Below are 60,948 nucleotides of genomic sequence, written 5' to 3'. Positions count from 1 at the left end.
GGTCAGGATGACGTCTATGAGGGTGCCCTTGTTTACAGAGTTAGGGTTGTACCTGTTGGGTTCCTTGATGATTTGTGTGAGACTGAGGGCATCTAGCTTAGATTGTAGGACTGCCGGGGTGTTAAGCATATCCCAGTTTAGTTCACCTAACAGAACAAACTCTGAAGCTAGATGGGGGGCGATCAATTCACAAATGGTGTCCAGGGCACAGCTGGGAGCTGAGGGGGGTCGGTAGCAGGTGGCAACAGTGAGAGACTTATTTCTGGAGAGAGTAATTTTCAAAATTAGTAGTCGAACTGTTTGGGTATGGACCTGGAAAGTATGACATTACTTTGCAGGCTATCTCTGCAGTAGACTGCAACTCCTCCCCCTTTGGCAGCTCTATCTTGACGGAAGATGTTATAGTTGGGTATGGAAATCTCTGAATTTTTGGTGGCCTTCCTGAGCCAGGATTCAGACACGGCAAGGACATTAGGGTTAGCAGAGTGTGCTGAAGCAGTGAGTAAAACAAACTTAGGGAGGAGCCTTCTGATGTTGACATGCATGAAACCAAGGCTTTTTCGATCACAGAAGTCAACAAATGAGGGTGCCTGGGGACATGCAGGGCCTGGGTTTACCTCCACATCACCCGCGGAATAGAGAAGGAGTAGTATGAGGGTGCGGCTAAAGGCTATCAAAACTGGTCGCCTAGAGCATTGGGGACAGAGAATAAGAGGAGCAGGTTTCTGGGCATGGTAGAATATATTCAGGGCATAATGCGCAGACAGGGGTATGGTGGGGTGCGGGTACAGCGGAGGTAAGCCCATGTGTGGGAGGTGGGACTAAGGAGGTATCAGGGGTATGAAGAGTGGAACTAGGGGCTCCATTGTGAACTAAAACAATGATAACTAACCTGAACAACAGTATACAAGGCATATTGACATTTGAGAGAGACATACAGCGAGGCATACAGTAATCACAGGTGTTGAATTGGGAAAGCTAGCTAAAACAGTAGGTGAGACAACAACAGCTAATCAGCCAGCACAACAACAGCAGGTAAAATGGCGTTGACTAGGCAACGGGGCCGACAGATAAAACATAAACAAGCAGAATGAGGTACCGTGATTAATGGACAATCCAGCGTGCATCAGCTATGTAGCCAAGTGATCAGTGATCAGTGTCCTTCTTGTTCCTGCAATCGAGAATGATGAAAACACTAAGTTCAGGAATTTTACTAACATCTCACTCAATCACTCACATATATAGTTACAGCAGGCCAAGGTAGGAAAACAAGACACACACACATGCAACAACATCACTCACACATACTTCCGGTATTGGAGTTGTTGGTTCTGTGGGTCGGGCGGATGGGGCACCATCATCCTCCCCCTGAATCCTCCTCACGATGGCTGCAGAAGCTGGGGTCCTTGTGATATGTTGTCTCCTCTGGATTTGAGGTCTTACCAATGCCTTGCCCAGCTTCTCGAGAAAGATCTGTCTCCTCTGGAGCTTCCCTCTGTTCCAATCTGGGTTCAACGACATCCAGACGACAAACGCGTTGTACACCGAGATGTCCAAGATGTTGAAGAATATCACAAGTGGCCAGAGTAGGGTTCTTTATTTACAGCTGTAGCCAGTCACCAGCTTGTCTAAATTCTCCACCCCTCCTTTTGTGGCATTGTAATCCATTATGTTCCTGGCCACAGATTATCCCATCCCTATGCAGTGTACTCATGAGTATCATATTTTTGTCTTTCTTTGGCACATAGGACACTAGGGACGTGTCGGCCGTCAACACAAACTTAGAGGAATTGATAGGCCTGTTCCCTATATTCACCAGCTGAGGTGAGAGCTCTGACTTGTTTCTTGTACTGTTCCTACCATCATCAGCTTCCTCCTGAGGAGCTCCTGTCCCAGTTTGTGCAAAGTAACAATCATCACATGTGATGTTGTGGCCACAGAGTCCCTGTGTCACGTCCAGGATCACCTGTATTCCTTAGTTCTTCTCAGGGGCTCCTCCATCTGGATCCCCTGTACACACTTGCAAGATCCACGCAAATGATGATGTAGCATCACAGGCAGTCTAGATCTTGATTCCATATTTTAGGGGTTTTGACAGTATGCACTGCCTGAAGGGGAAGTGGACCCTAAATGGCATAAGCTGCTCATCAACAGTAGTGTTGGGCCCAGGGTTGTAGAACAGAGGAAGGCGGTCCACCCAATTGTCCCACACTGACCTGATTGCAGCTAGCTTGTCTCTCTGCCGCCGAGCTGGTCTGGTGTCTCAAAGTGGATAATCCAGAAAATAATGTGGACGTTTTCCAGGGACATTGTTATTCTGTGGATTCCCCATTGGATCTGAAAACACCAGCAAGGATAAGAACCCCAAAGTATGCATGTCTCCAAAAACACACCTTCCCTCCAAATTAGTACAGTCCAGAGTGATTTTCTGGATGGTGTCTGGGATGAACAGTTCAATAGAAGACTTTATGTCCTGAACATGAGTAACCTCCATCCGGTCCTGGTTGCATCTTTATCACATTGGCAGCCATGCTGGGTGGCTCATTCCTTAGGCAAGAAGACCATTACATTTCACAATTTGTTGACATCCATATTTCTCCTCCTGCAGGCTGCTGATGAGCTGGTTTCTGACAGGCTGGTCCTCAGGCTGGCTGCTGATGTGCTGGTCCTGGGGCTGGCTGAGGGTCAGTTTCATCCTCTTCTTCCAACTCACCGTCAGACCCAAGTTAAACAATTTAAAGGCAAATACTACCAAATACTAATTGAGTGCATGTAAACTTCTGACCCACTGTGAATGTGATGAAAGAAAGAAAGTATATGTACAGTACATTCTCTCACTCTCATGGGGCTGCAGGTAACCTAGTGGTTAGAGAGTTGGACTAGTAACCGAACGGTTGCCAAATCGAATCCCCGAGCTGACAAGGTAAAAATCTGTCGTTCTGCCCCTGAACAAGGCAGTTAACACACTGTTCTTAGGCCGTCATTGAAAATAAGAATTTGTTGTTTGTTCTTATATTTAATGACATTTTTATCTAGTTTGAAAAGGCTTATCCCACATTTCCAAACTTTTTAGGCGATCATGTCAACAACTTCCTTGTTCTGTTTTTATACTTTGAGATTACTCAGTCAATAAAAAATTGAAAATAGGAATTTTACTCTTTAAGATGTCCCCTTTTACTGTCCCCTAAACAGATCAATTTTACCCCCATAAAAGAGCATCAATTGGATGTCTCAGTCAACCAAGAAAAGACCCAGACAGAAGCCCTGAAGACATCTAAAGAGACTCCTTGAATCCTTTCTTCCTCATGGAGCAAGGTGAGTTGAATTTCCAATATGAATAAGGCTTTTATATCGATGTCACATTTTTAAGCATCTTTATTTTCGTGCTTATAACTTGCTTATACATGTCATTTTATACTGTCAAAAAGCATTTTTATGACCAAATTCACATTCTTTAGTGTCGACAATATTTGTTTTATGAGTGTTTGAGATTTGGCCCCTGATTGGTCAAAAACTCTTCAAATATAATAATGTTTGAAGCACAAAATATTTTGCAGGTAGGTCATCTCTCTCTTTCTCTCTCATCATGTCACAAGCTGACAGGCTCCCAGAGGCAGGGCCCCAAGCTCACTCAACTGCCCCTCTCCTCTCCAACAGCCATCAGCCCAGAATGTCCTGAAGTCAGAACATCTAAAAGATAATCTGGGAATCCTTTCTTCCTCGTGGAGCTTTCTAAAGATGAGTTGGATATTCAATGTGATGTTTGGATATAGATATATATTATTTAAGAAATTTGTGTTCATTGTTTTCGTTAACATGTATGTTTTTATTTTTATATGAAGGCTATTTATCTATTCAGCAGGAGCCGTTGTTTTGTATTCATACTGTTTGTAGACAATAGCTTCTGCCCTCTTGGGTTCTATTTGACTCTCTTATCGTGTCAAAACTACTCTGACTAGAAACTATGATTGGAAACTATGATTAGAAACTATGACAAACTATGATCAAACGATGATAAGAAACTATGACCAACGTTGAAGCCATGTCTGTGGGTGTGATGATCTATTATGTCATTGTGTAATACTACTGTCTCGCTCTCTCTTTCTACTACCTCCTTAGACAATGACATCAAATTAATATAATGTGCTATATAGTGTGCATCTGCGATAACTTTATGTAATAGATTCTCTCTCTCTCTCTTTCTCTCTCTCTCAATTCAATTCAATTCAATGGGCTTTATTGGCATGGTAAACATATGTTAACATTGCCTTAGCAAGTGAAGTAGATGATAAACAAAAGTGAAAAAAACTTCTCTCTCTCTCTCTCGCTGATAAAATACAAATTACAAGACATTAACTCCTGAGTGTTGAATTTATGCCCACTCTATAGCCACCCTGGTTAATATCTGACCTTGCGGATCATCTATCAGTGTTGGATCATCTTGAATAACAGTAAGGGGCACATGTTCTCTTAAATGTGCACCCAGCACAGCTCTCGGAGCGCTGTTCCTCTCTATGTTTAATCCTAGTTTATGACTTATAGGGAGTGTTTACTAGATGCTGTGCTTCAGCATATTCATTGATTAGTCTTAGGTTTTTAGGCTGGATATGTGTAAAACACTTTGTGACAAATGCCGATGCAAAAAAAAGGGTTTTAAGAAACACATTTGGGTGATTGACAGATATATTATTATACAAATATGACATTATTATTTTTATTATCATGATTATTATTATTTGTTACAGGTGAGACATACCCAGAAATGTCAAGGTTTCACAAACATAAAACAACTATCTAGTTCATGTTTCTCAGACTTACACACTGTTGAGTTTCCTATTTACTAAAGAACAATCATTAAGATAAAACACAAAAAGTTGTAATATAATCGGTTTACATGTCATTTTATACTGAAAACAGGTACATTCTGAAAGATTTTTATTCACATCTCAATTTGGGACAATAGTGTTAATTTTTATTTTACTTAAATTGTATTATTTATGTTGTCTAATACCATGCTAATACACTCCCAAGCAATGCAAGCAGATGTGGAATTAAACCCCATTCACAGTCTTTTTGGATTTTTTTTAACCTTTATTTAACTAGGCAAGTCAGTTAAGAACAAATTCTTATTTTCAATGACAGCCTAGGAACAGTGGGTTAACTGCCTGTTCAGGGGCAGAACGACAGATTTGTACGACAGATTTAAACATACATTTACAATTATTCAAAGTTTACTATGCAATAAAAAATCTATTAAACTAAAGCGTTTTTTTTTCTAAACCTTTATAGCAGGTGTATCTCACTGATCATCCCTAAAGCCAACACCTCATTTGGCCGCCTTTCATTCCAGTTCTCTGCTGCCTGTGACTGGAACAAATTGCAAAAATCGCTGAAGTTGGAGACTTTTATCTCCTTCACCAACTTCAAACATCTGCTATCTGAGCAGCTAACCGATCGCTGCAGAGGTACATAGTCTATCGGTAAATAGCCCACCCAATTTACCTACCTCATCCCCATACTGTTTATATTTATTTACTTTTCTGCTCTTTTGCACACCAGTATCTCTACCTGTACATGACCATCTGATCATTTATCACTCCAGTGTTAATCTGCAAAATTGTAATTATTCGCCTACCTCCTCATGCCTTTTGCACACAATGTATATAGACTCCCCTTTTTTTCTTTTTCTTTTCTACTGTGTTATTGACTTGTTAATTGTTTACTCCATGTGTAACTCTGTGTTGTCTGTTCACACTGCTATGCTTTATCTTGGCCAGGTCGCAGTTGTAAATGAGAACTTGTTCTCAACTAGCCTACCTGGTTAAATAAAGGTGAAATAAATAAAATAAATAAATATAAATCCTACATATTATTATTACACAATACAACACTGTAATGCCCAATGAATGTTTATATGTGTAATTATTGTTTTTGTCGAGACAGAAGGACAGAGAGAGAGAGAGATTTAATTCATTGAAGGTAAATACAATTTTCTTTCAAACCTTTTATTTTCTTCAAAAACTTTACTGCATTAATTTAAGCATAGTATACAAAATATTAACATTATACTATACAATATAAAATATGAAACTATAATACTAATGTTTATTGCTAAACCTTAATATGGATCAGAACTGTTATTATTACACGTCACTACACAATACATGTTTTCTTTTGTTGTAAACACATGAGAAAATCTCCCATTTTGGGGCTGGAATAGGATGTTGAGGCAGCTGTGTGTGAAAATCTTCACCGTTGAATTGTCCAGTTGGAAAATGTAACCCATATGGCCCTCACTCATATCAATCCCACCATTAAAACAAACATGAAGGACACAATTCACCTAGAATAGGTCTAGCAGACATTTTTATTTGGTTTTCTGTGGTTTATCTCTCATGAGGTTTCTTCTCGCTCGTAGTGTTCACAGGACAAGTCTAAGACATACTAATACTCAGGCAGACCTACCCGGAAATTACTTTTTTCAAACACATTTTCTTTAAGTTCAACAAGGTCACTACGTGACACATCAATCACCAGGCCATCACTTATTATTTCAAACGTGCTTCACTTCAAAGAAACAGCTGCACTATCAAGTTACATAAGCACACAATCAATATTGTGAGAACATTAACAAGTCAAACACAGGAGACAGGAGATTGATCAATCACTTTTTGACATCAACCATCTACAATATTCTCTCTAATGTGCTTAGAGTTTTGAAACAACTGCCTTTTTTATTTTCTCTTTGGAGTTTTGTACTAAGCACATACTTGTGAAAATTGAAGACACACACTTGTTTTTTTTATCCTTGTGGGGACCTAACATTAACCTTAAACCCTAAACCTAACCCTTCATCCTAATTGTAACCCTAATCTTAACCCTTAATCTTAAATTGTCTTTGCCCTTGTGGGGATGTGGGAAATGTCCTCACGAGGGAGAGTTGTCCTTGTTTTACTATCCTTGTGGGGACTTTGGGGGATTTCATGTCTCCACGAGGATAGATGAACAAAACCCAAACAGACAAAAAACTGTCAGAACACTTGAAAACTTTGCAACTCTCTTAAAGAAAACTGTAATGTGAACCTTAGCCTGAAGAGAATGAGAAGGAGGTAGAAACCACACAATGTTCAATTTAGAAGTGTGGGAGATTAAATCTTGTATCTTACCCTGATCTGACAACTTTGAATGACTCAAATACTAAATAAACAATGGTAGCATTTACTCACGTCACTACTTCCTCCGTCCTCTTTGAAGTTGTTTATGACTCAATGGGGGACTTCTGTGTTGTGCAAAGTTGACTTCCTTATGACACACTTTTCTGAAGTAAAGTGTCAAATTAAATGATAATGCCAGATAATAATGAGGTTGACAGTATTTGTTCATAGATCAGTGCTCTACAGTCTTGTTGCTGGTGCTGAGCAATTAGTGCTTTCTGAGATCTGTTCGGGTTTTGGTTCGATTATTAAAAAATAATCACGGATTTCGGTTGTGATTATTTGGGTTGAACGCTGTAAAAAAAAGACAATTAATAAATAAACAATTAATATAGGTCCCATGATGGTAGTGGCTGTCCATTACTGCTCATCATTTATTCACATGGCTTTACTTTAATAATATGTCAGTTGTTGTGTAAATGACGTGTTTTATTTGATTGCTTTATTACTTCATTCCATTTCATCTCATCTCTATAGCTGCTGCCTATGCTGTCTGACTAAATTGCTATTTTGTAGTTCTTTAATAGGGCATACTTTTATGATCATGTATTTTCAGGTACAGATAGCTCGCAAAGCATCAGCTGCTCTCTATGTCCCCTCACGGTCATGCATTCTTCTGTCTCTTCTGTAGCAGGCATAAAAGAAACACAACTGGACAAGTAGATGCGCAATGGATTATGGTCACTGTAGTTAATTGCCACGTGTCATGCACTAAACTATGTAGAATATTGTCCTGTTGGAAACTACAACTCCCTACTTCATCGCACAGTTCAGGCTTTCTCTGATTTATCTATAGAGAAACTGTGCATTGTGTGCATCGAGCTCGCAGAAAAAAACTGAACTGAACTGAACAAAATGGAATTCAAATAAATGAACAAACATCAGTCAATTAGTTGTTTAAAAAATAGAGGTGCTGAGGGTGCTGCAGCAGCCACAGCTGTAGGAAGTAGAGGTGCTGAGGGTGCTGCAGCAGCCACAGCTGTAGGAAGTAGAGGTGCTGAGGGTGCTGCAGCAGTCACAGCTGTAGGAAGTAGAGGTGCTGAGGGTGCTGCAGCAGTCACAGCTGTAGGAAGTAGAGGTGCTGAGGGTGCTGCAGCAGTCACAGCTGTAGGAAGTAGAGGTGCTGAGGGTGCTGCAGCAGCCACAGCTGTAGGAAGTAGAGGTGCTGAGGGTGCTGCAGCAGTCACAGCTGTAGGAAGTAGAGGTGCTGAGGGTGCTGCAGCAGCCACAGCTGTAGGAAGTAGAGGTGCTGAGGGTGCTGCAGCAGTCACAGCTGTAGGAAGTAGAGGTGCTGAGGGTGCTGCAGCAGTCACAGCTGTAGGAAGTAGAGGTCCTGAGGGTGCTGCAGCAGCCACAGCTGTAGGAAGTAGAGGTGCTGAGGGTGCTGCAGCAGCCACAGCTGTAGGAAGTAGAGGTGCTGAGGGTGCTGCAGCAGTCACAGCTGTAGGAAGTAGAGGTGCTGAGGGTGCTGCAGCAGTCACAGCTGTAGGAAGTAGAGGTGCTGAGGGTGCTGCAGCAGTCACAGCTGTAGGAAGTAGAGGTGCTGAGGGTGCTGCAGCAGCCACAGCTGTAGGAAGTAGAGGTGCTGAGGGTGATGCAGCAGTCACAGCTGTAGGAAGTAGAGGTGCTGAGGGTGCTGCAGCAGCCACAGCTGTAGGAAGTAGAGGTGCTGAGGGTGCTGCAGCAGCCACAGCTGTAGGAAGTAGAGGTGCTGAGGGTGCTGCAGCAGCCACAGCTGTAGGAAGTAGAGGTGCTGAGGGTGCTGCAGCAGCCACAGCTGTAGGAAGTAGAGGTCCTGAGGGTGCTGCAGCAGCCACAGCTGTAGGAAGTAGAGGTCCTGAGGGTGCTGCAGCAGCCACAGCTGTAGGAAGTAGAGGTGCTGAGGGTGCTGCAGCAGCCACAGCTGTAGGAAGTAGAGGTGCTGAGGGTGCTGCAGCAGCCACAGCTGTAGGAAGTAGAGGTGCTGAGGGTGCTGCAGCAGCCACAGCTGTAGGAAGTAGAGGTGCTGAGGGTGCTGCAGCAGTCACAGCTGTAGGAAGTAGAGGTGCTGAGGGTGCTGCAGCAGCCACAGCTGTAGGAAGTAGAGGTCCTGAGGGTGCTGCAGCAGCCACAGCTGTAGGAAGTGGAGGTGCTGAGGGTGCTGCAGCAGCCACAGCTGTAGGAAGTAGAGGTGCTGAGGGTGCTGCAGCAGCCACAGCTGTAGGAAGTAGAGGTGCTGAGGGTGCTGCAGCAGCCACAGCTGTAGGAAGTAGAGGTGCTGAGGGTGCTGCAGCAGCCACAGCTGTAGGAAGTAGAGGTGCTGAGGGTGCTGCAGCAGTCACAGCTGTAGGAAGTAGAGGTGCTGAGGGTGCTGCAGCAGCCACAGCTGTAGGAAGTAGAGGTCCTGAGGGTGCTGCAGCAGCCACAGCTGTAGGAAGTGGAGGTGCTGAGGGTGCTGCAGCAGCCACAGCTGTAGGAAGTAGAGGTGCTGAGGGTGCTGCAGCAGTCACAGCTGTAGGAAGTAGAGGTGCTGAGGGTGCTGCAGCAGTCACAGCTGTAGGAAGTAGAGGTGCTGAAGGTGCTGCAGCAGCCACAGCTGTAGGAAGTAGAGGTGCTGAGGGTGCTGCAGCACCCTCTGAAAAATCTGAATAAAATATATACACAGTACCAGTCAAATGTTTGGACAAACCTACTAATTCCAGGGTTTTTCTTTATTTGTACTATTTTCTTGCATTTCAAAAAGTTATGGAAAAAAAGAAATATAGAAAATACATATTTTTTTCTTTGTATTATCTTTTACCAGATCTAATGTGTTATATTCTCCTACATTAATTTCACATTTACACAAACTTCAAAGTGTTTCTTTCAAATGGTATCAAGAATATTCATATCATTGCTTCAGGTCCTGAGCTACAGGCAGTTAGATTTGGGTATATAATTTTAGGTGAACATTTAAAAAAGGGGCAGATCCTTATTAAGACATGAAGGTCAGTCAATCCAGAGATTTCAAGAAGTTTAAAAGTTGCTTTAAGTGCAGCCGTAAAAACCATCAACCGCCATGATGAAACTGGCTCTCATGAGGACCACCACAGGAAAGGAAGATCCAGAGTTTCATCTGCTGCAGAGGATAAGTTCATTAGAGTTAGTTGCACCTCAGAATCCAGACCAAATAAATGTTTCACATAGTTCAAGTAACAGGCACATCTCAATATCAACTGTTCAGAGGAGTCTGTGTGAATCAGGCCTTCGTGGCCAAATTGCTGCAAAGAAACCACTACTAAAAGATACCAATAAGAAGAAGAGACTTGCTTGGGCCAAGAAACATGAGCAATGGACATTAGACCGGTGGAGATCTGTCCTTTTGTCTGATGAGTCCAAATTTGAGAGTTTTGGTTCCAACCGCCATGTCTTTGTAAGAAGCAGAGTAGGTGAATGGATGATCTCCGTATGTGTGGTTCCCACCGTGAAGCATGGAGGAGGAGGTGTGATGGTGTGGGGCTGAATTGCTGGTGACACACAGTGATCTATTTAGAATTCAAGGCACAAATAACCAGCATGGCTACCACAGCATTCTGCAGCGATTCACCATTCCATCTGGTTTGCGCTTAGTAGGACTATCATTTGTTTTTCAATAGGACAATGACATACACACCTCCAGGCTGTGTACGTGCTATTTGACCAAGAAGGAGAGTGATTGAGTGCTGCATCAGATGACTTGGCCTCCAAAATCACAGGACCTCAACCCAAATGAGAAGGTTTGGGATGAGCTGGACCACAGAGTGAAGGAAAGGCAGCCAACAAGTGCTCAGCATATTTGGCAACTCCTTCAACTTGTTGGAAAAGCATTCCATGTGAAGCTGGTTGAGAGAATGCCAAGAGTGTGCAAAAATGTAATCAAGGCAATGCGTGGCTACTTTTAAGAATTGAAAATCTAAAATATATTTAGATTGTTTAAAACTTTTTTGGTTACTACATGATTCCATATGTGTTATTGCATAGTTCTGATGTCTTCATTATTATTCTATAATGTAGAAAATGCTAAAAATAAAGAAAAACCCTTGAATGAGTTGTTGTGTCCAAACTTTGACTGGTAGTGTACATTGAGTTGCTTAAATTAGCTATTCCTATCAACATTAATAAGAATTTCAATGACAATGACTGTCTATAGGTATAAGGCTATTCTCATGAGCCATAATCTAGCTCAGCTTTAAATGTCTGACTTTGTTATGGGAATGAGATATTGGCTATTTCTAACACATTTTGTAAGTGCTGAAATTAGACACAATGACTAAACATTATAGGCAGGTGTGTCTAAACATTTTTGCATGACTTTGAGAGGTTAACTTAAATGGTTAGGGTCAGGGGGTGTAGCTCCCTTTTAAAGTGTGAGTGACTGTGACAAGAAACTGAAAACCACTTCCTGTTGACTGGGTTCTGTGCTGAGAAGAGCTGTTTAAAGTTCTCAGGTGTGAAGGTGCTCTGTTGAAGTTCTCTGTGAGTGAATCACTGTATTTCCATGCCAAGAAAGAATCAACTTTATCAGGCCCACATTTCATATAACAACATGGAAATGGAACTGAATCACTTCCTGGGTCCTATTGATTCATACAGTTGAAGTCGGAAGTTTACATACACTTACATACACACTCGTTGTTCAACCAATCCACAAATTTCTTGTTAACAAACTATAGTTTAACCATTTTTTTGTGCATGACACAAGTAATTTTTCCAACAATTGTTTACAGACAGATTATTTCACTTATAATTCACTGTATCACAATTCCAGCGGGTCAGAAGTTTATATACACTAAGTTGATAGTGCCCTTAAACAGCTTGTAAAAATGCAGGAAATTATGTCATGGCTTTAGAAGCTTCTGATAGGCTAATTGACATCATTTGAGTCAACTGAAGGTGTACCTGTGGATGTATTCCAAGGCCTACCTTCAAACTCAGTGCCTCTTTGCTTGTCATCATGGGAAAATCAAAAGAAATCAGCCAAGACCTCAGAAAAAAATTGTAGACCTCCACAAGTCTGGTTCATCCTTGGGAGCAATTTCCAAATGCCTTAAGGTACCACGTTCATCTGTACAAACAATAGAACGCAAGTATAAACACCATTGGACCAAGCAGCCATCAAACGGCTCAGGAAGGAGATGTGTTCTGTCTCTTTTAGATGAACGTACTTTGGTGCTAAAAGTGCCAATCAATCCCTTAACAACAGCAAAGGACCTTGTAAAGATGCTGGAGGAAACGGTACAAAATTATCTATATCCACAGTAAAACTAGTCCTATATCTACAACCTGAAAGGCCGCTCAGCAAGAAAGAAGCCACTGCTCTAAAACTGCCATAAAAAATCCAGACTACGCTTTGCAACTGCACATGGGGACAAAGGTCATACTTTTTTGAGAAATATCCTCTGGTCTGATGAAACAAAAATATAACTGTTTGGCCATAATGACCACTGTTATGTTTGGAGGAAAAAGGGGGAGGCTTGCAGGCCGAAGAACACCATCCCAGCCGTGAAGCACGGGGGTGGCAGCGTCATGTTGTGGGGGTGCTTTGCTGCAAAAGGTATGGTCCACTTCACAAAATAGATGTCATCATGAGAAGCTAAATTATGTGGATATATTGAAGCAACATCTCAAGACATCAGTCAGGAAGTTAAAGCTTGGTCACAAATGGGTCTTCCAAATGGACAATGACCGGAAGCATACATCCAAAGTTGTGGCAAAATGGCTTAAGCACAACAAATTCAAGGTATTGGAGTGGCCATCACAAAGCCCTGACCTCAGTCCCATCGAAAACGTGTGCGCAGAACTGAAAAAGCTTGTGCGAGCAAGTTTTACCAAAGTTAAACAATTTAAAGGCCATGCTACCAAATACTAAGTGTATGTAAACGTCAGTCCCACTGGGAAAGTGATGAAAGAACTAAAAAATGAAATAAATCATTCTCTCTATTATTATTCTGACATTTCACATTCTTAAAATAAAGTGGTGATCCTAACTGATCGAAGACAGGGACTTTTTACTAGGATTAAATGTCAGGAATTGTGAAAAACTTTGTTTAAATGTATTTGGCTAAGGTGTAAGTAAACTTCCGACTTCAACTGTCGGTGCTTAATTTAAAATAACATCCTTCCCAATATCAAAATAAAAATGTAAAAACCCCTGGAAGTTTATTTCATGGACGTTGTGTCTTCGCAAGACATGTTGGGGCTTTGTTAGAATTGAATAACGCCTTCATGTGCAATTCCTTAGTCCATAGCGATGGACCAAATCAAAGCTGTTGTAAATCTTCACATTTATTAAAGTGAACACTTCATAGTATATTAGCTATTAGCATGATGAGGTTCCAGTATTAGAGATGTGCCCTGACCTAGCCAACACATTACAAACTCACAGACATGGTGCGCGATCAGCAGGTTTTGAATATACCACTTGCTGCGTTACAAGTTTTACTAGTTTGGAGTTTTGTAACTAAGAATTTAGAAAATTCACCATATACTGTACTTGTGAAAATAGCAACAAAGCAATTGAAAAACACTGTATGATGAAATCGTCAACCCTGTTACAGTCAACCCTCTCACTTAATTTGGCACTTAATTGGCACTTACTATAGTAATTGTGAAGGGGAAAGGTTTTGTTTTTAAGTAAAGAATAAATAAAATAAAATTGTATTGATTACATGCGCCAAATACAATGGGTGTAGACTTTACAGTGAAATGCTTGCTCACTAACCTATCTCAACTATGCAGTGTTAAAAAATGATAATAATAAATTAATAGTAACTACACAAAAAAATACCCAAGAATGGAGCTATATACAGGGAGTACCAGTACCAGATCAATGTGAGGTTTTATACAGGGAGTACCAGTACCAGATCAATGTGAGGCTATATACAGGGAGTACCAGTACCAGATCAATGTGAGGTTATATACAGGGAGTACCAGTACCAGATCAATGTGAGGCTATATACAGGGAGTACCAGTACCAGATCAATGTGAGGCTATATACAGGGAGTACCAGTACCAGATCAATGTGAGGCTATATACAGGGAGTACCAGTACCAGATCAATGTGAGGTTATATACAGGGAGTACCAGTACCAGATCAATGTGAGGCTATATACAAGGAGTACCAGTACCAGATCAATGTGAGGCTATATACAGGGAGTACCAGTACCAGATCAATGTGAGGCTATATACAGGGAGTACCAGTACCAGATCAATGTGAGGCTATATACAGGGAGTACCAGTACCAGATCAATGTGAGGTTATATACAGGGAGTACCAGTACCAGATCAATGTGAGGCTATATACAGGGAGTACCAGTACCAGATCAATGTGAGGCTATATACAGGGAGTACCAGTACCAGATCAATGTGAGGCTAAATACACGGAGTACCAGTACCAGAACATGGGTTCTTTATGACAGAATGTTACAATGAGATACAATCAAAAGGCACCCAAATGGTGGAACGACTGCAACAGCAAATTTATTTTCAAGTTCAAGTTTATTTGTCACATGCACTGTGAAATGCTTAACTTGCGAGCCCTTCCCAACAGTGCAAAATACTGATAATGGCAATCAATAATCAAGGAACAGTAGCCTAATGGTATGCTACTGTGATAATCAATTTAGCAGCAGCGTAGGTAAGACGGGGTGTGTGCATGTGTGTTATAGGCATTGGTTTTTCCTTTTATATTTCGAGGTTGGACGTTAGCACGTTTAGCACGTGGGGCGCACCGATTGGTGTCACCTCGTTAGTCAGTAGGTGTTTCACCTGTGCTGGTGTCACGCCCTGACCGTAGATTGCTTTGTATGTTTCTATTGTGTTTTGGTCAGGGTGTGACTTGGGTGGGCATTCTATGTTTGTATGTCTAGGTTTTTGTATTTCTAAGTTTCATCCGAGTATGGTTCTCAATCAGGGACAGCTGTCTATCGTTGTCTCTGATTGGGAATCATACTTAGGTAGCCTGTTTTTCCACCTTTGGCTGTGGGTAGTTGTATTTCTGTTTAGTGTTTGTATCACCTTGCAGGACTGTTTCGGGTTTTCCTTTTGTTATTTTTGTATTCAGTGTTCAGTCAGTTAAAATAAAGATGAACACGTACCACACTGCACCTTGGTCCTACACTCCGTACAACAGTCGTTACAGCTGGCCCAGGTAATATTTAAAGAAGTGAAATTGCAGGTTGCCAAATTCAAAACAACAGAAATCCCATGAAATTAAAATTCCTCAAACATTTATTTATTTCACCTTTATTTAACCAGGTAGGCAAGTTGAGAACAAGTTCTCATTTACAACTATGACCTGGCCAAGATAAAGCAAAGCAGTTCGACACATACAACGACACAGAGTTACACATGGAGCAAAACAAACATACAGTCAATAATACAGTATCAACAAGTCTATATACGATGTGAGCAAATTTTATTTTACCTTTATTTTACTAGGCAAGTCAGTTAAGAACAAATACTTATTTTCAATGACGGCCTAGGAACTGTGGGTTAACTGTGTGTTCAGGGGCAGAATGATAGATTTATACTTTGTCAGCTCGGGGATTTGAACTTGCAACCTTTCGGTTAATAGTCCAACACTCTAACCACTAGGCTACCCTGCCACCCCAATGAGGTGAGATAAGGGAGGTAAAGGCAAAAAAAGGCCATGGTGGCAAAGTAAATACAATATAGCAAGTAAAACACTGGAATGGTAGATTTGCAATGGAAGAATGTGCAAAGTAGAAATAAAAATTATGGGGTGCAAAGGAGCAAAATAAATCAATTAAATTAAATACAGTAGGGAAAGAGGTAGTTGTTTGGGCTAAAATATAGGTGGGCTATGTACAGGTGCAGTAATCTGTGAGCTGCTCTGACAGTTGGTGCTTAAAGCTAGTGAGGGAGATAAGTGTTTCCAGTTTCAGTGCTTTTTGTAGTTCGTTCCAGTCATTGGCAGCAGAGAACTGGAAGGAGAGGTGGCCAAAGAAAGAATTGGTTTTGGGGGTGAGGAGAGATATACTGCTGGAGCGTGTGCTACGGGTGGGAGATGCTATGGTGACCAGCGAGCTGAGATAAGGGGGGACTTTACCTATCAGGGTCTTGTAGATGACATGGAGCCAGTGGGTTTGGCGACGAGTTTGAAGCGAGGGCCAGCCAACGAGAGCGTACAGGTTGCAATGGTGGGTAGTATATGAGGCTTTGGTGACAAAATGGATTGCACTGTGATAGACTGCATCCAATTTGTTGAGTAGGGTATTGGAGGCTATTTTGTAAATGACATCGCCAAAGTCGAGGATTGGTAGGATGGCCAGTTTTACAAGGGTATGTTTGGCAGCATGAGTGAAGGATGCTTTGTTGCGAAATAGGAAGCCAATTCTAGATTTAACTTTGGATTGGAGATGTTTGATATGGGTCTGGAAGGAAAGTTTACAGTCTAACCAGACACCTAGGTATTTGTAGTTGTCCACGTATTCTAAGTCAGAGCCGTCGAGAGTAGTGATGTTGGACAGGCGGGCAGGTGCGGGTAGCGATCGGTTGAAGAGCATGCATTTAGTTTTACTTGTATTTAAGAGCAATTGGAGGCCACGGAAGGAGAGTTGTATGGCATTGAAGCTTGCCTGGAGGGTTGTTAACACAGTGTCCAAAGAAGGGCCAGAAGTATACAGAATGGTGTCGTCTGCGTAGAGGTGGATCAGAGACTCACCAGCAGCAAGAGCGACCTCATTGATGTATACAGAGAAGAGAGTCGGTCCAAGAATTGAACCCTGTGGCACCCCCATAGAGACTGCCAGAGGTCCGGACAGCAGACCCTCCGATTTGACACACTGAACTCTATCAGATAAGTAGTTGGTGAACCAGGCGAGGCAATCATTTGAGAAACCAAGGCTGTCGAGTCTGCCGATGAGGATGTGGTGATTGACAGAGTCGAAAGCCTTGGCCAGATCAATGAACACTGCTGCACAGTAATGTTTCTTATCAATGGCGGTTAAGATATCGTTTAGGACCTTGAGCGTGGCTGAGGTGCACCCATGACCAGCTCTGAAACCAAATTGCATAGCAGAGAAGGTATGGTGAGATTCGAAATGGTCGGTAATCTGTTTGTTGACTTGGCTTTCGAAGACCTTAACCTCTTGAAACTCTAGGGGTGCTATATCATTTTTGGATAAAAAGACGTGCCCGTTTTAAGCGCAATATTTTGTCACAAAAATATGCTCGACTATGCATATAATTGGTAGCTTTGGAAAGAAAACACTCTGACGTTTCCAGAACTGCAAAGATATTTTCTGTGCGTGCCCTAGAACGTGAGCTACAGGCAAAACCAAGATGAGACGGCATCCAGGAAATGAGCAGGATTTTTGAGGCTCTGTTTTCCATTGTCTCCTTATATGGCTGTGAATGCGAGAGGAGTAAGTTTGCCCTTTCTGTCGTTTCCCCAAGGTGTCTGCAGCATTGTGACGTATTTGTAGGCATATCATTGGAAGATTGACCATAAGAGACCACATTTACCAGGTGTCCGCCCGGTGTCCTGCGCCGAAATTGGTGCGCAAAAGTCAGCTGCAAATATTTTTCCACAGAATTCAGAGAAGAATGCAGGCTTCCACGAACGATATATCAATGAAGAGATATGTGAAAAAACACCTTGAGGATTGATTCCAAACAACGTTTGCCATGTTTCGGTCGATATTATGGAGTTAATTCGGAAAAAGTTTGACGTTGTAGGTGACTGAATTTTCGGTTCGTTTCGGTAGCCAAATGTGATGTACAAAACGGAGCGATTTCTCCTACACACAGACGCTTTCAGGAAAAACTGCGCATTTGCTATGTAACTGAGAGTCTCCTCATTGAAAACATCCGAAGCTCTTCAAAGGTAAATGATTTTATTTATTTATCTGGTTTTTTGAAAATGTTGCGTGCTAAATGCTACTCAAAATGCTAAGCTAGCTTAGCATACTCTTACACAAATGATTGATTTGCTATGGTTCAAAAGCATATTTTGAAAATCTGAGATGACAGTGTTGTTAAGAAAAGGCTAAGCTTGAGAGCAGGTGCATTATTTTCATTTTATTTGCGATTTTCAGAAATCGTTAACGTTGCGTTATGCTAATGAGCCTGAGGCTTTAGTCACGATCCCGGATCCGGGATGGGGAGTTTCTTGGTAGGATAGATATAGGTCTGTAGCAGTTTGGGTCTAGAGTGTCTCCTACTTTGAAGAGGGGGATGACCGCAGCTGCTTTCCAATCTTTGGGAATCTCAGACGACACGAAAGAGAGGTTGAACAGGCTAGTAATAGGGATGGCAACAATTTCGGCAGATAATTTTAGAAAGAAAGGGTCCAGATTGTCTAGCGCGGCTGATTTGTAAGGGTCCAGATTTTGCAGCTCTTTCAGAACATCAGCTGAACAGATTTGGGAGAAGGAGAAATGGGGAAGGCTTGGGCAAAGGCTTGGGCGAGTTGCTGTGGGGGGTGCAGTGCTGTTGACCGGGGTAGGAGAGGCCAGGTGGAAAGCATGGACAGCCGTAGAAAAATGCTTATTGAAATTCTCAGTTATGGTGGATTTATCAGTGGTGTTTCCTATCTTCAGTGCAGTGGGCAGCTGGGAGGAGGTGTTCTTATTCTCCATGGACTTTGCAGTGTCCCAGAAGTTTTTTGAGTTAGTGTTGCAGGAAGCAAATTTCTGCTTGAAAAAGCTAGCCTTGGCTTTTCTAACTGCCTGTGTATAATGGTTTCTAGCTTCCCTGAACAGCTGCATATCACGGGGGCTGTTCGATGCTAATGCAGAACGCCATAGGATGTTTTTGTGTTGGTTAAGGGCAGTCATGTCTGGGGAGAACCAAGAGCTATATCTGTTCATGGTTCTACATTTCTTGAATGGTGCATGTTTATTTAAGATGGTTAGGAAGGCTTTTTTTTAATATCCAGGCATCCTCTACTGACAGGATGAGATCAATATCCTTCCAGGATACCCCGGCCGGGTCGATTAGAAAGGCCTGCTCGCTGAAGTGTTTCAGGGAGCGTTTTGACAGTGATGAGTGGAGGTCGTTTGACCGCTGACCCATTACGGATGCAGGCATTGAGGCAGTGATCGCTGAGATCTTGGTCGAAGACAGCAGAGGTGTATTTAGAGGGCAAGTTGGTTAGGATGATATCTATGAGGGTGCCCGTGTTTAAGGCTTTGGGGAGGTACCTGGTAGGTTCATTGATAATTTGTGTGAGATTGAGGGCATCAAGTTTAGATTGTAGGATGGCTGGGGTGTTAAGCATGTTCCAGTTTAGGTCGCCTAGCAGCACGAGCTCTGAAGATAGATGGGGGGCAATCAGTTCACATATGGTGTCCAGAGCACAGCTGGGGGCAGAGGGTGGTCTATAGCAGGCGGCAACGGTGAGAGACTTGTTTTTAGAGAGGTGGATTTTTAAAAGTAGAAGTTCAAATTGTTTGGGTACAGACCTGGATAGTAGGACAGAACTCTGCAAGCTATCTTTGCAGTAGATTGCAACACCGCCCCCTTTGGCAGTTCTATCTTGTCTGAAAATGTTGTAGTTTGGAATTAAAATTTCAGAATTTTTGGTATTCTTCCGAAGCCAGGATTCAGACACAGCTCGAACATCCGGGTTGGCAGAGTGTGCTAAAGCAGTGAATAGAACAAACTTAGGGAGGAGGCTTCTAATGTTAACATGCATGAAACCAAGGCTATTACGGTTACAGAAGTCGTCAAAAGAGAGCGCCTGGGGAATAGGAGTGGAGCTAGGCACTGCAGGGCCTGGATTCACCTCTACATCGCCAGAGGAACAGAGGACGAGTAGAATAAGGGTGCGGCTAAAAGCAATAAGAATTGGTCGTCTAGAACGTCTGGAACAGAGAGTAAAAGGAGGTTTCTGGGGGCGATAAAATAGCATCAAGGTATAATGTACAGACAAAGGTGTGGTAGGATGTGAATACAGTGGAGGTAAACCTAGGTATTGAGTGATGAAGAGAGAGATATTGTCTCTAGAAACATCATTGAAACCAGGAGATGTCATTGCATGTGTGGGTGGTGGAACTAATAGGTTGGATAAGGTATAGTGAGCAGGACTAGAGACTCTACAGTGAAATAAGCCAATAAACACTAACCAGAACAGCAATGGACAAGGCATTTGACATTAAAGAGAGGCATGCTTAGTCGAGTAATCAAAAGGGTCCGGTGAGTGGAGAGACAGCTAGCCAGGCCATCGGTAGCAAGCTAGCATAGGATGGACGTCTGTTGTTTGCCACCTCTTGCGTTCCGTCAGTAGATTAGTGGTGTTCCGTGTGGTAGAGGGGATTAATCAAAATCACACAACAACAACAAAAATAAAAACAATAGATATAGTTAGAGGCCCAAGAAGAAAAAAAAAGAATAAAAATAAATAAATAAATTGTCCGATTGTCTATTCAGATAGCAGCCAATAAGACAGCTAACGGTTAGCAGGCCGCAGATGGGTGTTCAGGTAACGTCGCGACGGAGGAGCCAGCCGGATAACTCCTTCGGGTAGATAACGTCTGCAGTCCAGTTATGAAGGCCCGGTGGGGCTCCGTGTAGGCAGTAAAATGGGTCCGGATAGGTGACTGCAGCCCAGGAGTGATTGATGGAACTCTTCAGCTGGCTAGCTCCGGAATAATTGATGTTTGCTCCGGAATCGACGAAAGCCGATAGTCACACGGATAGCAGCTAGCTAGCTGTGAGATCCAGGTATGAATATCCAGAGTTAGTTAGTTGCAAATCCAGAAACAGTGGCCGGTTTCAAATAGGCTTTATGGCGAAAACACACCAAAAGATTATGTTAGGTCAGCACCTAGTCACAGGAAACCAGCCAAGGAGAGGGCTCACAAATGTCAGAAATAGCTATTAAATTAATCACTAACCTTTGATGATCTTCATCAGATGGCACTCACAGGACTTCATGTTACACAATAAATGTGTGTTTTGTTCGATAAAGTTAATCTTTGTCTAAAAAATCTCATTTGAAATTGTGTGTTATGTTCAGAAATGCATTGTCTCAAACAAACATCCGGTGAAAGTGCAGAGAGCCACATCAAATTACAGAAATACTCATAATAAACATTGATAAAAGATACAAGTGTTATGCATGGAATTATAGATAAACTTCTCCTTAATCCAACCACAGTGTCAGATTTTGAAAATGCTTTTCAGCGAAAGCAATCTTACGATAATCTGACGACAGCGCGCCACACATACAAGTTGTCAGGACCCGGTTACGAACCTGGGTCTCCGGAGTGAGAAACAGTCACTTAACCAACTGAGCCACGAATAGTCAGCAGAACCCAGAAGATGAGGCAGACACAGCAGTACTTAAGACTGTGTATTTAATAAAGTAAAAAAGGAGAAGTCCTTCAATACAAAAATGGCAAATCCAAAAGGTGGTAGGAATAGCACAAAAAAGCCTCAAGAGATACTCAAAAACAAAAACAGAATTCCACAAGAGCATCCACCGGAATCGACAAGAATACACAGAACACTAGGGCTGGGTGCTAACATACAAACACAGAGCACAGAACTGAGGGAAACAAAGGGTTTAAATACAATCAGGGGAAACGAGGCACAGGTGCAAATAATAATGGGGAACAAGGGAAAAAACATAAGGTCAAAAAGCACAATGGGGGCATCTAGTGACCAAAACCCGGAACAACCCTGGCCAAATCCTGACAGAATCCCCCCTAGGAACGGCTCCTGACGTTCCTACCAGCTCTCTCAGGGTGGAGGGCCCTGAACTGACGAATGAGGTCAGGGTCCAGGATGTCTTTGGCAGGAACCCAGGAGCGCTCCTCGGGACCGTAGCCTTCCCAGTCCACCAGATACTGCCAGGACCACGGCACCCGGCGGGAATCCAGTATCCGATGGACGGTATAAGCCGGCTGGCCTCCAATGACACGAGGCGGAGGGGGAGGTCTGTCTGCCGGGACAAGGGGAGAAAAACAACAGGTTTTAACAATGAAATGTGAAATGTGGGATTAATCTTAAGGGATCTGGGTAAGTGTAGGCGATAAGAAACTGGGTTAACTCTCCTGGCAACCTTGAAGGGACCGATTTATTTTTGGGACAGCTTGCGAGACTCCACCCGTAGAGGTAAGTCTCTTGTGGAGAGCCAGACTCTCTGGCCGGGGCGCAGGGTAGGCCCGGGACGGCGACGTCTGTTGGCTTGTTGTTGGTACCTCTTGTTGTTGGTACCTATGCATAAGATTAAGACGGGTCTTCCTCCACATAAGCCGACAGCGTCTGACGAACTTCAAGGCTGAAGGCACTCTGACTTCTGCCTCCTGGTCCGGGAACAATGGAGGAGCATAGCCAAACTGACACTCGTGCGGGGACATACCAGTGGAGGAGGAGCGCAAAGTGTTGTGCGCGTATTCGGCCCAAACAATAAAGGATGACCATGTGGACGGGTTGTCACGAGTCATACATCGGAGGGTGGTTTCCAGCTCTTGATTCATCCTCTCTGTTTGGCCGTTGGACTCCGGATGGTACCCTGAAGATAGACTGGCAGAAGCCCCCATGAGTTGGCAGAAGGCCTTCCAAAACCTTGAGGCAAACTGGGGACCTCTGTCAGAAACCATATCTTGAGGAATGCCGAAGACTCGGAACACATGATTAATTACCAACTCAGCCGTTTCCTTGGCAGAAGGTAACTTAGTCAGAGGGACGAACCTGGCCGCCTTTGAAAACCTGTCGATTATGACTAGGATAGTAGTATTGCCATGGGATGGAGGAAGTCCAGTAATAAAGTCCAATGAGATATGGGACCAGGGTCTGTGGGGAACAGGTAAAGGGTGAAGGAGTCCTTGAGGGCGGAGGTGAGAAGATTTGCCTTGGCAGCACACGGGACAGGCATTGACGAAAGTGGCAACGTCTTCTCTTATGGTAGGCCACCAGAACTTACGCTGGATGAACTCCAAGGTGCGACCTACGCCCGGATGACAGGTGAGGCGAGAGGAGTGCCCCCACAGAAGGACCTGAGTCCTCACTGCCTTGGGGACAAACAACCGATTGGAAGGACCTCCTTTCGGGTCCGGTTCGCTAGCTTGAGCACGTCTCACGGTATCCTCAACTTGCCACGAGATCGGAGCCACAATCTTAGCAGCAGGAAGGACAGGCTGTTATGTACTTGAGTGAAGACCCAAAAGCGGTTTTAACAGAAAACAGAGTTCTTTAATGAAAAACAGGAATGGCATAAATCCTCTTCCAACGTAGTCAATGGAACAAAAAGAACGTTAGTATAATGCAGGATGCACCTGCCAGGCAGACTCCGACAGGATAGGACAAGGTGGAAGCAAACGAGACGACAGCTTGCTTCTGGCATCAAAAACACAAACAAGAATCAGACACTGAAAGTAGCAGGAACAGAGAGAGAAATAGAGACCTAATCAGAGGGGGAATAGAGAACAGGTGGGAAAGAGTGAATGAGCTAGTTAGGGGAGATGTAGAACAGCTGAAGAATGAGAGACAGAGAAGGTAACCTAAAAAGACCAGCAGAGAGAGACAGAGTGAAGAGAAAGGACAGGAACAGACATAACAAGACATGACAGTACCCCCCCCCACTCACTCGAGGAGGAAACCTGGCGGCAACGGAGGAAATCATCGATCAGCGAACGGTCCAGCACGTCCCGAGAGGGAACCCAACTCCTCTCCTCAGGACCGTACCCCTCCCAATCCACTAGGTACTGATGACCACGGCCCCGAGGGCGCATGTCCAAAATCTTACGAACCCTGTAGATGGGTGCGCCCTCGACAAGGATGGGGGGGGGGAGGCACGAGCGGGGCGCGAAGAACGGGCTTAACACAGGAGACATGGAAGACCGGGTGAACGCGACGAAGATAGCGGGAGAAGAAGTCGCACTGCGACAGGATTAATGACCTGAGAAATACGGAACGGACCAATGAACCGCGGGGCCAACTTGCGAGAAGCTGTCTTAAGGGGAAGGTTCTGAGTGGAGAGCCATACTCTCTGACCGCAACAATATCTAGGACTCTTGGTCCTACGCTATTAGCGGCCCTCACAGTCTGCGCCCTATTACGGCAAAGTGCCGACCTGACCCCCTTCCAGGTGCGCTCGCAACGCTGGACAAAAGCCTGAGCGGAGGGGACGCAGGACTCGGCGAGCTGAGATGAGAACAGCGGAGGCTGGTACCCGAGGCTACTCTGAAAAGGGGATAGACCGGTAGCAGACGAGGGAAGCGAGTTGTGGGCGTACTCTGCCCAGGGAGCTGTTCTGACCAAGACGCAGGGTTACGAAAAGAAAGACTGCGTAAAATGCGACCAACAGTCTGATTGGCCCGTTCGGCTTGACCGTTAGACTGGGGATGAAAGCCGGACGAGAGACTGACGGAAGCCCCAATCAAACGGCAAAACTCCCTCCAAAATTGAGACGTGAACTGCGGGCCTCTGTCGGAAACGACGTCAGACGGAAGGCCATGAATTCGGAAAACATTCTCGATAATGATCTGAGCCGTCTCCTTAGCAGAAGGGAGCTTATCGAGAGGAATGAAATGAGCCGCCTTAGAGAATCTATCGACAACCGTAAGAATAACTGTCTTCCCCGCTGATGAAGGCAGTCCGGTGATAAAATCTAAAGCGATGTGAGACCACGGTCGAGAGGGAATGGGAAGCGGTCTGAGACGGCCGGCAGGAGGAGAGTTCCCAGATTTAGTCTGCGCGCAGACCGAACAAGCGGCGACAAATCGACGCGCGTCACGTTCCCGAGTGGGCCACCAGAAACGCTGGCGAATGGAAGCGAGCGTACCCCGAACGCCGGGGTGGCCGGCTAACTTGGCAGAGTGGGCCCACTGAAGAACGGCCGGACGAGTAGGAACGGGAACGAACAGAAGGTTCCTAGGACAAGCTCGCGGCGACGGAGTGTGAGCGAGTGCTTGCTTTACCTGCCTCTCAATTCCCCAGACAGTCAACCCGACAACACGCCCGTCAGGGAGAATCCCCTCGGGGTCGGTGGAGACCTCAGAAGAACTGAAGAGACGAGATAAAGCATCAGGTTGGTGTTTTTTGAGCCCGGACGATAAGAAATAACAAACTCGAAACGAGCGAAAAACAGAGCCCAACGAGCCTGACGCGCATTAAGTCGTTTGGCTGAACGGATGTACTCAAGGTTCCTATGGTCAGTCCAAACGACAAAAGGAACGGTCGCCCCCTCCAACCACTGTCGCCATTCGCCTAGGGCTAAGCGGATGGCGAGCAGTTCGCGATTACCAACATCATAGTTACGTTCTGACGGCGATAAGCGATGAGAGAAAAACGCGCAAGGATGGACCTTGCCGTCAGAGAGAGCGCTGAGAAAGAATGGCTCCCACGCCCACCTCTGACGCGTCAACCTCAACAACAAACTGACTAGAGATGTCAGGTGTAACAAGAATAGGTGCGGATGTAAAACGATTCTTAAGAAGATCAAAAGCTCCCTGGGCGGAAACGGACCACTTAAAGCACGTCTTAACAGAAGTAAGGGCTGTGAGGGGAGCTGCCACCTGACCGAAATTACGGATGAAACGACGATAGAAATTAGCGAAGCCCAGAAAGCGCTGCAGCTCGACGCGTGACTTAGGAACGGGCCAATCAATGACAGCCTGGACCTTAGCGGGATCCATCTTAATGCCCTCAGCGGAAATAACGGAACCGAGAAAAGGGACAGAGGCGGCATGAAAAGTGCACTTCTCAGCCTTCACATAAAGACAGTTCTCCAAAAGGCGCTGGAGGACGCGTCGCACGTGCTGAACATGAATCGAGAGAGACGGTGAAAAAATCAGGATATCGTCCATGTAAACGAAAACAAAAATGTTCAGCATGTCTCTCAGGACGTCGTTAACTAGTGCCTGAAAGACAGCTGGAGCGTTAACGAGGCCGAAAGGAAGAACCCGGTATACAAAAACAGAATTCCACAAGAGCATCCACCGGAATCGACAAGAATACACAGAACACTAGGGCTGGGTGCTAACATACAAACACAGAGCACAGAACTGAGGGAAACAAAGGGTTTAAATACAATCAGGGGAAACGAGGCACAGGTGCAAATAATAATGGGGAACTAGGGAAAAAACATAAGGTCAAAAAGCACAATGGGGGCATCTAGTGACCAAAACCCGGAACAACCCTGGCCAAATCCTGACACAAGTATTACAAGCATTTTCCATCCAAGCATTAGCGTCACAAAAAGCCAGAAATAGCACTAAAATAATCAATTACCTTTGAAGATCTTCTTCTTTTGGCAATACAAACTGTCCAATCTTCACAATAAATGGTTGCTTTGTTCGATTAAATCATTTTTTTATGCATAAAACGACACATTTTGTAAAAGGCTTGGGTCGTGAATTCCGTATCCTTCAACTTTCAACGAGACATGCGAAGCAATTAGTCACACAGCATTGACGTTATCTAGTCATGGTTGGTTTCATTGAAATACTTTGTTTGTTAGTAACACAACGACACCTGATGGCTCTTGTTACGTGCGTATTGACCGAAAGGAGGTGATTTGAACCCAGCAAACAATGACCTGATTACACGCCAATGATCTCACCTGTGCTTCTTTGAATAACTGTATTTCTGCCCAATCACCACTGATCCTCTTGAAATCTTGCTTGGTAGATAGCCAATGGGCTGGGGTAAATGGAAATAGCAATTGATTGTATCAGGGAAGACCAGCTCTTGACCGAAACTTGAGCGTAACACAGCCATTTGCCATTGGAATTTCTACCAGAAGGAGCCATTTTCTTTGCGCAAGGCAGTATTGAGTCAAGATAATTTTCCGCTCTTTTATTGAAGTAATTATGGCGAGTAAATCTGTAAAAGCAAAGGCAGGGATACGGATCTCCATGATATTATTGACGAGATTGAACGAGAAAGTGACACAGAATTCCAAGAAGATCTATCAGATTGTGTGTCAAGTTTGGACAGTCACTTTGAGGACATGTTTATGCATGGTGAGGATGCCATTCTCGATTGGTAAGTAATTCTCATGCAGTTGTTTGAAATATTTGACATATATATATATTCAGTAATGAAATGTTTGTAGAGGTGGCCACATGGCTTTCCCTTTGCCGTGTGTCTGAACCTCACCTGAGTGATTTACGTTCCCTACTTTAATATAATCTGTTTCTGTGTCTTTATTTCACAGTCCCTCCGATTCTGATTGGGAGCCCCCACTGAAAGGAGCTGGATCATCTAGCCGGACCCCTGCTGTCTCCGGCTCCACACCTCCCCCCGCCCTGCAAGGTGTGAAGTCTGTGACAAAGAAGCGGAGGTGGGGAGGGGCTAAACCTGCAATCAGAGAGGAGGAGGGTCGTTGGCACTCTGTGCTGGAGGAGGATGTGTTGCCTACACCTCCAGTATTCAGACCGAAGAGGCCATCAGGACCTCAGCTGGACATGACGTCTAAGTACAGCCCCATGCAATTTTTCAGCTGTTTTTTACCTCGGCAGTTGTTGATTCCCTGGTGTCGAACACAAACAAGTACGGTGCTAAGAAGCAGGCAGGCAAGAAAGAGGGATGGAAGCCCATTTCTTTTTCAGATTTTTTGGGTTCATGTCAATTGTCATTTACATGGGTCTTGTGAAGCTAAAAACCCTGAAAGACTACTGGAAAACTGCTTTCCTCTATCAACTTCCTTTCCCATCCACGGTCATATCATGCAAAATGTTTCTGACAATCTCACGGGCGCTTCATATCAGTGACCCAGAAGTTGATGAGGACAATGAGAAGAGAGGCACAGCTAGGTTTGATAGGTTGTGCAAAATAAAACCTCTCTACCCCAGCATCGTTGAGGCTTGCAAAACCTATTTTCAGCCTGCCCAGAACATTTCCATCGATGAGAGGATGGTGGCTTCAAAAGCCAGAATTGGCCTAAAACAATACATGCGCAACAAACCAACTAAATGGGGTTACGAACTGTTTGTTTTGGCTGATTCGGTGTGTGCATACACATGCAATTTTTTTGTTTATGAGGGGAAGAGCAGTTTTGCGACCGGTAAGGGACTTGGTTATGACTCTGTTATGCAGTTATTAGATTGTCAACTGCTGGGGAAGGGCTACAAACTTTTTGTGGACAACTTTTACACAAGCCCTACCCTGTTTACAGAGCTGAGGAAGCGGGATGTGTGGGCTTGTGGCACCATTCGGCCCAATAGTGGGCTTTCCGAAAACCAAGGTGAATGACATGCCTAAGCGGGCTGAGCGGGGTACCATGAGATGGATCCGTGAAGATGGCCTGCTCTTTGTGAAGTGGATGGACACCAGAGAGGTGGTCATGTGCTCCAGTATCCACAAGTCCTTCAGTGGAGATCACGTCATCAGGCGTGTGAAGGACGCTACTGGGGCATGGACCACCAAAAATGTCCCCATTCCTGAAGCCATCAAGGACTACAACAAGAGCATGGGAGGTGTAGACCTCTCTGATGCGCTTATAGGATACTACAATGTTCTCCACAAGACAATGAAGTGGTACAAGACATTTTTCTATCATTTCGTAGACATTGCTGTGGTGAATGCCTTCATCCTCCAGAAGGAAATGGCTCAGAGCTGTGGACATCCCCACATCTCACAGCTAGCCTTCAGGGAGCTGCTCATCCATGAGCTTGCTAGCTACAGCAAGTCCACTGTAGCTACGTCTGGCCCCTCTGCTCCAACCAGTAGTGTTCACCTGCCCAGATTCATCTCTGCAGGCATGAATGTGCCTCGGGGCAAAAAGGGCACAATAGGGAGACGTCGTTGTGCCCTTTGTCACAGGAAATGCCCTATCACCTGCACCAGCTGTTCAGTAACCCTCTGCTTTACAGCAGAAAGAGACTGCTATTGGGCATGGCATCAGAAGCACAATATTGTTTAGAGGACTGAGGGTCTTCACAATATTGTACATTATACATTGAATGTGTGTAAATAGTTACCCTTGTTATTTGAAAATGTTTCAAATGTTCATTTTTTTGGGGGGGGGTATGTTAGAATGGCATTTGAGTGTTTTGTATATAGTCATTTACTTCAATGTATCACTGTACCAATTCGGCCACTTGGGTACATTTGGGCACCTTGTGTGGGACACCTGGTTGACTACATGCTCAATGTCATGTAGCTCACTCATTCCTGAAGATATCTTTCTAAAACCTTTTTCAAATACTGTTGCCATCTTATGTTCTCCATTTCTACCACCCCCAGCATCCTATCTGTATGTTTGGATGTTCTTGTTTAGTTGAAAGATTATGCAGCAACAATAAAAACAGAAAACGAATGTTAATTTCCTTGTATTTTCTTCTACCAGATCTATGGTGTTCTATTCTCCTACATTCAATTCACATTTACACAAAATTCAGAGTGTTTCCTTTCAAATGGTACCAATAATATGCATGTCCTTGCTTCTGGGCCAGAACTACAGGCAGTTAGATTTGGGTATGTCTTCAGGCGGAAATTGGAAAAAGTGGGGGGGGGGTAGCTTTAAGAGGTTGCAACCACTGTATCAGATATCAAAAAGGCTTTACGGCGAAAACACACAAAAAGATTATGTTAGGTCAGCGCCTAGCCACAGAAAAACATACAGCCATTTTCCAAAGAAGGAGAGGTGTCACAAAAGTCAGAAATAGCGTTATAAATATACACTTACCTTTGATGATCTTGATCGGAATGCACTCCCAGGTATCCCAGTTCCACAATAAATGTTTGTTTTGTTCGATAAAGTCAATTTATGTCCAAATACCTGCTTTTTGTTCACGCGTTTAGCCCAGTAATCCAAATGCTCAATGCGCAATCACTTAGTTCAGACGAAAAGTCAAAAAAGTTATATTATAGTTCGTAGAAACATGTCAAACGATGTATAGAATCAATCTTTAGGATGTTTTTATCATAAACCTTCAATGTTTCAACCGGACAATTCCTTTGCCTTTAGAAATGAAAAGGAACGCAACTACCTCTCACGGCCATGCGCATGATTTAGCTCATGGCATTCTGCCAGACACCTGAGTCAAACAGCTCTCATTCGCTCCCCCTTCACAGTAGAAGCCTGAAACAAGGTTCTAAATACTGTTGACATCTAGTGGAAGCCTTAGGAAGTGCAATATGACCCCATAGACACTGTGTATTCGATAGGCAATGGCTTGAAAAACTACTGACCTCAGATTTCCCACTTCCTGGTTGGATTTTTTTCTCAGGTTTTCGCCTGCCATATGAGTTCTGATATACTCACAGACATCATTCAAACAGTTTTAGAAACTTCAGAGTGTTTTCTATCCAATTCACTAATTATATGCACATTCTACCTTTTGGGCCTGAGTAGCAGGTAATTTACTCTGGGCACCTTATTATCCAAGCTACTCAATACTGAATCCCAGTCCCAAAGAAGTTTTAAGAGTGCCTGGCCCAGTTCTCCAGTGGCCTTGAGAGATGTGGAGGGTTAACACCTTTTGTTGGCGCTCCCTGTTTGGTTTCTAGAAATGTCTTCCCTGTTTTTTCGATTGTCGGTAAGGTTGGTTTGAGAAAACAATCATATCAAAGGTAATGTGAACATTGCATTGTGAAAAGCTATTACTTTATATGCAATGTCAAACAAGTATTTCTAGATGAAATACTGACTTAATTTGGTGGAAAAAGTGGCTGGATTATTGTGTGCTGTACTATATCAATTTGAAATGTTTTGAAACTGACTTTATTTTCTCTTTAGTGTTTTGTAATAAACACATACTCGTGCAAATTGAAGACACACACTTGTTTTTCTATCCTCGTGGGGACCTGAATTCAATTCAAAATCCTATTTTCCCTAACCTTAACCCCTATACCAAACCCTTAATCGTAAAATAGTCTTTGTCCTTGTGGAAATGTATTGTATTTGTTTTACTTGTATGTTTTTTATTTGTGGGGACTTTAGCTGATTTCAGCTCCCCACAAGGATAAAAGAACAAAACCACACACACAAGAAGCTCTCAGACCACATGAAACATTTCCAACTATCTTAAAGGAAACTGTAAAGTGAACCTCAGCCAGACAAGAAGGAGAAGGAGGTAGAAACCACAGAATGTTCATTTTAGAAGTGAGAGATGAAGTCTGATATACTTCTCATCTGTCGACTCTGAGTGGCTCAAAGACTAAACAAAACAACAGTAGCATTTTCTCACCTCACAACTTCCTCCGTCCTCTTTAAGGTTGTTCATAACTCAATGGGGGACCTCTGTGTTGTGCAACGTTGATCTCTTTATGACACATTTTGTTGAAGTAAAGTGTCAAATGAAGTCATAAAGCCAGATAATGAGGTTGACAGTATTTATTCACAGATCTGTGCTCTACAGTCTTGTTGCTGGTGCTGAGCGATTAGTGCTTCTTGAAGTCGGTTTGGTTTCGGTTTGATTATAAAAAATGTAGTCACGATTTTGGTTTTTATTATTTGGGTTGAATGCTGTAACACAGAAAAAAACAATTAATAAAAGTCCCATGATGGTAATGACTGCTCATTACTCCTTATTGTCTATAGTCATGGCCAAAAGTGTTGAGAATGACACAAATATAAATTTTCACAAAGTCTGCTGCCTCAGTTTGTATGATGGCAATTTACATATACTCCAGACTGTTATGAAGAGTGATCAGATGAATTGCAATTAATTGCAAGTCCCTCTTTGCCATGCAAATGAACTGAATCCCCCCAAAACATTTCCACTGCATTTCAGCCCTGCCACAAAAGGACCAGTTGGCATCATGTCAGTAATTATCTCGTTAACACAGGTGTGAGTGTTGACGAGGACAAGGTTGGAAATCACTCTGTCATGCTGATTGAGTTCGAATAACAGACTGGAAGCTTCAAAAGGAGGGTGGTAATGGAATCATTGTTCTTCCACTGTTAAACATGGTTACCTACAAGGAAACACGTGCCGTCATCATTGCTTTGCACATCAAGGGCTTCACAGGCAAGGGTATTGCTACCATAGAGATTGCACCTAAATCAACCATTTATCAGATAATCAAGAACTTCAAGGAGAGTGGTTCAATTGTTGTGAAGAAGGCTTCAGGGTGCCCAATAAAGTCCAGCAAGTGCCAGGACCATCTCCTAAAGTTGATTCAACTGCGGGATCGGGCACCACCAGTACAAGGCTTGCTCAGAAATGGCAGCAGGCAGGTGTGAGTGCATCTGCACGCACAGTGAGTCAAAGACTTTTGGAGGATGGCCTGGTGTCAAGAAGGGCAGCAAAGAAGCCACTTCTCTCCAGGAAAAACATCAGGGACAGACTGATGTTCTGCAAAAGTTACAGGGATTGGATTGCTGAGGACTGGAGTAAAGGCATTTTCTCTGATGAATGCCCTTTCCGATTGTTTGGGGCATCCGGAAAAAAGCTTGTCCGGAGAAGACAAGGTCAGCGCTACCATCAGTCCTGTGTCATGCCAACACTAAAGCATCCTGAGACCATTCATGTGTGGGGTTGCTTCTCAGCCAAGGGTGTGGCCTCACTCACAATTTTACCCAAGAACACAGCCATGAATAAAGAATGGTACCCACACATCCTCCGAGAGCAACTTCTCCCATCCATCCAGGAACAGTTTGGTGACGAACAATCGGGCGGCCCCAAAACCCCACAAATTCTGACAAACTCCAAGCATTGATTATGCAACAATGGGCTGCCATCAGTCAGGATGTGGCCCAGAAGTTAATTGACAGCATGCCAGGGTAGGTTGCAGAGGTCTTGAAAAAGAAGGGTCAACACTGCAAATATTGACTCTTTGCATCAACTTCATGTAATTGTCAATAAAAGCCTTTGACACATGAAATGCTTGTAATTATACTTCAGTTTTCCATAGTAACATCTGACAACAATATCTAAAGACATTGAAGCAGCAAACTTTGTGGAAATTAATATTTGTGTCATTCTCAAAACGTTTGGCCATGACTGTACACCCGCACCCCCTCTTTGGTTTTCGACTTTGCTGGTTTACTAATCACTGGCTCTGACAACCATCATTACACACAACTAGCACTGTCGTTACGCGCACCTGCACCTCATCATAAGACACAGATGGACTCCATCATTTCACTGATTCCCTCCTCTATATCTGTCACTCCCTTAGTTCCATTCCCCAGCCAATATTGGTTATTTGTTTCCTGTCCAGATGATATTCTTGTTCCGTGGTTCTTGCATTTTTAAACTCACCTCCTGCTTCTCGATTCCCAGCGTCTCCTTTTCAGAATACTGCCTCAACAAATGGAAACAGCAGGGAATCAGGACATGTCCCAGACGTTCGATGGACAGGGATACCTACAGTACTTCGTCAGCACCATGACCAGCTGGCGCAACTGGGGATGGCTATGGAGTAGGTCCTTCATGTTCTTCAACGTCTCGAATATACTAGAGAGGTGTTGCCTTCAACTAGCACAGGATTCTCTACCACCAGTCCATACAGAAGTCCGCCCAGGTCAGTGATGCCCGTTTGTCTCTTCCGGACAAATATGACGGAACCCCATCTAAATGCCGTGGCTTCCTACTCCAATGCTCTATTTTGCACACCAGATAGGAGCTCCCACCACCAAGAGGTCCAAAGTTGCCAAGGTTATTTCTCCACTGACTGGGCGGGCGTTGGTGTGGGCTACAGCCGTCTGGGAGAGGAGAGGAGGAGCTAGCTTTGTATGAGGGGTTCATGGCTCTGTTCAGAGGTATCTTTGATCATCCACTGGAGGGCAGAGGTGGTGAGCACCTATTCCAAATATGGCAGATTGACCAGACCATTGCTGAGTATACGCACACCTTCCGGACAGTAGCAGCATCCAGTGAATGGAATGAGCCAGTGCTCTGTATGTCATTCAGAAGAGGACTGGGTGAGGAGGTCAAAACAGAACTGGCATGTCAAGAAAAAGTCAAGGGGTCTGAATACAGGTGGGTCCTGTGTGGCTCAGTCGGTAGAGCATGGCGCTTGCAACGCCAAGCGTCGTGGGTTCGATTCCCGCTAGGGCCACCCATATGTAAAAGTAGTGGCCCCAGCCGACTTGTAAGTCGCTTTGGACAAAAGCGTCTGCTAAATGGGATATATTATTATTATAAGACAACAACCTCTCCTTGGACGCACTCATTGCAATGACCATTTGTCTGGATAACCTTCTTCGGGAGCGTCGGCACTCTCATCGCTTCTCCCCCTCCCTCAGAGCCTGAACCCATGGAGGTAGGGGTCACATGCCTCCCCGCAGCTGAGCAACGCAGATGGAAACAGCTGAGGCTCTGTCCCTATTGTTGTCAAGGGGGGCTTCAGAAATGTCGGTACGTCCCAACTCAGGATCTACAAGAGCAGACGGATGGACATGTGATCTTCCACCTCCTGGGGCAGGTGTAAGTATCGCATCTTCATCATTTTCTGCCAGGACCGGTAGAGGGAGCGGGTCCAGAATTTCTTATGTCACTCCTCCACCCGGCTGACTCCCGTCCAGTGTGTTCTGGGTTATCAGCGGGCCCTGGCTCTGTGGACCCTGGGCCAGACCAAAGCTCCTGCGGTGGATGAGTGGTTTAGGCGTGATAAAGTGTGGAGCGATGCCCACGTGCTACTCCAGCACCCCATCCACCTGGATCAGGCGGATCGCCATCGCAGGGAGGCTCCTGTGTTCCAGCCTGGTGACGCGTCTGGCTCTCCACAAGGAACCTCACACTCCGCCTGCCCTGCAAGAAGTTGAGCCCCCAGTTTGTGAGCTCAACGAGGTGATGTATAGATTACAGCTCCCCAGTGACTACTGTATCTCACCTTCCTTTCATGTCGCTTTCATCGTCCTGTGGCTGGAGCCGTGCGTCGGGGGGGGGGGTACTGTCACGTCTACTCCCGCTCCCCCTCTCCAGTGTTCGACATTGCCAGTTTACTAATCACTGGCTCAGGGTCTCCATTACAATTAACCATCTATTCACACTACTTTACTTGAATCGCGGTTTGCAAAAATGGAAGTTGTATAATTAAGAACAGTATCTTGCAGGATTTAATAGTTGGAATTGTAAGAGTTGTTGCCCTGTTCCTTTCTCTGCGATCATCATTCTAATGGATTCCAGAAAGAACAAAACCCTGTCCTCAAACATTTACATCAAAAAGTGCAGTTATGGGCAAAGACCCAAAACATCCACATCAAATTAAATATTTTTCTTGATCAAATAATATAGAAAACCACTTTCTGTGCAGTTTTCATTTACCATCCTTACAAACCACTTAATGTAAATGTGCATTACTGTATTGTATATAGGCTGGTCATCTAGGTTAGAACCTGTAGACTTTCCATCACCATGAAGAAAAGCAATGTTCAACACAGTAACTGAGTACATTGAGAAATCAAGTGGTTTGCGATGGTGTGGCTCGGTTGGTAGAGCATTGTGTTTGGAACACCAGGGTTGTGGGTTCAATTCCCACGGGGGACCAGTACAAAGAAGCATGAAAATATATGCACTCACTACTGTGTCTACTAAAAATAATTAATAGACCATTTCAGTTTTCACATAGAAATAACTTGCATTTGCAAAGTATTTCAAGAAACTGGGAATCAAACCTGTATCAAGAAAGTTTTTTTTTATCCTGCAAATATGGTCAGATGAACTGTTTTGCACAGATAATTATCAGACTCAAGTTACAAATGCTGCTAGACACTGAAATGTAGTTTACATTTTTACTCAAAAGTTGTGCACTGGGCCTTTACTAGTCCTCTATTAGTAGACCTATATAAGTGTCTTCAGTGTGGGCAATTTTGTATTTTTTGTATTTATTTTTTGCATTAAATTACATTTCACAACAGATTTCTCAATACATTAAGGCCACTACTCTACTACCAGATGTCTACAACACAAAATACATGTGTACGTGTATTTTGTACATTGTACATACGTCTACATTGTTAACAGCAGTCTAAATAGTTAGCAAGACGTTTAAATGAGACGTTAACATCTATGGTTAGAGTGAGGGCGTGTAGCTCCCTTTCAAAGGTGTGAGAGACCACGACAAGAAACTGAAAACCACTTCCTGTTGACTTTGTTCTGTGCTGAGAAGAGCTGTTTAAAGTTCTCAGGTGTGAAGGTGCTCTGAGTCTGATTCACTGTATTTCCATGGCAAGAAAGAATCAACTTGATCAGACCCACATTTCATATAACAACATGGACCTGAATTTTTTTCCTGGCTGCCATTGACTCAGATGCTTAATTTAAAATAAGATATTTCCAATATCAAAATAAAAAATGTAAACCCCCTGCAAGTTCCCTTCATGGACGTGGGGCATCGACAGAGATGTGTGGGCTTTGTTAGAATTGTAGAGTTTTGTCGGGACTTCATTTGATAGAGATGGACCAAATCAGAGCTGTTGGAAATCTTCCTATTTATTAAAACAGACATTTCATAGTATATTAGCCGTTAGCATAATGAGGTTCCAGTATTACAGATGGGCCCTGACCTTTCCTATCACATTATAAACATTATCACAGACAAGGGGCACGATCAGCAGGACACAATGTTCACAAATCTTCAGTTACTATGTAGAACAAACAGGCATCTCTTACATGTAGAATGAGAAATCAGTCATTTGTGGCTTTCCTGTCTGCAACTTTCCTACGTTTGGCTACTGAACGTGGCCCTGATGAAACCTCTGACCTACACAGCTCTGACAGGCATTACAAAATACATTTACTGGCACGATAGAAAAGGACTGGCCTTGGTACCAGTCTGTTTGTGCCATCATGCCACTCCTTGTCATGCCAAACAGTCGGTGGAATGATAGCACAAACAGATGTTGGACCAGGCTAGAAAATGATTTGTTTGATAATGACACCTAATATAGTAGAGAGGAGTTATTTACAGTAAAAATATCACTGGCACATCAAAAGGCACAGTTTCGTGGCACGTTTTAGAATGACCATTGGAGTGATCAGGTATTGAAGTACAGGAGGAATAACAAGTACATGCATATGAACATGCCTATGTTAAAACACACATACAGTGCATTTGGAAAGTATTCAGACCCCTTGACTTTTTCCAAATTGTATTACGTTATAGCCTTATTCTAAAACAGATTAAAGTCATTTTTTTCCTCATGAATCTACCAAAAACAATTTCATCATTTTAGAATAAGGCTGAAATATAACAAAATGTTTGAGTTTGAGTTTTAATTTTTATTTTTGAATTTTATTTTTATTTTATTTTTACAGGGACAGTGCACATTAATCAACGTTTCAGTAAAAGTGCCGGTTATAGCCTGTCTACTGTATATAGCCTGTCTACTGTATATAGCCTGTCTTTTTACTGTTGTTTTATGTCTTTACTTACCTATTGTTCACCTAATACCTTTTTTGCACTATTTGCTAGAGCCTGTAAGTAAACATTTCACTGTTGTATTCGGAGCACGTGACAAATAAACTTTGATTTGATTTGATACATACAGTGCATTTGGAAAGTATTCAGATCCCCTTACTTTTTTCACATTTTGTTATGTTACAGCCTTATACTAAGATGTATTAAATTAATTGTTTTCCTCATTAATCTACACATAATACCGCATAATGACAAAGCGAAAACAGGTTTAGACATTTTACAAAATTATTTAAAAAATATACATAAGTACTCAGACCATTTAATATGAGACTCAATTGAGCTCAGGTGCATCCTGTTTCCATTGATCATCCTTGTGATGTTTTTACAACTTAATTGGAGTCCACCTGTGGGAAATTTAATTGATTGGACATTATTTGGAAAGGCACACACCTGTCTATATAAGGTCCCACTATTGACATTAGTGAGAATTAGATATGGCTCATTGATTTTGTTGTTAAGGTTGATTTAAAGGTAGAGGTAATTTAATCAACTCAATGTCAATAGTGAGGTCTATCATGAGATTGTTCAGTAATACATCTCAATAGCTTTGCAGTGACGCTTCCCATCCAACCTGACAGAGAGCTTGAGAGGATCTGCAGAGAGGAATGGGAGAAACTCCCCAAATACAGGGGTGACAAGTTTGTAGTGTCATACCCAAGAAGACTTGAGGCTGTAATCGCTGCCAAAGGTGCTTCAACAAAGTACTGAGTAAAGGGTCTGAATACTTATGTCAATGTATTAAAAATAAACTGAAATATCACATTTTTAAAAAATGTATAAAAAGTTTTGTCATTATGGTGTGTAGACGAGGGAAAAAACATGTAATCAATTTTAGAATAAGGCTGTAACGTAACAAAATGTGGAAAAAGTCAAAGGGTCTGAATACTTTCCGAATGCACCGTATTTGGGGCAGCAGGTAGCCTAGTGGTTAGAACGTTGGGCATGTAATGGAAAGGTTTCTGGATTGAATCCCCAAGGTAAAAAGCTGTTGTTCTGCCACTGAACAAGGCAGTTAACCCACTGTTCCCTGGTAGGCCATCATTGTAAATAAGAATTTGTTCTTAACTTACTGGCCTAGTAAAATAAAAATACATGTTTTTTCCTCCAGTATTTCCACTCTTATGTCTTGCAGACAGAGTATCTTTCTGTATTAATAACAGTACTATGATTCCCTGATTATGTCCTTGTAAACCATGTCTGGGCAGAACAGTCAACCTTGACCTTTCAGGAACCACACTGTGCACTTAAATAAAAAAATATATAAAATCCAATAATCCAACAATGTGTGAAATTTCAAATTATTTTAGAAGCAATAGTAAATTATTCAAGAAAAGTGTCAACATATTTGGCCGAAAACATTTCCTTCTGCTGGGACATACTGTATTGAGTAATGGGTTCTCTTCTCCCTTTTCTAGGTACTGGGACTCTGACGAACCAAACAACCATGGGCCTAATGGTGAAATAGAAAACTGTGTCCTATTTGGTCAACACTGTTCCAGAGATAAAAAATTATTGGTTTGACTGTCCATGTGTTGAACCATTAACAGAATCTGGGAGAGTCATTCAGTCTGCAAAAGTCAGCAGCCACTCCATAGTGCTGCCAAATGCAGTGTATTGAATGAGTAACCAGCACAAGGCACCGTATTGTTGGGTAGCACAGCGTAAAAGGCCAGTTTCCTAGACACAGATTTAAACCTTCCAGACTAAGAAGAAGATCCCATGGAGATTCTCTATTTCAAGTAGTTAAAACCTGTTGCGCCGAGCAATCCCGTATCCGGGATCCTATTTATAGCCTCAAGCTCATTAGCATAACGCAACATTAACTATTCATGAAAATCGCAAATGAAATGAAATAAATATATTTGCTCTCAAGCTTAGCTTTTGTTAGCAACACTGTCATCTCAGATTTTCAAAATATGCTATTGAGCTATAGTTAAACAAGCATTTGTGTAAGAGTATTGATAGCTAGCATAGCTATAAGCCTAGAATTCAGCCGGCAACATTTTCACAAAAACAAGAAAAGCATTCAAATAAAATCATTTACCTTTGAAGAACTTCAGATGTTTTCAATGAGGAGACTCTCAGTTAGATAGCAAATGTTCAGTTTTTCAAAGAAGATTATTTGTGTAGGACAAATCGCTCCGTTTTGTTCATCACGTTTGGGTAAACAAAAAAAACAAAAATTAAGTCATTACAACTCAAACTTTTTCCCAAATTAACTCCATACTATCAACAGAAACATGGCAAACGTTGTTTAGAATCAATCCTCAAAGTGTTTTTCACATATCTATCCATGGCAGTTGGCTTTCTCCTCTGAAGCAAATGCAAACGCGCATGGAGCTGGAGATTACGCAATAATTTTGGAGGAGGAAACCGGGCGGACACCTGGTAAATGTAGTCTCTTATGGTCAATCTTCCAATGATATGCCTACAAATACATCACAATGCTGCAGACACCTTGGGGAAACGACAGAAAGTGCAGGGTCATTCCTTGCGCATTCACAGCCATATAAGGAGACATTGGAACACATCGCATTCAAAATCTGGACCATTTCCTGTATGAAATTTCATCTTGGTTTCGCCTGTAGCATTAGTTCTGGGGCACTCACAGATAATATCTTTGCAGTTTTGGAAACGTCAGAGTGTTTTCTTTCCAAAGCTGTCAATTACATGCATAGTCGAGCATCTTTTCGTGACAAAATATCTTGTTTAAAACGGGAACGTTTTTTATCCAAAAATTAAAAGAGCGCCCCCTATCTCTAAGAAGTTTTAATAGTGCAGGAATAGGTTTTATTCTGTGTCCAGGATGTATGATTTGAATGTTAACGCAGAGTAGCCTCCGAGCTATATTTGAGGGCTGTGGATGCGAATACGGAGGTTTTTGAAAACCTCTTAAAGCTAAGCATCCGGATGACGTTCTGCGAATGTGTTATATCATTCACCCTCTTCAGAACCATATTGACGTAGCCTATGCCTCATATTCCTGAACAGCTGAAATAAATAATAAACGTGTCAATTTGAATAAATATTCAATGCCATTATGAAGGTTACAGCATTCTGTCTGTTTTAACCCATAGAAGTCCCAGCCAGCTGACTACTTCAAAAGGGTGAAAGCCCTCAAAGGCTCTGACCATGCTAAAACGGCCTTTTGGGCACATGAGTTCTCTATCAATCTCTATGGCTACACGGAGTGGGCAGAAGCTACGTAGACAGCGGAGTGGGCAGCAGCTACGTAGACAGCGGAGTGGGCAGCAGCTACGTAGGCAGCGGAGTGGGCAGCAGCTACGTAGGCAGCGGAGTGGGCAACGTAGGCAGCGGAGTGGGCAACATAGGCAGCGGAGTGGGCAACGTAGGCAGCGGAGTGGGCAACGTAGGCAGCGGAGTGGGCAACATAGGCAGCGGAGTGGGCAGAAGCTACGTAGACAGCGGAGTGGGCAGCAGCTACGTAGACAGCGGAGTGGGCAACAGCTACGTAGGCAGCGGAGTGGGCAGCAGCTACGTAGGCAGAGGAGTGGGCAGCAGCTACGTAGGCAGAGGAGTGGGCAGCAGCTACGTTGGCAGCGGAGTGGGCAGCAGCTACGTAGGCAGCGGAGTGGGCAACATAGGCAGCGGAGTGGGCAACATAGGCAGCGGAGTGGGCAGAAGTTACGTAGACAGCGGAGTGGGCAGAAGTTACGTAGACAGCGGAGTGGGCAGCAGCTACGTAGGCAGCGAAGTGGGCAGCAGCTACGTAGGCAACAGAGTGGGCAGCAGCTACGTAGGCAGCGGAGTGGGCAGCATAGGCAGCGGAGTGGGCAACATAGGCAGCGGAGTGGGCAACATAGGCAGTGGAGTGGGCTACATAGGCAGCGGAGTGGGCAACATAGGCAGCGGAGTGGGCAACGTAGGCAGCGGAGTGGGCAACGTAGGCAGCGGAGTGGGCAGAAGCTACGTAGACAGCGGAGTTGGCAGCAGCTACGTAGGCAGCAGAGTGGGCAGCAGCTACGTAGGCAGCGGAGTGGGAAGCAGCTACGTAGGCAGCGGAGTGGGCAGCAGCTACGTAGACAGCGAAGTGGGCAACGTAGGCAGCGGAGTGGGCAGCAGCTACGTAGGCAGCGGAGTGGGCAGCAGCTACGTAGGCAGCGGAGTAAAAAAAGCAGCTACATAAAAAAAGTTAGCAATTGGAAATCTCTATCTTAGCCACGGCAAATCAAGATCCAGAAAATCTGGAACCACAGCCACTCCGATATTTCAGATTGTGTCCACAGGACAAATTCTTTCGCATTTAGCCATAATTGACTGCCATACCTCTGTAGTTCCTTCCCATAACTAGCTGGATGTGACAGCTACTGAAAAGGATAGATGGATACCTTTTATAGTTATATTTGTAAATGTGATCTCTGAATATGAACAATTAGATATAGAGTATGTATTAGAAAAATAATTATGGAAAAATAATGACATACTCAGATGGTTGGTTGATTGATTGGCTGTTGATTGCTTGTTTTATTGATTGAAAGCCCAATCAATACATCAATTAGTTGATTGAAGGGGCCCCCGCATTTTAAAACCAACTGTTTTTTATATAACATTTATTTTAAAGCATGTAAAGTGCTGTTGTATTCATCAACATGTTTTATCATTTTCAAATACAGAAAATAACACATTATGCAAAACGATGTATCATTAAAGAGGACATCTACAGTTCAAATACTAAGAATACTGTCATGCTGCCACCTTTTTGAGGTTAACAGCTTAGCGATGGGGCTGGAGAAATGTAACCACTTAAATTCATAGATGAGGCTATGGATGCTATGGACTGACCATTCACGACATCAAAATTATATTTGTAACTATGTTTTGAAGCTATACAGTGTCTGTTTAGAATTACATTGTTTACAAACAATGGAGTTTAAACAAGCATAAGTTATATTAATCAATAGTTATATATAATTAATTTAAATGTCTCCAAAGTCAATGTAGCAATCACAGATTGCCAATTTAAATATAATTAAAAATTATATTAATCAATAGTTATATATAATTCATTTAAAAGTCTCCAAAGTCGATGTAGCAATCACAGATTGCCAATTTAAATATGATTAAAATTAGACATAAACAATATAACAAAATAAGTTATCTAAATTCTCTTTGTAACTTCCCTGTGTTTTTTTTCAGTATCTAAGTCTATGGGTCAAGTCTTAGTCAATGTAACATCAGGGGAATGGAGTGGTAGTTTAGTAAGGTAGTTTGTCTGGTTTGTTGACATTATTCCCATATTTGTCCATTTGTCCACTGGGTGGCGCTGGGCTATAGCTGGCTGTGATGTAGATTGATGTAGGATCTGCATCAGAAGGGCTATGTGGTCCTGGCCTCAGTCTTTTTGGACAGCCCACTTTGTCCACTAGGTGGCGCTCTTCTACCGCTGGTTGCTGCACAGTGCTGTAGAGTGCCTCTGCCGGTGGTTCTGTACTTTCTTCTGGTAAAGTGTACTCTTTGTCCACTGGGTGGTGTTCTTCTATTGCTGATGCTGGTACTGCTCCTGGTCTGCCTGCAGTGACGTAGATAGATGTCACCTCAGAACCAGGGGTGTTTGGTAGTTCTGGCCTTCCTGGTATAGCGGCCACTGTGTTGTCAACTTCTGTAATAACGACCTGTTAGAAGAAGAGAAATGTAAGAGACAACACAGAGTCGCTGATGTGGCCCTGACCGCTCACCAGAATTGAGTGCTCCTGATATCTCTGGCCGACCTGAGTAAGACCCTTGCAAGGCTGCCGGCTCAGATGGCATCCCAAGCCGAGTCCTCAGAGCATGTGCAGACCAGCTGGCTGGAGTGTTTACGGACATATTACATCTCTCCCTTTCCTAGTCTGTTGTCCCCACTTGCTTCAAGTTGTCCACCATTGTTCGTGTACGCAAGAAAGCAAAGGTAACAACTAAATGACTATCGCCCCGTAACACTCATTATGAAGTGCTTTGAGGGGCTAGTTGAGGATTATATCACCTCCACCTTACCCGACACTCGAGACACACTATAATGTGCATACCACCCCAACAGGTCCACAGATGATGCAATTGCCATAGCACTGCACACTGCCTATTCCCACCTGGACAAAATGAAAACCTATGTGAGGATGCTGTTTATCGACTACAGCTCAGCATTCAACACAATAGTGCCCTCCAAGCTCAACACTAAGCTCAGGGCCCTGGGCCTGAACCCCTCCCTGTGCAAATGTGTCCTAGACTTCCTGACGGGCCAACCCCAAGTGGTGAAGGTAAGCAACAACACATACGCCACGCTGATCCTCATTACGGGGGCCCCACAGGGGTGTGCACTCAGCCCACTCCTGTACTCCCTGTTCACCCATGACTGCGTGGCTACGAACATCTCCAACTCAATCATCAAGGTTTGCTGATGACACAACAGGCCTGATTACCAACAATGACGAGACAGCCTACAGGGAAGAGGTGAAATCCCTGGCGGAGTGGTGTCAGGAAAATAACTTCTCACACAACGTCAACAAAACGAAGCCGCTGATTGTGGACTGATGCAAATGCACCATCGCAAGCATTCTGTAGGGCTGCATCACCTCCTGGTACGGAAACTGAACCTCACGCAAACCACAGCACCTGGAGTAACAGGAAGACCAAGAAGGTCAAAGACCTCAGCAACCTAGTCACGGCCTGTTCACCCAGCTACCATCTCGAAGGCAGAGACAGTACAGGTGCATCAATGCTGGGCTCCATAGACTGAAAAACAGCTTCTATCTCCAGGCCATCAGACTGTTAAACAGTCATCACTAGCCGGCCTACGCCAGGTACCCTGCCCTGAACCTTAGACACTGTCACTAGCCGGCTACCACCCGGTACTCTACCCTGCACCTTAGAGACTGCTGCCCTATGCAAATAGTAATTAGGTCAATTTAATTATGTTTACATACTGTTTTAACCCACTCTACATGTATATGCTGTATTCTACCCTTAAGTAAAAACCACATGAATTTCACGTGATCGAATGTGAAGTTAATGTGATAACATGTGACAACATGTAAAAGCAACATGTGATAACATGAAACTATACATATAAAAACATGGGGATGCAAGATTTTTTTTTAACTACACCTGATAACATTTGAACGTTTTTCACATGTATACGTGTTTTACATGTGAAACTGCAAATTCCACATGTGAATCTGCAATTCATGTGAGCTGATACCATGTCATTCATGTGAGCTGTTAACATGAAAAGGTGGTGTTACAGGGTTTCACATGTGAACTGACCTCCCATGTGTCTCTTGTTTTCACATGTGAAAATATCAGTATCAGCTCAAATTTCATGATTTATTTTCATAAGGGAAGTAATTAAACGGCATGTGGTTTTAAGTAGTACGCTATTCAGCTAAAATAGTGTAAAAATCTTGTCTCTTAAACTCTGACGCTCTCTGGTGGCATTTTCTAAATCACATAATATTGTATACTACCCTAATAAACTACATTTCAGTTTAAAAAACTATAACTCCTATGCACGCTTAGTACTGTTAGAAAGGTAAGAAATGTGTGATTCTGATGACGATGTGACTACTGCAGAGCCTACAGATACAGCAGGCCCAAATTAAACTGACATGTACCATTTTTTATGTTTATTTCTTCGAGGAATTGGGAGACATCTTAAAATGATCCAAGCAACCAGGCCTTTAAAGTTATCGAGTTTGTTTTTTGGATGGTGGCGGGGTGGTGTGATTCTTTGGACAAGGCCAGCAGTAAGATTTGAGTTCCACTTCCAAAAAGACATGAGCTGTAGCTATCCTCAGAAAATCTGAACAGGGCCCAAAACAACTGCTCAAAGTTTAACAAAAATATGATTATGTTTGACATGATTACTTAATACTGACTTTTCAATATGACCCCATCTGGGATTTAATCTCACAACCTCTGGTTTTGGGATTTGCTGATCTTTCTGCTGCGCCACAAAGACTGTAGCATTCTCACAAGTCCCCTAAGGGCCAGGGTTTCTACTAAGTTGACATATTGAATTGTTTTAAGATGGTCACACCATGGATCATTTAGCAATTACATTTTGAATTTTAGGACCCCTTTATGTATCCAAAAATTATCTAAAAAAATATTTGATGAAATTTGGTGTTACTGCTATTAGCCCTCAGAAACACGTTGAATAACACATTCATACATGGCAAAACAGATCTGAGAGATAAAAAAATGTACTCCACTTTTTTAAGGGCACAAAAATATTTCCATAGATTTTTTAAAATTGGTACTGGGCTACCTTTATATGAGTCTTTTGAGGCTTGTTGGGGTCTTAGAGCAATCCGAAGAACACCATCGTGTTCTTGACAGTGATCTTTCCAGAGGGGTGATAGTAGTGTGTAGCTCAAACTTTTTGGACGCTTTCATGAGAAGACCAATTTTTAGGTTGTGTCCAGCTCTGACAAACACTGCTGTAGCTCTGCCACCTTCCACCGCAGCTGTGGAAGGCCGACATCGGCAGATGTTGTGGATTGAGTCGCAGGGGTGTAATCATTAGCCAAACAGAAAACGTTTCTGTTGGACAAATTCAGGTAGATGCCTGCTGTTTCATTGGGTTTGCTACTGCGTAATGAATACGCCCCAGATATATCTAGCTTAAACATACGGGTTTTGATGGGATATAGACATCGACTTTAGGAGGTTAAACATGATTGACAGAGCAGGTACCTGCATTGACTGCTGATCTTTAGGGGATTGCCGTCTTCTGGTTAATATGATGTATCCTACACCAAATAACACACCAACAAAGAAGACAAGAGCAGTAACACTGCCCATAATGGTCCCAACTGGTAATGTTGAAGCTCTCCCCTTCTTCTCACCATTACCTGAGAGGTTACATATACACACACACACACACACACACACACACACACACACACACACACACACACACACACACACACACATTTTGTCATTCTGTTTTTTATGGGAAATAATATAGCTGTAATATAATTATAATTACTGCAATGATATTAAAACGTTCTTGATAAACAAATGTACAATCGTATGCACAGAAGGTGGAAGCTAGTAAATTAGACTTACATATGTCCTCCATGCGTTGTGAGTTGGTCTCTGCACTGAAGTTATTTTTGCCAGTGCACTGGATAGTCCCGTTGTCATTGGAGATGATGATGTTGACTCTGGTGTGTGAAAGAGACTGCTGTGACAGTGTGCACTGACCTCCATCACAGACAGACAACACCCACACACCTGTAACTGAACAGTTCACTGTGACGTCACACATTCCATCACTATAGTTGGAGAGCGACACCACCTCCATGACTGGTATGGAAACAGCTTCTAAAATAAGTGATAATATCAGGGGTTTACAAAAATGTCAAGATGTCCTAAAAGATCATTCATCAAACCAAGCAGGTGACAGTAGGCATGCTTGCATTGATTCAGGTTTATTCGACAAAAGCAATAGAAAAACATTGCCACATGTGTAATGGAAAGGGAACTACGAGATAAACATTCTAAAGATCGACATAAATTGTATCCTTTCGAAAGGGATGGATATTTATTTTTTATTTTTTGCAACAAATGATGACGGAAACGGTGTTTTCATATAAATCATCATGGCCGAATAATTTTGAAGGCAAGCGGGCAAGTGATGTCATTAGTATGTGTTTATGTGATCTTTATTTAACTAGGCAAGTCAGTTTAAGAACAAATTATTATTTACAATGACGGCCTACACCGGCCAAACCCGAAAGACTCTAGGCCAATTGTGCGCCGCCTGGGACTCCCAATCACCGCCGGTTGTGATTCAGCCTGTTATGTAATACAGTCGTCACATAACATTTCATTCTAAATGTCTACTGCTTGCTTTTAAACTATAAAATAATGTTTCTTTGCAGGAAAAGGATTGTCTTGACTTTGAAGAATGCCTGAATTGCTTAACCTTGCTTTCCTGGTTGGTTGGATGCAAGTTTAACCACTACATTATTTCAGATCTACAGGAGTGTAAGTTTCACCATGGCACGGACCGTGGAGATACGTTGGCACATGATAATTATTAGAATATGACAAATATGAGTAAATTCTTGCATTCTATCCATGCTGGCTTTTGCAGGCTACCTGAGACATGAAACAGATAGGTGGTAGGGAATACAGGCTGTCGCCAATGTATTCATGCGCAATTTGTCTCAATGGATATTGGAAACACAGCAGCCACTTCATTGTTATTCCCCACTAGGTTTTTGCGTAGAATTTATATTTGTTCAGGTGTGATGTCATCGACAGTTCAATGAAAATGCACGGTAGCAGGCAGTGGTGGGAAAAGTACCCAATTGTCTTACTTGAGTAAAAGTAAAAATACCTTCATAGAAAATTACTCAGGTAAAAGTCACGCAGTAAAATCCTACTTGAGTAAAAGTCTAAAGGTATTTGGTTTTAAATAAGTATCAAAAGTCAATCTAATTGCTAAAATATTCTTAAGTACAAAGTAAAAGTATTAATTATTCCATATTCCTTATATTAAGCAAACCAGACAGCACCATTTTAGCCAGGGACACACGCCAACACTCAGACATAATTTACAAACGAAACCTGTGTGTTTAGTGAGTCCGCCAGATCAGAGGCAGTAGGGATGGCCAGTGATGTTCTCTTGATGAGTGTGTGACAATTTTCTTGTCATGCTAAGCATTCAAAATGTAACGAATGCTTTTGGGGGTCAGGGAAAATATATGGAGTAAAAAGTAAATTATTTTCTTCAGGAATTTAGTGAAGTAAAAATTATAAAAAATGTAAATAGTAAATATTAACTTGTACTTTAAAGTAGTTTTACTTAAGTACTTTACACCACTGGTAGCAGGCAATTGTCTATTTTATATGCGAACTTTCTAAATGTTGACCACCAAAATTAAAGGACACATTTATGGAAACGTAGCTAATGAGTGGAATGTAAAAAAGCCTTGACAAAACTTACCTTGGACCATCAAATTGTATTTGACCATTTGTGTCTCTTTCCATATCTCAACATTATATGCAATGTAGATTCCAGTATCTGTTTGTTCCAGTTTCCTGAGACAAAGAGAGTGGTCTGTGGAGTTATAATCGACCCTCTCCTTGTATCGAGGAGAGACTTCTTCCCTCATAGCTATTACATTGCTATCAGTCATCCATTTCATCGCCATCTCTTGAGGAGGATTTTCTCTAACTGTCAAACACACCGCACCGCCCTTCAACCCATATTTGTCAATTGGATGGACATCTGCCCTGGTCCCTAAAGACAGAGGAACAGCAGAATCACATTTTGAAAGTTTATTTATTTATTTGGTATACCAATAATTGGATATACTGTACTTTATACCTACACATAATATAATTCATATTATTTTAAAAATCATAGAGTAGAATTCTGTACCTGTGATGGTACCCAGCAAAATGATTAGTAGTGAACCCAGAATATCCATAATGTTTGAGAGATCAAAAGCCTGACTTCTTGGCTTCTGTCAAAGTGATATTTAATTAAACCCTCTAGTATTTAACACCTGTTGCAGTTCCCCGCAACGGTGAGAAAAAACACCCCACAACTTCCCCCACATGCGTATGACTCTCACGTCACCTTTACCACTCTAGAAAGAAACTATGGGGCTTTCAACAGTATGTCCCAAGTTATATAAATAGATGATCTACCCTACATACTTTTGCATGAACAGATGTGTGCAATGTTCTGTTATTATCTGGAACAGCATGGTCTCCGTTAGTCTGAAATCAAATCAAACTTTGGCACATGCGCCGAATACACCAAGTCTAGACCTTACCGTGAAATGCTTACTTACAAGCCCTTAAACAGCAGTGCAGTTCAAGAACAGTTAAGAAAATGTTTACCAAATAAACTAAAGAAAAAAATAATAAAAATTAACACAATAAATAACAATAACGAGGCTATATACAGGGGATACCGGTACCGAGTTAGTGTGCGGCAATTTGTACATGTAGTAAAGTGACTGCATATATAGTAAACAGCGAGTAGCAGCAGTGTACATAACAAATGGAGGGGGGGGGTCAATGTAAATAGTCTGGTGGCCATTTCATTAATCCAAAACTTTTTTGTGCTAACATTCCACCCCTTATATTTGTCATATGACACGAAGTACAAGAGTGGCATATTAGCACAAACAGACTGGCATCCAGGCTATATATTATCGTATATGCATCTGAGAAAACTTATTTGCATATTGAGATGCATTTGGTTCCTTAGTTCCTCTTTTGGGATCATCTGACAATGAGAAGTACAGTTCTTATCAGAACGATATGTATTATTGTAACAACGAGGCCGCAGTTCAAAACCAGCTTGGTTCCTGTTGACAAGTTCTCTACCGAGAAGAGTTGTTTCAGTATATTTCATACTTGGGTTCTGTGTGTGTGTCAGGGCACTACTGAATTTCCATGGGATGTCCATCTTTTACAGTATGACACAATTGGGGGAAAACTGAAACATTCCAACCATGCACCATACCCATCTCCCTAACTTAATGAATTGATCAGTAACCAGATTTCCATCCAACCTGTTTATGCGAGGAAAGTAAGTTACATGTCTAATAAAAATGTTTATGACAGTCCTGATGGAAACAGAAACGTTTTCGGTAAACTGTACAAATGTCGACAAAACAAAATAAGCTAGACAAGGAAGTATGTTTCTGTCTGTAAAATTAACTAAGCATGAAATGTCGGTGGAAATGACCTTGTGAACAAATATTGATATAATAACCATCATATAAGTAAACTTCAGTCACGCGATGACATGTGTGAAGGGTGACCACATATCCCGGATTGTTCGGGACAGTCCCGCATTTTGTCCCTTTGTCCAGTGACCAGCAAACAAACAATCTTGTCCCGCATGTTGTCAACACATTCAAACACAACCAATTTAGAAAGAAACATAGATGTATGACGTATTTCAGTCAGACATTCCAACCTGTCTTTGAGTCACTTTGAGATTATGGAAATATATATAGGCTATCATAAGAATGTGGTAGCCTAAACCATGGGGATGTTAAACACTTCTCCAATCTTATATTCTGCGCAGCGCAGCGCAAAACGAAACGTAAACCAATCGTTTCTGCATCATCAAATTGTGTGCTCGTTCAGCACAGAGGATTGCAGGGGTCTACTGCTGTCAGAGCACACCCGAGCGTCGCTCAGCCACTTCTCACTAGTAAAGTTAGATAACAGCTGAATCAATGTCTTGTGAGTTCACATAATGATTCGTGAATGAGGAATTCTAAATAACAGAAAAGAATACAACAGCATAGTATAACGTTACTATTACACCAAAACACCACCTAATTTGTCATGAGATTTTAGGAGGGTTAGTTGAATTTTCCGAAAAATGCATAATGCGGCCAGAACTCAACAGCGCGCGTCACACCGCGGAATGTGCGTTGAATGAAACAAAATACAAGAAGGCTATATATATTAACACCATCTGCTCAAATGTTCCATGAAACAGTAACTCAATAAGATCTCAATGCACATTTCCATGAATCTTATTGAGATCAAATGATTGGAATGCAGACATGGTTTGAACATTTCACTGGCAAAAGGTGAAGAATTATCATCCACGATCGACAGTTATGATGCCATGCCCTATTTTGAAATGAGGTATTTGAGGGTATTACACATGTGTCTGCAATTGTATGCATATTCTATAGCGATATTCAATAATGGTACAAACTTAGGAAAAAAAGATGACGTCATTTACCATATTATTGCTCTCCAGACCGTTTTTATTCAAACATTTTTATTAATGTAGACTACATTGTCCCGCAAAACCATGCTGTTGTCTCGCATTTGTGTATTTTAAATGTGGTCACTCTAGTTGTGTAGTCCTCACACTACCACTCGTCGGGAAAGCATGCAGTTTATCAGGCTACAGATGAAATCTTTATGATGAACTTCAAAGCGTGGTGAAAGTGCAAGGTGATGAGCTTGATGCTCCTTTCCAATAAATATCGAGGGTATTATTCTGGAAACATGATAATCGATGCTTGGCTGCCGTTTTACAAATAAAAATAAATAACCGTCTTTTGTCCATAATAATAATGATCTCATGATGCTGTAGGCTATAAATTCGCTCTAGCCAACAGTGTACAGATAGAGCGCACGAGCCAATTTCAGATTACATATGGCAACATTTTTTGTGAGAAAACCTCCCGTAGAGTTGAAAATGAGATGGCAACCCATTTTTAACTTATATTTTTTATTCGGTACATGTGAGTTTAACCGCAAAATGTCATTTTTATTTGCACTACGTGCACAGCCTTTTTATCTGCGACGAGTCAATTTGAAGGATTTTAGAATATTAGCATGCAAATATGTCTCCAATTGGATTGAAACCTAGCTAGTGATGGTCTGAATTACACCTACTTGGTCTCGCAGGTCTAAAGCAAAAAAGGTTACGAAAAAACAATTGAAGTGGTAGGAGAGAGTCGGGGATAACACGGTCGGTTGAAACACCGTGATTCGAGCGCAATTTTTTTTTAAACACTCCGTAAACCACGCCACAGTGGGCAGAGCTATGCATGTTGCACTGGGAAATGTTTTTATACAACAACAAAAAACATCTCATTTTACTACGGGCCTGCTGTGGTTCTGTGTAGACTGGTTATGCTAATATATTTGAAACCAGTATATTGCAGTTAATTTCGTCGTTCATTTAATAAGTACAATATCGTGAACATGGAAACGAGTCCCAGATAGTTCGCAATAGAACATACCAAAGGAGGGCATGGTTTACTAGGCTACCTAAATTATTTGGGTCATCTGGTTACAACCAGTGTTTAGAATATATTGAGTTCGTTGACAAAACTGAGAAATGGGACGCCTTTTCACACTGAGATGTATTTGTCAAAGGTAAGGACATCTATTAATGTAATGCTATAGTATTTCTAAGAAGCAGATATATCTGCCAAGGAAACTAATTGTTTTCAGTTTTCTGCCTGACTGGCACTCTTTACCCGAATTGTTTGGATTTTATTCTTGTGATCACAACAAAACACCTTATTTTCAGTGGCATGTATTCATGAATGCCAAGCAAGAATTTTAGCTAGGGAGTCTATGACAACAACATTTGTAGTGTACTCTATTACAGAGCCATAGACCGTTTTGCCAACATGAAAGATAGGAGGATGGCATTGGCATTCAGCTAGTCTAAAAGTAGAGTGAGTCCACATTTGTAGTTTTACTTGGAATATCAGTACCATGGAACAGTGGAGGCTCCTCAGAGGAGGAAGTGGAGGACCATCCTCCACAGTGAATTTCAGAAAAATAAAAACAGTGAAACATTTTTCGATAAAACTATACTAAATGTTTTCAAGTCACCAAATAATTGATTAAAACTCACTGTTTTGCAAAGGTCTACAGTAGCCTCAGCAGCACTCTGTAGGGTAGCACCATAGTGTAGCCAGAGGAAAGCTAGATTTTGTCCTCTTCTGGATACATCGATTTCAATACAAAACCTAGGAGGCTCATGGATCTCTCCCCCTTCCATAGACGTATACAGTAATGATGACAACTTCCGGAGGATGTTCTTCAACCAATCAGAGCTCTTGCAGCGTGAAATGGCATGTTGTCCACCCAATCACAGGATCAGAGAAGGAATTTAGCACTGAAAGCATAAGCTACAGCTAGCTAGCACTGCAGTGCATACAATGTGGTAAGTAGTTGACTCAAAGAGAGAGAAAGACAATAGTTTAACAGTTTTCAACAAATGTATTTCTTCCAAAATTAAGGAGATGAGAGAGAGAGACAAAGAGCGGTCTATGGCTCTGTAATACAGTACACTTACAAATGTTGTTGTCATAGACTACGTAGCTAAAATTCTATATTTGGTTGTATTTCTTTTTAAACTTTCACTTAGCAAGCAAATATAGCTACCTAGTTTATCCTACTCAAGCACCCGGCTTAAATAGAGAGGGTGTCAGGATTTGGCCAGGGTTGTTCCGGGTTTTGGTCACTAGATGCCCCCATTGTGCTTTTTGACCTTATGTTTTTTCCCATTATTATTTGCACCTGTGCCTCGTTTTCCCTGATTGTATTTAAACCCTTAGTTTCCCTCAGTTCTGTGCTCTGTGTTTGTATGTTAGCACCCAGCCCTAGTGTTCTGTGTATTCTTGTCGATTCCGGTGGATGCTCTTGTGGAATTCTGTTTTTGTTTTTGAGTATCTCTTGAGGCTTTTTTGTGCTATTCCTGCCACCTTTTGGATTTGCCATTTTTGTATTGAAGGACTTCTCCTTTTTACTTTATTAAATACACCGTCTTAAGTACTGCTGTGTCTGCCTCATCTTCTGGGTTCTGCTGACTATTCGTGGCTCAGTTGGTTAAGTGACTGTTTCTCACTCCGGAGACCCAGGTTCGTAACCGGGTCCTGACAGAAACACAGAGCCAAAAATGAACCCAGAGGCAGCCAGTTCCTAGGGCCTTTTTGCCATGCTGTCCCACCACCAGGAGACTGTCCAACGCCACGAAGCCGCCCTGGTTCAGCAAGAGGCCTTAATGGCTAGACATTCTCATCTTCTGTCGGAGATGCTGACTTCCATTAAGCAAATATCTGATCGTCTTACCCCGGCAACAGTTCCCGTCCCAGTACCTCAGATTCACGTACCCATGACAGTTAACCCCCTGGCTGAACCTCGTCTTCCACCTCCCCAACGGTTCTCAGGTGATCCAAGTGCTTGTAAAGGGTTTCTCACCCAATGTTCTCTCTCCTTTGAGCTACAACCCTCGTCGTTTCCCACCGACCGGTCTAAGATCGCTTATATCATCACCCTGCTGTCGGAAAAAGCCCTGGCCTGGGCTACTGCTGTGTGGGATGCCCATAGTTCCTGCTGTGCCAGCTACTCTGCCTTTGCTGAGGAATTCAAACGAGTGTTTCAAGGCCCAAGCAGTGGTTCTGACTCAGCCAAACAGCTCCTGACTCTCCACCAAGGTTGGCGCAGCGTGACGGACTATGCCATCCAGTTCCGCACGGTGGCAGCAGCAAGTGGCTGGAACAACGAGGCGCTCACGGTGTGCTTTCTGAAAGGCCTTTCCGACACTATCCAAGATGAACTGGCCACTCGGGAACCACCGGACAATCTCGAGTCCCTGATCAAGTTGGCCTCACGCATTGACCAGCGTCTGAGAGAGAGAGAACTCAACCGTAGACCTCTAGCCCCTATCAGTCCCAGCTCCGAGTCCCCACCTTTATCCTCGCTGGCTCCATCGGAACCCATGCAGATTGGACGCATCTCCCAGGCTGCGAGAGACTGCCGGATGAGGGAGCGACGCTGTCTATATTGCGGCAAACCGGGCCATTTCCACGTGTCCCGGGCTCCAGGGAAACGCTCTGTCCCGTACAGACCGGGGGGAACTGTAACGGGAAACATAACCTCCTCCCATCCGTCCAACTCCCGTCTGCTCATTCCAGTCACCCTCTCCTGGGACAACCACAAGCTTCACCTTCAAGCCTTGGTAGACTCTGGAGCCGCAGGTAACTTCATGGATGGTGTCTGGGCGAAGGAGAATGGCGTTCCCTCTGAACCTCTAAGTGAACCCATGAGGGTCACTACATTGGATGGAAGCCCTTTGGGATCTGGACTTGTCACTCATGTCACTACCTCCTTGCGACTTTCAGTTTCACAACACCAGGAATTGATGAACTTTCATTTGATCTCCTGTTCCGAGTTCCCTCTCGTCCTTGGATACCCCTGGCTTCACAGCCATAACCCTCACATCGACTGGTCTGTGGGCACTATCAAGCAGTGGGGTCCTACGTGCCAAGCTACTTGTATTTTCCAGAATTCCCGAGTTCTACTCCCGAGTCTTTAGAATCCATCGACCTGACCCGAGTTCCCGAGTGTTACCATGACCTCAAACTGGTGTTTAGCAAACAGAGGGCCACCATGCTACCACCCCATAGACCTTACGATTGCCCCATCGACCTGTTTCCGGGCACTTGCCCCCCAGGGGTCGGATCTTTTCCCTATCTCCACCCGAACGAGCTGCTATGGATACCTACATCAAGGACGCTCTGGAAGCAGGCCTCATGCGTCCATCCACCTCCCCGGCGGGAGCAGGGTTTTTCTTTGTGGCCAAGAAAGACGGTGGATTACGTCCTTGCATCGACTACCGGGGACTCAATGCCATAACCGTCCGTAACCGTTACCCGCTACCCCTTATGGCCACAGCCTTCGAGCTGCTCCAGGAAGCAGTTGTTTTCACTAAGCTTGACCTGCGGAACGCATACCATCTTGTGCGGATCAGACCTGGTGACGAGTGGAAGACCGCTTTCAACACGCCTACTGGTCACTATGAATACTTGGTGATGCCCTTCGGCCTGACCAACGCCCCAGCGGTGTTCCAAGCGCTCATAAACGATGTGCTTAGGGATATGCTTAACATATTTGTGTTTGTTTACTTGGATGACATCCTCATCTTTTCGAGCTCCCTTCAAGAACACACTAAGCATGTCAGACAAGTACTCAAACGCCTCCTAGACAGCCATCTGTACGTTAAGCCGGAAAAATGTGAATTCCATTAATCCCGAGTACAATTCCTGGGATTTGTAGTGGAACCTGGTCGAGTCCAAATGGACCCCAGGAAGGTAGGGGCGGTAGCGGATTGGCCCACCCCCAAATCCGTTAAGGAAGTTCAGCGTTTCCTGGGCTTCACAAACTTTTACCGCAAGTTCATCAAGAACTTCAGCTTGGTGGCAGCCCCTCTCTCAGCTTTAACCAAGGGTGGCAATGCAAGGTTTTTGTGGGGAAGAGAAGCTGAGACGGCCTTCCAAGGACTCAAGCAGCGCGTTCTCTCTGCTCCCATCCTGATACTACCGACTACGGATGAACCATTTGTGGTGGAGGTAGACGCATCAGAGGTTGGTGTTGGAGCTGTCCTGTCTCAGAGGGGTGAAGACAAGAAGCTTCATCCGTGCGCTTTCTTCTCACACCGGCTTACCCCGACTGAGAGGAACTACGATGTGGGGGATCGTGAACTCCTAGCGGTTAAGATGGCATTGAAGGAATGGAGACACTGGCTCGAGGGGGCTTCTCACCCGTTTCAAGTGCTTACGGACCACAAAAATCTGGAGTATATCCAGCAGGCGAAGCGGTTGAACTCTAGACAAGCTAGATGGTCTCTTTTCTTCAATCGATTCCAGTTTATCCTCACCTATCGGCCCGGGTCGAAGAATCTCAAACCGGATGCCCTGTCCCGAGTCTACGCTCCTGCCATTCGAGATGACACGGACATGCCTGTCCTTCCTGCTGCTAAGATTGTGGCTCCGATCTCGTGGCAAGTTGAGGATACCGTGAGACGTGCTCAAGCTAGCGAACCGGACCCGAAAGGAGGTCCTGCCAATCGGTTGTTTGTCCCCAAGGCAGTGAGGACTCAGGTCCTTCTGTGGGGGCACTCCTCTCGCCTCACCTGTCATCCGGGCGTAGGTTGAACCTTTGAGTTCATCCAGCGTAAGTTCTGGTGGCCTACCATAAGAGAAGACGTTGCCACTTTCGTCAATGCCTGTCCCGTGTGCTGCCAGGGCAAATCTTCTCACCTCCGCCCTCAAGGACTCCTTCACCCTTTACCTGTTCCCCACAGACCCTGGTCCCATATCTCATTGGACTTTATTACTGGACTTCCTCCATCCCATGGCAATACTACTATCCTAGTCATAATCGACAGGTTTTCAAAGGCGGCCAGGTTTGTCCCTCTGACTAAGTTACCTTCTGCCAAGGAAACGGCTGAGTTGGTAATTAATCATGTGTTCCGAGTCTTCGGCATTCCTCAAGATATGGTTTCTGACAGAGGTCCCCAGTTCGCCTCAAGGTTTTGGAAGGCCTTCTGCCAACTCATGGGGGCTTCTGCCAGTCTATCTTCAGGGTACCATCCGGAGTCCAACGGCCAAACAGAGAGGATGAATCAAGAGCTGGAAACCACCCTCCGATGTATGACTCGTGACAACCCGTCCACATGGTCATCCTTTATTGTTTGGGCCGAATACGCGCACAACACCTTGCGCTCCTCCTCCACTGGTATGTCCCCGCACGAGTGTCAGTTTGGTTATGCTCCTCCATTGTTCCCGGACCAGGAGGCAGAAGTCAGAGTGCCTTCAGCCTTGAAGTTCGTCAGACGCTGTCGGCTTATGTGGAGGAAGATCCGTCTTAATCTTATGCGTTCCTCACAGAGGTACCAACAACAAGCCAACAGATGTCGCCGTCCCGGGCCTACCCTGCGCCCCGGCCAGAGAGTCTGGCTCTCCACAAGAGACTTACCTCTACGGGTGGAGTCTCGCAAGCTGTCCCAAAAATACATCGGTCCCTTCAAGGTTGCCAGGAGAGTTAACCCAGTGTCTTATCGCCTACACTTACCCAGATCCCTTAAGATTAATCCCACATTTCACATTTCATTGTTAAAACCTGTTGTTTTTTCTCCCCTTGTCCCGGCAGACAGACCTCCCCCTCCGCCTCGTGTCATTGGAGGCCAGCCGGCTTATACCGTCCATCGGATACTGGATTCCCGCCGGGTGCAGCGGTCCTGGCAGTATCTGGTGGACTGGGAAGGCTACGGTCCCGAGGAGCGCTCCTGGGTTCCTGCCAAAGACATCCTGGACCCTGACCTCATTCGTCAGTTCAGTGCCCTCCACCCTGAGAGAGCTGGTAGGAACGTCAGGAGCCGTTCCTAGGGGGGATTCTGTCAGGATTTGGCCAGGGTTGTTCCGGGTTTTGGTCACTAGATGCCCCCATTGTGCTTTTTGACCTTATGTTTTTTCCCTTGTTCCCCATTATTATTTGCACCTGTGCCTCGTTTTCCCTGATTGTATTTAAACCCTTAGTTTCCCTCAGTTCTGTGCTCTGTGTTTGTATGTTAGCACCCAGCCCTAGTGTTCTGTGTATTCTTGTCGATTCCGGTGGATGCTCTTGTGGAATTCTGTTTTTGTTTTTGAGTATCTCTTGAGGCTTTTTTGTGCTATTCCTGACACCTTTTGGATTTGCCATTTTTGTATTGAAGGACTTCTCCTTTTTACTTAAATACACCGTCTTAAGTACTGCTGTGTCTGCCTCATCTTCTGGGTTCTGCTGACTATTCGTGGCTCAGTTGGTTAAGTGACTGTTTCTCACTCCGGAGACCCAGGTTCGTAACCGGGTCCTGACAGAGGGATGCTATGTTAGCTAGCTGGCTCTGGCTATCCAACACCGGAACTCTTCCAAGTCAAGATAAGCTTTTGATTGTAGTAATTTATTGCCACCGGTGCCTGCCAGTGTAACTGCTAAACTGTTTTCGGACTGTACACTGTATGGCATAATTGTAGAGGGTTACTAACGCATTAGTTCTAGTATGTTCACTATGACGTGACAATGATGTAGGCCGTGTGAAGTGGTTAGGGGTCAGGATATGAAGGTTTGGCTTGGAAAGGTTTTTTCACCTGGTCACAGACAGCTGATGTGTTTTTCACTGAATTCCACAAGTGAGGTGAAACGGTAAGAGGAGGAGAGCACGTAGATACACTGAACAAAAATACAAACGCAACATCTAAAGTGTTGTTCGCATGTTTCATGAGCTGAAGTAAAAGATCCCCAAAATTACCCATACGCACAAAAAGCTTATTTCACTCAAATTTGGGGAACTAATGTCTTTACATCCCTGTTACTGAGCATTTTATCCTTTGTCAAGATAATCTATTCCCCTTGCCCGGTGTGGCATTTTAAGAAGCTGATTAGAAAGCATGATCATTACACAGGTGGGCCTTGTGCTGGGGACAATAAAAGGCCACTCTAAAATGTGCAGCTTTGTCACACAATACAATGCCACAGATGTCTCAAGTATTGAGGGAGTGTGCAATTGGCATGCAGACTAAACATATGTATTTATTTTTTTTACTGACTTGGTATGGCTTCCTCAGTGATTTTACGCACGCTACTTATTCTGCTGTTTATTCTGCTCAAATAGAGATATAATTCAACTGTGTTTTCTTAGAAAATATGGGTCTGTCTGAGAATATAACATGCCTGTTTACTGCCTGAGTGTGGCACTGTTCACCACCATTTTCTGGATGATTTTCTAACCAGAACTAAACTACTTATTTTACTGAACTAGAGATTGAAATAAATTGTGTTTCTTTAAAAAGATTGGGCTGGCTGACATGGACGGTTTTCTCACCTTATTGTTGTTGGTTATTTACCAGGTAACAAGAAGTGAAAACTAAAGAAGGACTGAAGTAATAGACCCCTTATTACACTGAACTGATGACCTGCAATAAAGTCAAGTTTAAGTACGGGCCATTTGTCTCCTCTAGTTCATATTGCTTTTATAATGTTAGCAAAATATCAACAAGTGACTGAATGTTTGAACATTACATGTGACGTTAGAATCATGCCTTAATCAATTGACGTCTGCTTCTTTTAGGTCAGTGGTTAAACATATGTATATTTATGATTCTGGGGGTCAATTACCTTATGTCAAGCCATGGTTAGTTTAGTATGATTCGTTTGCTGTTTGTGAAGAGAATAAATATGTTTATTCTATCAGGACATGAGCAGCTCAAATGACAAGGACAGCTGGAGCACACCTGATTGGTAGGGCTAAGCATGAATAGTCATTCAAACAATGAAAACATCTCCGACTACATTTCCATTCAAGTGAGATGAGAAAAGTATGGTTAATATAGCCATTATCTGTTTTAGTCCGATTAATATTGCAAGGCAAAATTTTGTTTTTGCTCAACCTTGAAATGTTGAGGGATGGTTCATTTTCATGGAACATATAGCATTAATTATTCAAATCGACACAAACATGAAAGGATGTCTGATAGTACATTTGTTAAAAAGGAGCATTACAAACCAGAAACATGGAAATAAGACAGATATTGTGCACTTCTCGCCAGCTGTTACTTCTGTCCCAAGACTGTATTTCTCCCGCAGTGTCGGCAGGTACAAAAGTAACGTTCCGGTAGTTCTGTTCTCAGCCTATTTCATTTATATTAATTTACCTTAGACATGAAATTAGTTGCTAACGTTAGAGGACATGATATAAGTGGTTTGTCATAAATATATACCAGTAGCTCGCAGACCACTTTTGAGTAGCTCGCCAAACAATTCTGAAAGTACATGCAATTTCATGTGTTCCACCGCAAAATGTCAAACAAATCTCACAAGTATCAGATACCGCAAGTTCCCAGCTACTATTTTACCAACAAAATACTAACATCATCCCACTCCTGTTTATCCACTATTGGCTTAAAAGCAATAGCTGCCAATTAATTTCGGTTATTATTGCCCCTTTCTGTCTGTGTGATGCGGATGTTTGTCCATCACTCAGTGTGTAACCAGTAGTGATGGGTCGTTTGCGAACAATCATCTTTTTTGGGGTAATTGCCGGAAGTGAATCGCGTATGTGAATGAGACGTTAATTTGGCTCCCTGATTCGAACATTTTTGCTACTGC

General features: G+C 43.3%; 1 protein-coding gene and 1 long non-coding RNA gene across 2 annotated transcripts; one reads left to right on the top strand and one right to left on the bottom strand.

The window, feature by feature from the left end:
• The first annotated feature begins 3,646 nt into the window (after nucleotides 1–3,646).
• Nucleotides 3,647–39,309, top strand: LOC135509919 (uncharacterized). Its single transcript, XR_010451018.1, has 3 exons — nucleotides 3,647–5,480; nucleotides 5,944–5,979; nucleotides 38,913–39,309. It is a non-coding gene; the product is annotated as an uncharacterized LOC135509919 (long non-coding RNA).
• Nucleotides 39,310–41,958: 2,649 nt separating this feature from the next.
• LOC135510443 (uncharacterized) lies at nucleotides 41,959–49,110 on the bottom strand. The gene is made up of 5 exons (XM_064931362.1): nucleotides 48,890–49,110; nucleotides 48,452–48,748; nucleotides 46,564–46,821; nucleotides 46,189–46,346; nucleotides 41,959–43,130 (listed from the first exon to the last, which is right to left on the bottom strand). The coding sequence occupies exons 1-5, from the start codon at nucleotides 48,936–48,938 to the stop codon at nucleotides 42,714–42,716; spliced, it is 1,179 nt and encodes a 392-aa protein (XP_064787434.1). The 5' UTR covers nucleotides 48,939–49,110; the 3' UTR covers nucleotides 41,959–42,713.
• Nucleotides 49,111–60,948: the final 11,838 nt, after the last annotated feature.

This window comes from Oncorhynchus masou, chromosome 23 (assembly GCF_036934945.1).
Source record: "Oncorhynchus masou masou isolate Uvic2021 chromosome 23, UVic_Omas_1.1, whole genome shotgun sequence".
In the NCBI taxonomy this organism is placed as follows: Eukaryota; Metazoa; Chordata; class Actinopteri; order Salmoniformes; family Salmonidae; genus Oncorhynchus; species Oncorhynchus masou.
The sequence above is the reverse complement of the archived record's forward strand: the minus strand, read 5'-3'. Positions and strand labels throughout refer to the sequence as shown.

What these genes read in the sequence shown, in the direction of transcription:
- LOC135510443 (XM_064931362.1), bottom strand. Translation starts at nt 48,938, where the DNA reads ATGGATATTCTGGGTTCACTACTAATCATTTTGCTGGGTACCATCACA. An exon ending in TTTGCTGGGTACCATCACAG is followed by an intron (nt 48,749 to 48,889) that starts GTACAGAATTCT and finishes CTCTGTCTTTAG; the next exon opens with GGACCAGGGCAGATGTCCAT. An exon ending in ATACAATTTGATGGTCCAAG is followed by an intron (nt 46,822 to 48,451) that starts GTAAGTTTTGTC and finishes CACTTATTTTAG; the next exon opens with AAGCTGTTTCCATACCAGTC.